The sequence below is a fragment of the Bos javanicus genome, chromosome 11, assembly GCF_032452875.1.
Source record: "Bos javanicus breed banteng chromosome 11, ARS-OSU_banteng_1.0, whole genome shotgun sequence".
NCBI lineage: Eukaryota > Metazoa > Chordata > Mammalia > Artiodactyla > Bovidae > Bos > Bos javanicus.
This window is the reverse complement of record NC_083878.1, coordinates 86,085,728-86,157,816: the sequence shown is the minus strand read 5'-3', so window position 1 is coordinate 86,157,816 and position 72,089 is coordinate 86,085,728. Positions and strand designations below refer to the sequence as shown.

At 43.5% G+C, this 72,089-nt stretch overlaps 1 protein-coding gene across 1 annotated transcript; it reads right to left on the bottom strand.

Annotated features, from left to right (window-relative positions):
• Nucleotides 1-37,887: 37,887 nt before the first annotated feature.
• Nucleotides 37,888-60,218, bottom strand: E2F6 (E2F transcription factor 6). Its single transcript, XM_061433303.1, has 7 exons — nucleotides 59,797-60,218; nucleotides 47,910-47,964; nucleotides 45,235-45,451; nucleotides 43,317-43,472; nucleotides 42,255-42,369; nucleotides 40,396-40,552; nucleotides 37,888-39,886 (listed from the first exon to the last, which is right to left on the bottom strand). Exons 1-7 carry the CDS (start codon nucleotides 59,902-59,904, stop codon nucleotides 39,837-39,839), a joined length of 858 nt encoding a protein of 285 aa, XP_061289287.1. The 5' UTR covers nucleotides 59,905-60,218; the 3' UTR covers nucleotides 37,888-39,836.
• Between the last annotated feature and the right edge of the window lie 11,871 nt (nucleotides 60,219-72,089).

Below are 72,089 nucleotides of genomic sequence, written 5' to 3'. Positions count from 1 at the left end.
TTCAACAAAACTTTATTGGGCACCAACCATGTGAATGGGCAAACTTGAGATCTAAATAGATGGTGCTGCTGCTGCTAAGTCCCTTCAGGCGTGCCCGACTCTGTGCTACCCCATAGACGGCAGCCCACCAGGCTCCCCGTCCCTGGGATTCTCCAGGCAAGAACACTGGGGTGGCTTGCCATTTCCTTCTCCAATGCATGAATTAGATAAGGAAGACACAGTCCCTGGTCTCAAGGAGTTTTCTGGGGGGAACAGAGAGTGGAATAAAATATGTGAAAAGGACGATTAGTGCCTTAACAGGACTACTGACGAATGTATTAGGCACTTAGAGAAGAGGGGGTGCACGTGATGGGCACTGGAACGTCTCCCAGCACCCACTCTTCCTGCTCTTTCGGGAGACACGTGGTTCCAGGCAAGTAAATGCTTGCTCCCAGCTTCAGCGGTCCAACGCAGGACCAGCTTGGCCAATCAGCGCACTCCATTTTCCTGGGCACAGTGATTGGCTCGGGATAATGATGTGCTCTAAGGTGGACCAATCAGAGTGAAGCTCAAGCTTTCGGCTAGAAATGGTGCATCTTTTTTGTTGACTAGGAAGGAAGAAGCTGGGTCCTCTTCCTTCCAAAACAGCTGAAAGCTATTTGTACCTATCAGGTGAGTCAGCCTTCAGATGACGTTGAAGGCAGACGTTGAGTGAAGGGAGAGAAACAAGTCCCCGAATCATCATAATATCCCTTACTTAACACCATTTTTATTTTGGATGTTTTCGTCAGAGGAGACAATAAATTCCTCTTCTTGCTGACATCAATTTGACTTGGGTCTCTTGAACTTCCTATCAAAATCATCCTTACCAATACAGAATGAACTAAGGTGTGCTTCCTGGAGGAGGTGGCTAATAACCTAACACTTGAGGATGTGTAGGATTTGGATCGATGATAGAGGAAAGGACAAGGATACGTTTATGGTAGCTGAACAGTTCAAGGCAGCTGGATGTGGGATGAGCCATATTCCTACTGAACCAACCCTGGAAAGATTATTGGTCTGTGTTGGATCATGCAAGTAGTGAAGGACACGCTAAGAAATTTGCTCCTAATTCCGTAGGCAGTGTTTGTGTGAGTGTCGTGGGAGGTTTCCCTTGTGCTCAGTTGGTAAAGAATCCGCCTGCAATGCAGGAGACGTGGGTTCGATCCCTGGGTTGGGAAAATACCCTGGAGAAGGGAAAGGCTGCTACTGCTGCTGCTAAGTCGCTTCAGTTGTGTCCGACTCTATGCGACCCCATAGACAGCAGCCCACCAGGCTCCGCTGTCCCTGGGATTCTCTCGGCAAGAACACTGGAGTGGGTTGCCATTTCCTTCTCCAATGAATGAAAGTGAAAAGTGAAAGTGAAGCCGCTCAGTCGTGTCCGACTCTTCGCGACCCATAGACTGCAGCCTACCAGGCTCCTCCGTCCATGGAATTTTCCAGGCAAGAGTACTGGAGTGAGTTGCCATTGCCTTATCACCTCCAGTGTTCTGGCCTGGAGAATTCCATAGACTGTGTAGTCCCTGGGGTCGCAGAGTCAGACACAGCTGAGCGACTTTCACATGGGAGGTTGTCCCCTGCTTCCTCAAATCCCTTCTCAGGTACCGGGTGTTCATTTAACGCATTAGCATCTGCTGTTTAGATGATCATGGGTCCAATGTTACAGCAAATGTAAGACAAAGCCAGAATGCTCCAGTGAAGAAGCAGAGACTGACTGTACTTGTTTCCTAGGGCTGTCAAACAAAATACCACAAACTGGGTGGCTTACAACAATAAACATTTTAATTCTCACACAGTCTGGAAGTGCTAAATCCAGGTGTCAACAGGGTCATACTCCCGCCGGAGGTTCTAGGGGAGGAAGCTTTCTCGCCTCTTCCTTCTTCGTGTGGCTCCAGGCTTTCCTCGGTTGTACCAGCACAACGCTGACCTCTGCCTCTGTCTCCACGTGGCTTCCTTCCCTCCACCTCTCTGTGTCCTCTCTTCTCTCTCATAGGACACCAGTCACTGGATTTAGTGTCCTTCCTAAATCTAGGACTTCCCTGGTGGCTCAGACGGTAAAGCATCTGCCTACAATTCGGGAGACCTAGGTTCGATTCCTGGGTCAGGAATATCCCCCTGGAGAAGGGAATGGCACCCCACTCCAGTACTCTTGCCTGGAAAGATCCCATGGACAGAGGAGCCTGGTAGGCTACAGTCCATGGGGTCGCAAAGAGTCAGACGTGACTGAGTGACTTCACTTTCTTTCTTTCTTAAATCTAGGATGATTTCATCATGAGATACCTAACTAATTGTATCTGCAAAGACTCTATTTTCAAATAAGATCACATTCTGAGGGTCCAGACAGTATGAATTTTGAGGGAAAACACTATTCAACCCACTCCACTGACCAAAACCCACAGGCAACTTACACCAGTTAAACCATCTCCTCCTGCTTTCCTGTTGGCAGTGCTGGGGCCTTTGTGGGCATTGCTGGGCCCTCAATCCTGAGAGCTCCTCAGCTGTGCCCACCTTAAAAATTTGAACAGCTCATTTATTGAGAACTTTCAATATAAGAAATATTGCCGTACGGAATTCCCTGGTGGTCCAGCGGTTAGGACTCTGCTTTCACTGTTGAGGCTCTGGTTCAATCCCTGGTTGGGGAACTAAGATCCTATAAGCCGAGTGGCATGAAAAAGAAAGTGAAAGTGTTAGATGCTCAGTAGTGTCCAACTCTTTGTGACTCTGTGGACTGTAGCCCTCCAGGCTCCTCTGTCCATGGCATTCTCCAGATAAGAATACTGGAGTGGGTAGCCATTCCCTTCTCCAGGCATCTGCCAAGTGGTGTGGCCTGGAATGAAAAAGAGAAAAAGAAATACTACACTAAAAGCCTCCTCTTGAAGTGGAGGTTCTCTCCTTAGCATCTGACAGGACAGAGTTCTTCAGGGGTGGAAAATAACAGAAAGAAGGACATGGCAGGGAAGCCTTATAACACATACCTGCCATTCCCCTGCCATATAGATTAGGCTCAAAAAAGCAAAGAGACTTGCTCAGAGAGGAGGGCACTGTGCCAGGATGTAAAGACATGCTGACTGCAAACTTACATGATTAACTATTCTCATACTGCTTTCTTGATTCAGAAGGACAAAAATAAGGGACAGCATGAATTACTCTGACTCTCAGCTATCCTGATGGCCAAGTTAAAGGAGAAAAAAGGAGATTCGCTGTACAGTGTATTTGAAACCCTGAGCTCCACCTCTGAATTGACGATTTTTACTTTCAAGTGCTTTTAATGGCATAGTGTTGGAAAGGAGTAAGTCATCAGGAGACTGATGCTTTGGGGACATTTTGTTTCTGGGCTGAGCAGTGGCCTGACTGTTGCAGGGGCAGTTGAACAGGGAGGCCTTTTGGAGGACATGCATGGATGCATGCTAAGTCGCTTCAGCCATGTCCAACTCTTTGAAATCCCATGGACTGTAGCCTACCGGGCTCCTCTGTCCATGAGATTCTCCAGGGAAGACTACTGCAGTGGGTTGCCATGCCCTCCTCCAGGGGATCTTCCCAACCCAGGGATTGAACCCAGGTATCTTACATCTCCTACATTGGCAAGCGGGTTCTTTACCATTAGTATCACCTGGGAAGCCCTTTGCGGGACATAATCCAATTTATTTATGTTCTCTATTTGAATCTGGTAGGTGGTCTGATCATGTCCTTGTTGCTGATTTCTTCCTACTGAGGGCACTTGTCACAAGTTGTGTCTTTCATACTTTATTTTCTTTTTAATTGTTATATATTTATTTGGGTCTTAGATGTGGCACGGAGAAGGCAATGGCACCCCACTCCAGTACTCCTGCCTGGAAAATGCCATGGACGGAGGACCCTGGTAGGCTGCAGTCCATGGGGTCGCTGAGGGTCGGACACGACTGAGGGACTTCACTTTCACTTTCACTAGATGTGGCGTGCAGGATCTTTAGTTGTGGCATGTGAGCTCTTAGTTGCAGCATGTGGGATCTAGTTCCCTGACCAAGGATTAAACCCAGGCCCCCTGCATTGGGAACATGGAGTCCTAGCCACTGGACCACTAGGGAATTCCCTCTCACGTTTTCTTATTTCATTCGTTCACCTAACATCCTCTGGAGAAACAATACAACGTAGAAAAAAAAAATGCCAAAAGCAGTGCCAGATACTGAGTTTTGGAAACTGAGAGGAAAGAGGGATGAATAAATGAAGAATGAATGTGTCACGGATGAGGGAACTGACAAGCAAGTCAAAGACCACGAGGAGATTCCATCAACCTGATAGCATCTCCCCTGATGAGTGCACATGTAATTTTCCATTGTCATCAGACATCTGCATACAGCATCATAGAGTTTGCCTTTAGCGTGAGTGAAAGATCTCAAAGAATCTCAGAGGTCTTCATTAAGATCCCACCTGTCAAGATGCAGTAATATAAACTTTGGTGCTTCAAACTCTACAGATTCAAAATACTAAAGTGAAAAGGTGAAAGTTGCTCAGTTGTGTCTGACTCTTTGCCATCCCATGGACTATATGCTGCTAAGTCACTTCAGTCGTGTCCGACTCTGTGTGACCCCATAGACCGCAGCCCACTAGGCTCCTCTGTCCCTGGGATTCTCCAGGCAAGAATACTGGAGTGGGTTGCCATTTCCTTCTCCAATGCATGAAAGTGAAAAGTGAAAGTAAAGTCGCTCAGTCGTGCCCTTAGCAACCCCATGGACTGCAGCCTACCAGGCTCCTCCGTCCATGGGATTTTCCAGGCAAGAGTACTGGAGTGGGGTGCCACTGCCTTCTCCCACTGACTGTATAAGTCCATGGAATTCTCCAGGCCAGAATACTGGAGTGAATAGCCTCTCCCTTCTCCAGGGGATCTTCCCAACCCAGGGATTGAACCCAGGTCTCCCACATTATAGGCAGATTCTTTACCAGTGGAGCCACAAGGGGAGCCCCAAATACTAGGTGTATGACATATAGCTCAAACTACCTCTCCTCCCTACATGCCTATTTCATCTGCTGCTGAACATCTGGGAGATGTTAGGACTCTAGCCCCTCACTTGTCTCCCACTTCCACTTACCCCAAAGAGATTCTTCTCTAAGATAATGCCTCTGTCCCTTTACATTTCCCTCCCTCACTTCTGGTCAGAGTTCCTCTGATTCCTTACTTAAGATTTGGGTTGTGCCTTCTAGTGAGTGCAATGCCATGGATGCCTTTAGGGAGGAGGAATTCAAGGAGATGGGACTACAGCATCAAAGCTGCAATGCTGGGGAGAAGAAAGGAAGGGTTGGTTCACTTGAAAGTCAGAGGTCCCTTTTATGGTTGTGATTTACTTTGGTGGTTTTAGTCCGAAGTGTGATTCTAATAAGCATTAAAATGAAATAGCCATGTACACAATGACAGAAACTTGCCATTAGCATGAATGTCACATCTGCAAGGACTGATTCTCCAGTCCAGGACCTTTATTTTGCAGATATGAAAACTGGGTCCAGGAACTTCCCAGGTGGTGCAGTTGTTAAGATGTTGCCTTCCAATTCAGGGGAGGCGGGTTTGATCCCTGGTGGGGGAACTAACATCCCACATGCCTGCAGCTAAAACCCCAAAACAGGAAACAGAAGCAATATTGTAACAAATTCAGTAAAGACTTAAAAAAAAATCAACATAAAAAAATTTCTTTTCATTTTAATTTTTTAATATTTAAAATTTATTTATTTATTTTAATTGGAGGCTAGTTACTTTACAATATTGTAGTGGTTTTGCAGAGAAGGCAATGGCACCCGACTCCAGTACTCTTGCCTGGAAAATCCACGGACAGAGGAGCCTGGTGGGCTGCAGTCCATGGGGTCGCTAAGAGTCAGACACGACTGAGCAACTTCACTTTCACTTTTCACTTTCATGCATTGGAGAAGGAAATGGCAACCCACTCCAGTGTTCTTGCCTGGAGAATCCCAGGGACAGGGGAGCCTGGTGGGCTGCCGTCTATGGGGTCGCACAGAGTCGGACACAACTGAAGTGACTTAGCAGCAGCAGCAGTGCTTTTTGCCATACATTGACATGAATCAGCCATGCGTGTACATGTGTCCCCCATCCTGAACCCTCCTCCCACCTCCCTCCCCATCCCACCCCTCAGGGTCATCCCAGTGCACCAGCCCTGAGTGCCCTGTCTCATGCATCGAACTTGGACTGGCGATCTATTTCACATATGATAATACACATGTTTCAATGCTATTTTCTCAAATCATCCCACCCTCGCCTTCTCCCACAGAATCCAAAAGTCTGTTCTTTACATCTGTGTCTCTTTTGCTGTCTCACATACAGGGTTATTGTTACCATCTTTCTAAATTCCAGGAAATTCTTTCTAAATTCTTAAGAAATTTCTACATTTCTTAAAAAAAAAAGAAACTTGGGCCCAAAGAAGCAAGTGCTTTGCTCGAGTGAATGATAGAGACTTAGACTCCAGGTCTCTGAGTTTCTAGACTCTGAGTCTGATTTTTTTCCACTAAATCAGTGGTTCTCAGCCTGGACTCACACTAGAATCACTTGGAGAGTTGTGGGTTTTTGCTTTTTTTTTAATGTTGATACCTATGTCTGAGGCGATGGCTTTGCAAGTTGTAAAGAATCTGCCTGTCAGTACAGGAAACAAGAGACAGGGGTTTGATCCTGGGTTGGAAGATCACCTGGAGGCAAAAATGGCAACCCATTCCAGTATTTTTGTCTGGAGAATCCCATGGACGGAGGAGCCTGGCTGGCTACAGTCCACAGGGTCACAAAGAGTCGGACTTGACTAAGCAACTTGACACACACACATCTGAGCTGAGCTTTCCCCTGGGATTTGGATGTAACTGTCCTTAGATGGAGCTCAAGCCACTGGAAAAGAGCTGGAAGCATTCTATTCCTAGCTAAGTCTTCTACCGGCTCCCCTATTCAGTCCCTTCATATGAAATTAAGAAAAAAAAATTTTTTTCTTTTAATTCAAATTAAAAGCAGGATATAGTTAGCAAGTCAGAAAACATTCGAATGAAAATGCCATGAGAGACAAACTAGTCTGCTGGTTTCTTAAAAATTTAGCTGTGGATCCCTTTCTCCAAATGAATTCTTAAGGGGCTATGAGCTTAGTCACTCAGACACGTCCAACTCTTTGCGACCCCCAGGCTCCTCTGTGCATAGGATTTTCCAGCCCACAGTGGGCTACCATTTCCTCCAAAGGATCTTCCTAACCCTAGGATTGAACCCGCATCTGCTGTGTCTCCCAGATTGCAGGCAGATTCTTTACCAGGTGAGCCATCAGGGAAACTCTTAAGGGATGGCCTAGTATTTAAACTGTTAAGGTTGGAGCTCGTTGGGTTGCTATGGGCATGGGGGTCTGAGACCAGGCAGTGGCACGACAAGGGGAGACGGGAAGCCCCCAGCTGCAGAGATGAGTGGGGCTTTCGTTGTGGTCTTCAGCACAAGCACCTGTGTTTCGCTGCTCATCTGTCAGGGAAGGTAAAAGAAACTCAAGGAGGAGGAGAACTGATTCAATGGACCAGGGAATGCAATTGGGAGGGGGCTGGTAAGTTTGTTTCTTCCATTCTAAGATGTTGGAGGTTGTAAAATATACTGTTGATTGAATAACAGCTTTCTGGGGATTAAAGAACCACTACTTGCTGATGTCTAAGAAAAATTAATGGATGCATGCATGCCAAGTTGCTTCAATCATGTCAGACTCTTTACAGCCCTATGGACTGTATCCTGCTAGGTTCCTCGTCCATGGGATTCTGCAGGAAGGAGTTCTGGAGTGGGTTGCCATTTCTTCCTCCAGGCGATCTTCCCACCCTGCGTCTCTTATGTCTCCTGCATTGACAGGCGGGCTCTTTACCACTAGTGCCCCACCTGGGAAGAAAAATTAATGGAGGGCATGGCAACCCACTCCAGTATTCTTGCCTGAAGAATCCCCATGGACAGAGGAGCCTGGTGGGCTATAGTCCATGGAGTCGCCAAGAATCGGATGCGACTGAGTGACTAAGCACAGCACAGCATACATTTATCTGTACAGTTGATTTCTCTTTTTTGTTTTTGTTTTTTTGTATGTACAGTTGATTTCATGTAACTTTCCTTTTCAGTGAACAGATAACATTTTTATTTAAGCATATCCCAACTCTGAAAATTCTTGCGAATTATCTTCTGCTGTTGGCGGGCATGGATAGCATCCAGATGACGTGCACTCTTCAGACCTGAACTTGTGACCTTGGTCCTGGGAGCACCTTTGAAATTGACCAGCACATTGGGATTCTAGATTGACATTTCCTATTTGGTTAAACTCATAGTTTCAGTCCTTAATTGAATGACCTATTACTGGAATTAAATCAATTTTCTTGGAAATCAGCCAGGAGCTTTTGATGAATGCTTGTTCTGGAGCCTGAGGAAAAATCACTTTTTAGTTAAGAACTGACTACATTAACCTTGCTTAACTTAGAAGCCTCTAAGATACATGCTGAGAGATTTGGTGATTTCAATTGCATTTTAATGGATTGGGACATGAGAGGCAGTGTTTGGCATATAAATAACTTTTTTGTCTCAAGGCTGCTGTGCAGTGTAAGATTATGAAGACAAATTTAGATGAGAGTTTAGAGATCCAAATTTAAGATTCAGCAATGCGTGATGGCAGCAGTGTGAAGAATTCAGCTGTGGGGAAGATGGGGTAAGCACAAGCATTCTGGACAGAACTCAACCTTCTTCTGGGCCGGTGATGGCCATCAGACCATCAGGGAGGACCAAGGCCTGGAGATGCCCCAAGGGTTGTCTTTTAACGTTTGATGTTAGCTGTTGGCACATCTTTCAGAGCAGTTAGTCGTGTAAGAAAATATTAGATAAATATAGAACTTGAAGAGGGGAGTGAGGGAAGGAGTTTGGATTTTCTGGTTTGGGCAGCTGGGGACACAGAGTTGTTACAATTTACATATGTCCTTAGTTTGTAGCTTGCCAGGATTCAAACACATCAGATATGGTGTCATCAATGGATAGAGAAGGAGGGATAAACAATCCTTTTTAAATTTTATTTATTTAGTTAGTTATGGCTGCACTGGGCCTTCCCTGCTGCATTCGGGCTTTCTCGAGTTGCACTGAAGGGGAGCTACTCTCTAGTTGGGGTGCACAGGCTTCTCACGGAAGTGGCTTCTCTTGTCGCAGAGCACGGCTCTAGGCGAGCGGGCTTCAGTAGTTGTGGCACAGAGCTTAGATGCCCCATTGCATATGGGATCTTCCCAGATCAGAGGTCGAACCCATGTCCCCTGCATTGGCAGGCAGATTCTTTACCACTGACCCATCAGGGAAGTCCTGAGGGATAAACCATCTTTAAAGTTCATTTTTTATGGACTATGTTTTTGGTTTTAAGACTTTGAGCAAGAAGTCCAGGAATTCACAAAATTGCACAGGAAATGAAAGAAAATGAAGTCATACAGTGAAGACTCAAAGATCTGCCTTTGGAAGATGGAATGATCCACGGCTGTCTAGCAAAACCCTCCTCCAGCCCCTGTACATGGAGGAGTGAGGATACCCTTCCCAGACCCAACACAGAGCTCCAGACCAAGATGAACTGGACCCTTTTTCTTTCTGACCATAAGGGTCCTTGTTGGGAGGCAGGGGAGGAGCGGGGATAAGACTTGTTTTCATTTTCAGGGGTTGCCCTGGTGGGTTGTAGTCTGAGAACAAGTGGAGGCTTTAAAATCCACACACAAAAAATAGTGCTGCAATTATCCGTCAATTAAAAATAAAATTTAAAAAAATCCACAAAAAGACTAGCTTAGTGAAAGTGAGGTTGCCATTGTGAAACCAGAAGCATTTGAGACTTAATTCTGACCTAGTGATCTGTCATAAATAAACTATTAATAGAACCATTTCCATTTTGTTTAGTAATTTTAGATCGCTGACATGGAAGGTCACATTGTTTTGTTCTCCTGGTGCATGAAGCAAACTTCTAGGATTCTCTCAGTAAACCCACACGGTTTCTGTTTTATGAGGAGAGCTGGCTTTGTGCTTTTCCCGGCAGAATCTTAATAAGTGTGTTTATTGGGAATTCTTACCCATCATTTGGAGCCATCACCTTAGTCATGTTTATGGACAAAGTGGAAAAGGATGTCTAAGTCTATGCACGAAGAGGAAGTGGTCCCAGAGTCCAGATAAAATCTTCCATTGCATGGGTTTTATGAACCCAATTGGACCACTTGGCATTTTAAGTCTAAAGAATCTTTCAATTTCTCAGACTCTGGCAGGAGTAAGAGAACATCTTGAATATTTATAAAAAATTCTATGGCCTCTTTCATCATCCCACTTGCAGGGATAATTCAGTTTTCTGAACCCCAGTTTTCCAAGGCTTTCCAGAATGGACATATGCCATCAGCTCCCCCTGCAGGTCTAAGTCCTTCCTGCCAGGGAATTCTTGGAGGTTTGCTGTGAAAATGGATTCTGGAGAGATTTACTCATGTTTCACAGATGGAATGCTTCAACTGGCTGGACCTGACCATACTTCTGCTGGGAACTGCACATCCTGGAAAAGCACCTGGGCTTGAGCCTGTAAAGAACATAAATCCGCCACAGGAGAACAAGGTCTCAAACAGGAATTCCGGGGCCCAGGTAGTGAGTTCCTTGCACAAAATGCATTTCTAAATATTCTCTTATCTCTTTTCTTTGTAAGCATCATGACCCTTTGGGAGATTCATCACAGATACAATTGCCTCTCTGAGATCCTTGAGCTAAGAAATCAAACATGTACTCATGGTGTGATAAGTTCACAGGCTATTTTTTCTGAAGAAGCTTTGGAGTGTTTCAAATTGTATATGCTAGTTTGCTGATCCATTCAATAAATACTATGATAGGCATTCTTACATGTGACCGATACATGACAGATCTTGTTTTAGACACCTGGATTAAGTGAGGACCAAGACAGACTAATCTTGCCTGGTGGAACTTAAGCACTGATGTGGAAGACACACAACAAACAAGAACACGAAGAACTGTATAATGTAATTTCATGTGGAGATAGTGCTATTAAAAAAATTAAAGCAGGATACAGGGTAGGAGTAATGGGGTAGGTGGTTACTCTTTCTTAGAGAGTAGTCAAGGTCTGTTCAATCAGAACCGGGATACAGTAAGACAACAATCTCACCCAAGATGTGGGTGGAGAGCCTTTCAGGGGCATAAACAACAGAGGCAAATGCCCTGGGACTGGAATGAGCTCAGTGTGTGCCAGGAACAGCAGGCAGGCTCAGAACAGAGAGAGTTAAGGGGACAGTAATGGGAGATGAGGGACAAGAAGTAGGGATGTAGGCAAAATCCATTCTGTAGGATCTTATAGAATTGACGCCTTCAAACTGTGGTGCTGGAGAAGACTCTTGAGAGTTCCTTGGACTGCAAGGAGATCAAACCAGTCAATCCTAAAGGAAATCAACACTGAATATTCACTGGAAGGACTGATGCTAAAGCTCCAATTCTTTGGCCACCTGATGCGAAGAACTGACTCATTGGAAAAGACCCTGATGCTGGGAAAGATTGAAGGCAAAAGTAGAAGCGGGCAGCAGAGGATGAGGTGGTTAGATAGCATCACTGACTCAATGGACATGAATCCGAGCAAACTCCGGGAGATGGTGGAGGACAGGGGAGCCTGACATGCTGCAGTCCATGGGGTCACAAAAAGTAGGACATGACAGCGACTGAACAACAAGTTAGAATATGGAGTGGAATTTTTATGAAATGAGAAGATTTTGGAGCCCTGAGAGTAGGGGACTGAAGCTATCTGATTTATGGTTTGAAAATTTCACACTCCACTGTGTGGAGGAAATGCTCAAGGAGAACGTGTTTCTTAAGGAGAAACACTCAAAAAGGCAGAGAATCTAGTCAGGAAGCTGAATAATAAGAGGTGATGGAGGCTCTCAGGTAGTCCTCTCAGTAGGAAGAAATGGATATATTCTGGATGTATTTTGAGGATAAAGCCTTAGGACTTGCTAGTGAGCTGGCTGTGGGAACAGAGAGCAAGAAAGCTATTAAGTATGACTCCTGGGATTTTGGTCCGGGCATTTGGACAATCAGTTGAGCTTGATAGACCAGGGGAAGCACCCTCTGGAGAGGGTGGGCAGAATCAGGAGTTTTGCTTGGACAAGTTAAGTTGAAGAAACTTCTTAGTCATCCATCTGGAGACGTCAGGCTGGCAGCTGGAGTTGCGAGTCTGGAACACGCATTCTATGCAGGAACATCCGGAAGAAACTATTTCTGGAACGAGGAGCAGTTCTGCAAGATGTCGTGACACTGGGCTGGGAGCCAGCTCCTCTCCTGGGCCCCGGTTTCCTCATTTGTGAAGTGGTGGAGTTGGTCAGTCTCTAAGGGGCCTTTCTGATAGGCAAGTGTAAACTCGAAACATTAACTTTGAATTCAGGGAACAGCAGCTCGGGCGAGGCTGCTGAGGTTGGGGCATAACACCAGCAAGAGATCTATGCCTCACAGGAGACTGGCAGCTTATCTTAGGAATCAGAATTGGAGACATGTCTTTGCAACCGTAGCCACTGCTTGTTTCTGAAGTGTGGGAAGGAAACATTTCAGCCCCAGAGGGTGAACTCCTCAGAGTCAAGCAGTGGAACATCTGGTGTAAAGAGGACTTGAGGGGAAGGACATCGAGGTGGCCCTGATGTCAGAGCCCCGGGCCCCTTATCATGAGGACCCTTAGCTACTGACACCTGGGTCTGCTAGGGACACTGCAGTTCAAGAAAGAGAATGTCGAGAGGACAGCTGGTTTGGTTTTTTGCTTTCCTTTCCCCGCTACTGTCCTACACTGCCTAGATAAAATTGCAATTTAATTTTTGTCTCCTTTCTCTGAAGGAGTCCTTAGTGGAAAGAAACCTTACTGGTTTGTATTTTGTCTCACAGCTTCACCAGGTGTTATCACGTCTCTTATCCCCTCACTTGAGCAGCAAAACAGTCCTGTGGGCCAGGAAGGTTATTATCTAATCTTGCTTTAGAGATGACGAAACTCAAGGTCAGAGAGGTTAAGTAATGTGTTCAAGACGGCAAAGACAATAGAGGGGTGAACTTATTTTTGAACTCAAGCTCTGTGGATCCCTAATTCTCTCCTCTTAACGTGATTTCATTTGACTTTCCAAACTGAGAGGCTTGATAAACGTTGCTTGACCCAATCCCTGATATTACTATGGCACAATTATTTAGTGCTTTCCTGTTTTAGATTGGAATGTAATTTAAAATGACCTTGTTTTACTTTATCATGTTGCTTTATTAAGTTTTCTTTACACTGATAAAGTAATAAGACTTGTGACACAATTCTGAAATAGTTTTTTTTTTTTTTTTTTTTTTAAGCACTTCAAATAAAACCATTAGTCAATATAGCAAGTTTAGACGTTTTGGGCTTTCTTTTCCATAATGATACTCAGCAGAAGGGAAAGAAGATCACTGCTGCTGCTGCTGCTAAGTCACTTCAGTCGTGTCTGACTCTGTGTGACCCCATAGACGGCAGCCCACCAGGCTCCCCCGTCCCTGGGATTCTCCAGGCAACAACAGTGGAGTGCGTTGCCATTTCCTTCTCCAATGCATGAAAGTGAAAAGTGAAAGTGAAGTCACTCAGTCATATCCGGCCCTCAGGGACCCTGTGGACTGCAGCCTTCCAGGCTCCTCTGTTCATGGGATTTTCCAGGCAAGAGTACTAAAACAGTATTACTATTAGAGGGAAGACTTATATATAAGTTCATGCATTTCAGTGCATGTGAGTTGTAGGATAAGATTGGCAGGGATCCAGAAGAGCTTTACAGTTTGTTGCAGTTACTACTGCTGTGTAACAAATGATCCCCCCACCCCAAAAAAAAAATTTAAAATAACTACTCTTATGCATTCTGGGGTCAGACGTTCCAACAAGGCAGTGGGTTGGCTCTGGAGCCTCATGACGCCTGGGAAAGTGACTCAGCAGCTGTGGGCTGGATGCTGACATGTCTGGTGGTCCATCTGGCTGTTGGGTGGGTGGGATGTCAGCTGGGGCTGTTGATTGGAGAATCCACATGTGGCCTTTCCATGTAACTTGGGCTTCCTCACAGCGTGCAAACTTCTTATGTGCAGACTCGGCTCCAAAAGCGAGTGTCCTGGAGAACAAGAAGTAGCTGCATTGCCTCTTTAAATTAGCCTTGGAAGTCTTACATCAGTTTCATTTTCCATTGGTTACAGGCCAGTCACAAGCCTGCCTAGATTCAAGGGCAGGGAACAAAGAGCCTGCCTCTGGATGGAGGGCTGGCAAGGTTGCCTTGTAGGAAAACGTGTATGATGGAAGTTACTGTTGCAGCCATCTTTGGAAAAAAATCACCTACCATTCTAGTGAGGATTTGCCACCTTTGGGTTTCACCAATACTGAAGGGACATACTTATTACCAAATATCATTACAGTATGGCTGGGGGTATGGCTTACGACCAATTACACCTGGCTGAGTTTGAGTCAATTCTCTCAGCCATTCAACCAACCAACCCAGGAACCAAGCTGTCTAAAGCAACACTTAAAAAGGACAGATACTGAGCTTACAGCCAAGGAAACATCAGTGAATCAAAATATCTCCATCCTCAATGAGCTCCTCAGTCTTAAACTTTAGTGTACATAAGGCTATCTGGGATAGAAGTTTAAAATACAGATTCCTGTCTCCCTTCCTGCATCCTAATTCAGTTTGTCAGTTCCATGTGGAGTCCAGGAATCTGCACTGTAACAAGCCTCTTGGGTGATTCTGGTGTAACAGATGAGGGCTCTTTGAGACTACTCACGGATCTAGCAGAGCTAGCAATTTTGTTCAGAGAGTGAACTTCAAAATCATCCTTTTTGTCTGCTCTGTGAAAACCCATCTGGGCCCTTTAAATATTGTCAGCTGGCACAATATTACTCTTTGTCAGAAGAGGGCACTAGAGAGACATTGCAGGAGGAAAAGGGGTTTATTTTCTGGTTGGGGTATCCCTGGTGGCTCAATGGTAAAGCATCCACCTGCAATACAGGAGACACAGGTTTTATCCCTGGGTCGGGAAGATCCCCTGGAGGAGGGCATGGCAACCCCCTCCAGTATTCTTGCCTGGAGAATCCCATGGACAGAGGAGCCTGGTGGGCTACTGTCCATGGGGTGACAAAGAGTCAGACATAACTGAAACGAGTGAGCACATGGCATACCACAGCAAATACAAGACAGGACACGTGGGCGAATTCATTATTTCTTTTCATATTTATCATGGCACAAAGTGAAAATAAGGTACACTTCACATTTCATCTAAAACATTTTGCAGTTCTATAGAGAGGTATGTACATTTCACTTTATCATTTTCAACTCATCTACTTAAAATATTGATGTAAAGAATGTTATCAATGCTTTCACTTTGCAAGTCATGGTGTTAATAGGGTATACTCCATAATCCTCACAGGAAAGGGAGAATTGGAAATCTTTAAATCCTCTCTTTCAGATCTGTCCACTATGTGTACTGGTCATAGCGATTTCTAGAAGAAAGGTTTTGATACTGCTGCCAAACTATGGCCCATAAACATATGCCAAGTGAGCTGTTTTCCATGGGGATGGCTCATCCAGCTGGCGTCATCCTACACGGTGAGCTGCTAAAGATACCGCGGTCTCAGGGCTGACGTCAAGCAGATCTGAGAATTCTACACAGCTGATGGCTTGCTCTGAGTCCGAAATTGGAAACATGAGCTTGCCCACATAAGAGGTTCCAACTAACTTGACAAATGAATCCTCAAATGCTCCTTGTGATCACTTTTTAAAAAAGGTCCAATGATTTTTCATTATCTCAACTGCTGTGGAAATTTGCCTATTACAAAAAAATAAAAAAGGACAAAAATCGAGTGGAATATTTCCTAAGGCAGGGTAGAAAGGACAAAGTATAAAATAGGACAAGACATTCCACTGCTGAAAAAAAAATAGATGGAGATTCTTGATCAAGGAGCCACATTTTTAGGAAAGTGAGCTGTACTGTTTTATTTTTAAAATGAAATGCCATGAATGACACACACTTTACAGCAGGTATTCTGTGTACTAACCTCTCCCCTGGTTTCATTTCAGTTTTTCTACCCTTATTTATCCTTTGCCCCAGTTTCCTTAACTCATTTTTAAAAAATCCTATATTGCATATTTTTATAAGATGGAAAGTTAATACAATGTGAAGTGTTAATAAGTAAAAAGATCATATTTCAAAATATTAATAGCTTTCTAAATTTTCTATGACAGATTATTTCAGGTGAGTCTGTTTAAAATAGTTCAAATAAAATTCTCTAATTGAAAATAAAAATATATATTCTAGATTTCTGAAATCAAGATCTAAATAGTCACCACAGAATACATATACATGTATATACATATACATCTAGACACTCATTTTATATATATAGAATGATCTAAACAGTTACCTCAGAATATATAAACATATGTATATATATATTATGTATATGTATTCTGTTTAGATCATTTTATATATATAATAAGACATATAAAAATAAATATTCTAGATTTCTGAATCAAGATCTAGTTACCCCAGAATACAGATACATTTAAAAATATATATATATATTACATGTATATACAGACACATATACGCATGTATGTATACATGTGTATACACATACATATACATGTATATATATATTTTTATGTATGTGTATTCTGGGGTAACTATTTAGATCCTGATTTCAGAAATCTAGACTATTTATTTTTATATGTCTTATTATACATGTGGAGGTGATGGAATTCCAGTTGAGCTATTCCAAATACTGAAAGATGATGCTGTGAAAGTGCTGCACTCAATACGCCAGCAAATTTGGAAAACTCAGCAGTGGCCACAGGACTGGAAAAGGTCAGTTTTCATTCCTATCCCAAAGAAAGGCAATGCCAAAGAATGCTCAAACTACCGCACAATTGCACTCATCTCACACGCTAGTAAAGTCATGCTCAAAATTCGCCAAGCCAGGCTTCAGCAATATATGAACCGTGAACTTCCTGATGTTCAAGCTGGTTTTAGAAAAGGCAGAGGAACCAGAGATCAAATTGCCAACATCCGCTGGATTGTGGAGAACGCAAGAGAGTTCCAGAAAAACATCTACTTCTGCTTTATTGACTATGCCAAAGCCTTTGTATGGATCACAATAAACTGTGGAAAATTCTGAAAGAGATGGGAATACCAGACGACCTGACCTGCCTCTTGAGAAACCTGTATGCAGGTCAGGAAGCAACAGTTAGAACTGGACATGGAACAACAGACTGGTTCCAAATAGGAAAAGGAGTTCGTCAAGGCTATATATTGTCACCCTGTTTATTTAAATTATATGCAGAGTACATCATGAGAAACGCTGGACTGGGAGAAACACAAGTTGGAATCAAGATTGCCGGGAGAAATATCAATAACCTCAGATATGCAGATGACACCACCCTTATGGCAGAAAGTGAAGAGGAACTCAAAAGCCTCTTGATGAAAGTGAAAGTGGAGAGTGAAAAAGTTGGCTTAAAGCTCAACATTCAGAAAACGAAGATCATGGCATCCGGTCCCACCACTTCATGGGAAATAGATGGGGAAACAGTGGAAACAGTGTCAGACTTTATTTTTCTGGGCTCCAAAATCACTACAGATGGTGACTGCAGCCATGAAATTAAAAGATGCTTACTCCTTGGAAGGAAAGTTATGACCAACCTAGATAGCATATTCAAAAGCAGAGACATTACTTTGCCAACAAAGGTTCGTCTAGTCAAGGCTATGGTTTTTCCTGTGGTCATGTATGGATGTGAGAGTTGGACTGTGAAGAAGGCTGAGCACCGAAGAATTGATGCTTTTGAACCATGGTGTTGGAGAAGACTCTTGAGAGTCCCTTGGACTGCAAGGAGATCCAACCAGTCCATTCTGAAGGAGATCAGCCCTGGGATTTCTTTGGAAGGAATGATGCTAAAGCTGAAACTCCAGTACTTTGGCCACCTCATGGGAAGAGTTGACTCATTGGAAAAGACTCTGATGCTGGGAGGGATTGGGGGCAGGAGGAGAAGGGGACGACGGAGGATGAGATGGCTGGATGGCATCACTGACTCGATGGACGTGAGTCTGAGTGAACTCCGGGAGTTGGTGATGGACAGGGAGGCCTGGCGTGCTGCGATTCATGGGGTCGCAAGGAGTCGGACACGACTGAGCGACTGATCTAATCTGATCTGATATGTATATATATTTTTAGGTATATGTATTCTGGAGTAACTGTTTAGATCATTGTATGTATATATACAAAATTTTCTATGTATACATACATTTTGTATGTATATATACAATATAAGCATAAGAATATGCAAAAAAGCAAAATGGCTGTCTGGGGAGGCCTTACAAATAGCTGTGAAAAGAAGGGAAGCGAAAAGCAAAGGAGAAAAGGAAAGATATACCCATTTGAATGCAGAGTTCCAAAGAATAGCAAGGAGAGATAAGAAAGCCTTCCTCAGCAATCAATGCAAAGAAATAGAGGAAAACAATAGAATGGGAAAGACTAGAGCTCTCTTCAAGAAAATTAGAGATATCAAGGGAACATTTCATGCAAAGATGGACACAATAAAGGACAGAAATGGTATGGACCTGACAGAAGCAGAAGATATTAAGAAGAGGTGGCAAGAATACACAGAAGAACTGTACAAAAAGATCTTCAAGACCCAGATAATCACCATGGTGTGATCAGTCACCTAGAGCCAGACATCCTGGAACGTGAAATTAAGTGGGCCTTAGGAAGCATCACTACGAACAAAGCTAGTGGAGGCGATGGAATTCCAGTTGAGCTATTTCAAATTCCAAAAGATGATGCTGTGAAAGTGCTTCATTCAATATGCCAGCAAATTTGGAAAACTCAGCAGTGGCCACAGGACTGGAAAAGGTCAGTTTTCATTCCTATCCCAAAGAAAGGCAATGCCAAAGAATGCTCAAACTACCGCACAATTGCACTCATCTCACACGCTAGTAAAGTCATGCTCAAAATTCTTCAAGCCAGGCTTCAGCAATACGTGAACCGTGAACTTCCAGATGTTCAAGCTGGTTTTAGAAAAGGCAGAGGAACCAGAAGTCAAATTGTCAACATCCGCTCAATCATGGAAAAAGCAAGAGAGTTCCAGAAAAAAAACATCTATTTCTGCTTTATTGACTATGCCAAAGCCTTTGACTGTGTGGATCACAATAAATTGTGGAAAATTCTGAGAGATGGGAATACCAGACTACCTGACCTGCCTCTTGAGAAACCTGTATACAGGTCAGGAAGCTACAGTTAGAACTAGATATGGAACAACAGACTGGTTCCAAATAGGAAAAGGAGTACGTCAAGGCTGTATACTGTCACCCTGCTTATTTAACTTCTATGCAGAGTACATCATGAGAAACGCTGGGCTGGAAGAAGCACAGGCTGGAATCAAGATTGCCCGGGAGAAATATCAATAACCTCAGATATGCAGATGACACCCCCCTTATGGCAGAAAGTGAAGAGGAACTCAAAAGCCTCTTGATGAAAGTGAAAATGGAGAGTGAAAAAGTTGGCTTAAAGCTCAACGTTCAGAAAACTAAGATCATAGGATCCAGTCACATCACTTCATGGCAAATACATTTGGAAACGGTGGAAACAGTGGCTGACTTTATTTTTCTGGGCTCCAAAATCACTGCAGATGGTGATTACAGCCATGAAATTAAAAGACACTTACTCCTTGGAAGGAAAGTTATGAGCAACCTAGACAGCATATTGAAAAGCAGAGACATTACTTTGCCAACAAATGTCCATCTAGTCAAGGCTATGGTTTTTCCAGTAGTCATGTATGGATGTGAGAGTTGGACTATAAAGAAAGCTGAGCACCGAAGAATTGATGCTTTTGAACTGTGGTGTTGGAGAAGACTTTTGAGAGTCCCTTGGACTGCAAGGAGATCCAACCAGTCGATCCTAAGGGAGATCAGTCCTGAGTGTTCATTGGAGGGACTGATGTTGAAGCTGAAACTCTAATACTTTGGCCACCTGATGTGGAGAGCTGACTCATTTGAAAAGACCCTGATTCTGGGAAAGATTGAGGGCAGGAGGAGAAGGAAACAACAGAGGATGAGATGGTTGGATGGCATCACTGACACAATGGACAGGGGTTTGAGTGGACTCTGGGAGTTGGTGATGGACAGGGAGGCCTGGTGTACTGTGGTTCATGGGGTCACAAAGAGTCGGACACAACTGAGCGACTGAACTGAATTGAACTGATAGAATGTAACAGAGACTTCCAACTACAGTTCCAAGGATTTACTACCCAGCTAAGACAGCCGTAGTAGTGAATTACAAGACCAATGTTACAACAGCCTACTGTTTTAGTCAGATTACTTCTTTTCACCTGGTATCATTACACTGTACATATTCATACTCATATATACTGGTCAAGAGAAGAGAGCTTTGGTCAGTGGTAGAACAAACAGAACCAAATCCTAGTATGGTTTGATAGTTAACATTTGCTCCAACATTTGCTCTAAAGCATTGTCCAAAACTTGAGACAATTTCTCATGCCTATAGCATGAACCAAAAGAATTCTAGAACCTCAAAACACATAGCCCAGCAAGGAGATCACTCTGTCTCTAAAGGGAGCCTGGGACTGTGAATCACACTGTCTCAGGTCCAATTCCTGGTTCTCATAATATTTAGCTGTGTGGCTCTGGGCAGGCATTCACTTAACCCTCTTGAGCCCCTTCTCTCTCATCTCTAAAATGAGGGTGATGATACCTATCTGACAAGATAATGTGAGGATTCAACTATTTATGTCTCTGCTTCCAGTGACTGGCACATGGCAAGCACTCAATAAACGTAGTTATTATTATACATGGATAATAATTACAACAGTCGCAAAAATGTAAAATGATTCATAAGAGCACAGCAGACTGAGGCATAGCTGAAATTGCTACAATTCACTGCCCAAATGACATACAACATTTACCTGCAGTTCAATTTTCCTTTTTTACCAAATTAAGTCCTGCAGTGTGATGGAGAAGAATGATTCTTTGCCAGGATTGTAGATATACTTCCGAGGTGAAATACAAAATGAGAACCTGTCTCACTGCAACCGAGTAGGCTTGTGGTGACGTTTCTACTGAAGCTGTCAGTAGAGGATCTGAAAGAATTTTGCAAAGTACTGGACATGATGTTCAGCTACTTAAAAAGCTGACAAGTACTAAGCAATATATTGCCTTGTTATAAATAGCAAGTGAGTGTCACGTTCTTTTCTCTCTTCACCAGATTACATGATTGACTAAGTCACCATATGTTAAGTGGAAACAAATGTTTAAAGGCTTCTAACTAAGCAATATTTCTATCTTTCTTCTAAGTCTGATATTTTTTACCACGAATACATTTTAAAATTAATTTTTATTGGAGTGTGGTTAATTTACAGTGTTGTGTTTCTGCTGTACAGCCAAGTGAGTCAGTTAAATATGTACATATATTCACTCTTTTTTAGAGTCTATCGCCTTATAGGTCATTACAGAGTACTGAGTAGAGTTCCCTGTGCTATACGATAGGTCTTTACTAGTTACCTCTTTTATAGATAGTAGTGTGTATAGGTCCATCCCAATTTCCCAATTTATCCCTCCCACCTATTTCCCCCTTGGTAACCCTAAGTTTGTTTTTTACATCTGTGATTCTATTTCTGTTTTATAAATAGGTTTGTTTGCACCATTTAAAAATATTTCACATATAAGTGGTATCACGTGGTCTTTGTCTTTCTCCGTCTTACTTCATTCAGTATAACAATCTCTAGGCCCATCCTAGTTGCTGTAAATGGCACTATTTCATTCTTTTTTATAGCTGAGTACTATTCCATTGTTTATATGTACCACATTTTCTTCATTCATTGAACTGTCAATGGGTATTCAGGTTGCTTTTATGTCCTGATTATTGAAATAGTGCGGCAATGCACATTGGGGTGCATGTATCTTTTCTAATTATGGTTTTCTCCAGATTTATGCCCAAGAGTGGGACTGCTAGGTCACATGGTAGCTCTATTTTTGGTTTTTTAAGGACCCTCCATAGTGTTCTCCATAGTGCTGTACCAATTTACATCTTCACCAAGAGTGTAGGAGGGCGCCCTTGTCTTCACACCCTCTCCTGTATTTGTTTGTCAGTTTTTGATGATGGCCATTCTGACCAGTATGAGTACATTTTTAACTATTCTAACACTAACATTTTAGCTACCCTAACATTTAAGTCAACCAGAGTTGTTTAAGAAATAGACACATGTGGACTTCTTAGTGATCCAGTGGTTAGGAATCACCTCCCAATGCAGGATACGTGGGTTTAGTCCCTGCTCTGGGAAGATTCCACATGCCATGGGGCAATTAAGCCAGTGTGCCGCAATCACTGAGCCCACACTCTAGAGCCCGTGCTTTGCAATAGGAGAAGCCAATGCAATGAGAAGCCCACGCACCACAATGAAGGGCAGCCCCTACATGCTGCAGCTAGAGAAAGCCCGTGCACAGCAGCAAAGGCCCAGTGCAGCCATAAATAAATATTTTTAAAAATAAATAGACAAATGTGAAGATATCTTACAAAATGAAAAATCAGTTTAATGTATGGATTCCAAACTCTGTGAAAGTCACCATGAGCCTATTTCCCAGGGTTGGTTTCTTTCCTGCCGTGTGGTCTGTGGCTGACTCAGCTGCCCGGATTCCCTGCCTGGGCTTGGGTAGAATCCAGGTGCAAAGCCTGCCATTTAGGAAGATCATTTTAAGGTTTATTTATTTAGGTCTTTGATTTTTCGCATCAGCATTTTGTAATTTTCCACACGTAGAACCTGTACACATTTTGTTAAGTGTATAACCCAAGTATTTCATTTTCTTTGGAATAAACCATAAATGGTGGAAAGGTTAAGAATCTTGAAAATTTTGTTTTTGTTAACAGCAACAAATAAACAGATCTTAAAAGTGCAGTTTCAGTGGGTTTTAGCAACTGTATACACTGTCACCACTGAACAATACAGCATAGAGAATATTTCTGTAGATGAAAGAGTGGATGTTCTTCACCCCCCATGACACATTCACTGTTCTTTAAAAAAAAAAATTTGGCCACATCCAGCAGCTTGTGGGCCCTTAGTTTCCCAACTAGGGATAGAACCCTCGCTCTCTGCATTGGAAGGCAGAGTTTTAATCACTGGACCACCCGGGAAGTCCCAACATAGAGAACATTTCTGTCACCAAAGAAAGTTTCCAACATTCCTTGGAATACCTCTTTCCAGTCAATTACTGATCCCATATTCTCACACTTAGGCCCACAATGTCTTCTCATTTTGTTCCTAGGGCTAAAAAGTTATTAAACTCTAAACTGTATTAACATGGAATTTTACATCATCTTAGGTTAGATTGCCCCACATAATGGTGACTGTCTGAAAGAGCTTATGTTGGAAGAATGAGATACTGATGTCAATTAAAATATTGGTGACCTTGTTCAAAAAATGTTTCTTAATGAAATTTTTAAACATTTTCTTATAAGAGTATTTAATTGAAGTGATACTTTTTTTTTCTATTTTGAACTTTTAGAGTTTGAAAGTTCATTATTCTGATTGAAAATTTTATTTCGAATGTTTTGACTTCATGCGCAAAGATAGATGGATAGAAATAAAACTAGGGAGAAATGTGGATCATTTTTTAAGTGTCTCTGCATTTTTCCAAACTTTTCGCTACAACCATATGCTGCTCTTAGAATAAAGCAATAACATTTGTGTAAAATGTATTTTTAAAATAATCATGTTGAATCCCTGTATATGACCTTTGGTCAAAGTGTCAGGTAAGTGTTCTCATTTAAGAAGCCCCACAGTCTACCAGCTGTGGTACTTCTGTTTCTCCTCACCTAAACAATAATTGGCCCCCTTGGTGCTTTTATATGGACTGTGATGCATTCTGGGAAAAGATAAAAGACACCATTATAGATAAGAGAAAGTGTTGACCAGGTTTGTTATACTCACAGGAAGAGGCAAAGTTCCATTTCTCAGAATTTTAATATATATTCTTTCCAGCTCATAATACATATAATTTCTTTTTTCTCTCTTTTTTTTGAGGAAAAACGAGTAGAGATTTAAAAAGCAATGTGAGTTCAGTGAAATGATCATGCCACCTGTGCTGGATTGGATTTACCTGACCTTGGTATTCAAAACCCTGATGCTTCACAGCTGCTAATGAATCATGCTTCAGGCAAGCTAGGTGTTGAGTTTATGTTTCATTTACATGCATTCCACTTTTGTGGATACCCTAAAATTAATGCTGAATATGCCCTATTGATAACTATGCCATGAGATAAATCAGCTTAACTGCTTTAATAGCTTTACCTTTTATTAGAACCACTATAATTAATCTTTGACAATGAAACATTTCTTGATTAAACATTTTAAATATCAAATATAATTGTTTAAGCTTAGTTACAGTCTATTAACTGCCTCCCTTTTTTTGGAGGTTAATAACAGTTTACTTCAGTGTTGTTTACTAGAACTTTCTGTGCAACAGAAATGATCTCTCCCTGTGCTACCAAATGTGTGAGATGCCAGCCACACATGACCAGTAAGCCCTTGAAATGTGGCCAGTGTGACTCAGGAATTGACTCCCCTTTATTTGATTTTAAACAAATTACCATTTAGATTTAAATAACCCCATGTGGCCAGTGGCTACTGTGTTGGCTGGCAAAGTTTCAAAGAGTAAGGTTCAAACAAAGATAAAAGACAGCTCCCACTGTATACAAGGAAATGGCAATCCACTCTGGGACTATTGCCTGGAGAATCCCACGGACAGAGGAGCCTGGTAGGCTACAGTCCATGGAGTCGCAAAGAGTCGGACATGACTGAACGACTTCACTTCACTTCACTTCACTGTATACAAAGATTTTTCGGTCGTGTATGAATTGGATATTCAGCTTCTGTCGCTGAAATTCATAACCGTGTGAGAAACATGAGGTCTGCTGAAACCAAAGAAACAAAATGGTGATTAACTTGCTTTCATATTTTAATGTGATTTATAGACATGTTAGACCAATCAAGACCAGATTGCTTTTCTGATATGAAGGAACAAAACATTCAGTACTTTGGACAACACCTTCCGCTTCCCATTCTGTGTCTTAGAGATGGTTGATTGATTACCTAAGTTCATTGTCATTGAGTAATTAGAAGTATTTTTGGTCTATGGCCATAGCACCCTGAACACTCCTGATTTCATCTCATCTTGGAAGCTAAGCAGGGTCTGGCATGGTTAGTACTTGCATGGGAGAAGCATTTTTGTAAACAACGGTTTCAGTTTTGTAGAATGATTGAAGGGTTATTCCTTAAGGCAGTTCAGTTCAGTTTAGTTCAGTCGCTCAGTCATGTCCAACTCTTTGCCACCCATGAACCACAGCATGCTAGGCCTCCCTGTCCATCACCAACTCCTGGAGCCTACCCAAACTCATGTCCATCGAGTCGGTGATGCCATCCAACCATCTCATCCTCTGTCGTCCCCTTCTCCTCCTGCCCTCAATCTTTCCCAGCATCAGGGTCTTTTCAAATGAGTCAGCTCTTTGCATCAGGTGGCCAAAGTATTGGAGTTTCAGCTTCAACATCAGTCCCTCCAATGAATACCCAGGACTGATCTCCTTTAGGATGGACTGGGTTGGATCTCCTTGCAGTCCAAGGGACTTTTAGGAGTCTTCTCCAACACCACAGTTCAAAAGCATCAATTCTTCAGCACTCAACTTTCTTTATAGTCCAACTCTCATATCCATACATGACTACTGGAAAAGCCATAGCCTTGACTTTGTTGACAAAGTAATGTCTCTGCTTTTTAATATGCTGTCTAAGTTGGTCATAACTTTCCTCCCAAGGAGTAAGCATCTTTTAATTTCATGGCTGCGGTTACCATCTGTGGTGATTTTGGAGCCCAAAAAATAGTTAGCCACTGTTTCCATTACTTCCCTGTCTATTTGCCATGAAGTGATGGGATGAGATGCCATGATCTTCATTTTCTGAATGTTGAGCTTTAAGCCAACTTTTTCACTCTCCTCTTTCACTTTCATCAAGAGGCTCTTTAGTTCTTCTTCACTTTCTGCCATAAGGGTGGTGTCATCTGCATATCTGAGGTTATTGATATTTCTCCTGGCAATTTTGATTCCAGCTTGTGCTTCATCCAGCCCAGCATTTCTCATGATGTACTCTGCATATAATTTAAATAAGCAGGGTGACAATATACAGCCTTGACATACTTCTTTTCCTATTTGGAACCAGTCTGTTGTTCCATGTCCAGTTCTAACTGTTGCTTCCTGACCTGCATACAGGTTTCTCAGGAGGCAGGTCAGGTGGCCTGGTATTCCCATCTCTTTCAGAATTTTCCACAGTTTCTTGTGATCCACACAGTCAAAGGCTTTGGCATAGTCAATAAAGCAGAAATAGATGTTTTTTTTTCTGAAACTCTCTTGCTTTTTTTGATGATTCAGCGGATGTTAACAATTTGACTTCTGGTTCCTCTGCCTTTTCTAAAACCAGTTTGAACATCTGGAAGTTCACAGTTCACATACTGCTGAAGACTGGCTTAAAGAATTTTGAGCATTACTTCACTAGCATGTGAGATGAGTGCAATTGTGCGGTAGTTTGAGCATTCTTTGGCATTGCCTTTTTTGGGATTGGAATGAAAACTGACCTTTTCCAGTCCTGTGGCCACTGCTGAGTTTTCCAAATTTGCTGACATATTGAGTGCAGCACTTTCACAGCATCACCTTTTAGAATTTGAAGTAGCTGAACTGGAATTCCATCACCTCCACTAGCTTTGTTCATAGTGATGCTTCCTAAGGCCCACTTGACTTCACATTCCAGGATGTCTGGCTCTAGGTGAGTGATCAGACCATGGTGATTATCTGGGTCTTGAAGATCTTTTTTGTACAGTTCTTCTGTGTATTCTTGCCACCTCTTCTTAATATCCTCTGCTTCTGTCAGGTCCATACCATTTCTGTCCTTTATCGAGCCCATCTTTGCATGAAATGTTCCCTTGATATCTCTAATTTTCTTAAAGAGATCTCTCGTCTTTCCCATTCTATTGTTTTCCTCTATTTCTTTCCATTGATCGCTGAGGAAGGCTTTCTTATCTCTCCTTGCTATTCTTTGGAACTCCGCATTCAAATGGCTATATCCATCCTTTTCTCCTTTGCTTTTTGCTTCTCTTCTCACAGCTATTTGTAAGGCCTCCTCAGACAGCCATTTTGCTTTTGTGCATTTCTTTTTCTTGGGGATGGTCTTGATCCCTGTCTCCTGTATAATGTTATGAACCCATGTCCGTAGTTCATCAGGCACTGTATCTATCAGATCTAGTCCCTCAAATCTATTTCTCACTTCCATTGTATAATCATAAGGGATTTGACTTTGGTCATACCTGAATGGTCTAGTGGTTTTCCCCACTTTCTTCAATTTAAGTCTGAATTTGGCAATAAGGAGTTCATGATCTGAGCCACAGTCAGCTCCCCATCTTGTTTTTGCTGACTGTATAAACCTTCTCCATCTTTGACTGCAAAGAACATAATCAATCTGATTTCGGTGTTGGCCATCTGGTGATGTCCATGTGTAGAGTCTTCTCTTGTGTTGTTGGAAGAGGGTGTTTGCTATGACCAGTGGGTTCTCTTGGCAAAACTCTATTAGCCTTTGTCCTGCTTCATTTTGTACTCCAAGGGCATATTTGCCTGTTACTCCAGGTGTTTCTTTGGAGAAGGCAATGGCACCCCACTCCAGTACTCTTACCTGGAAAATCCCATGGATGGAGGAGCCTGGAAGGCTGCAGTCCATGGGGTCGCTAAGAGTCGGACACGACTGAGCGACTTCGCTTTCACTTTTCACTTTCATCCATTGGAGAAGGAAATGGCAACCCACTCCAGTGTTCTTGCCTAGAGAATCCCAGGGACGGGAGAGCTTGGTGGGCTGCCGTCTATGGGGTCGCACAGAGTCAGACACGACTGAAGTGACTTAGCAGCACCTTAGCAGCCATGTGTTTCTTGACTTCCTACTTTTGCATTCCAGTCCCCTATAATAAAAAGGACATCTTTTTTTGGGTGTTATGTCTAGAAGGTCTTGTAGGTCTTCATAGAACCATTCAACTTCAGCTTCTTCAGTGTTACTGGTCGGGGCATAGACTTGGGTTGAATGGTGATATTGAATGATTTGCCTTGGAAACGAACAGAGGATCATTCTGTTGTTTTTGAGATTGCATCCAAGTACTGCATTTCGGACTCTTTTGTTGACTATGATGGCTACTCCATTTCTTCTAAGGGATTCCTGCCCACAGTAGTAGATATAATGGTCATCTGAGTTAAATTCACCCATTCCAATCCGTTTTAGTTCACTGATTCCTAAAATGTCGATGTTTACTCTTTGCCATCTCCTGTTTGACCACTTTCAATTTGCCTTGATTCATGGACCTAACATTCTAAGTTCCTATGCAATATTGCTCTTTACAGCTTCGGACCTTGGTTCTAACACCAGTCACATCCACAACTGGGTGTTGTTTTTCCTTTGGATCCATCCCTTCATTTTTTCTGAAGTTATTTCTTCACTGATCTCCAGTAGCATATTGGGCACCTACCGACATGGGGAGTTCCTCTTTCAGTGTCCTATCTTTAGGCAAGGGGGCATAAAATGACTGATGGGGACTGATGGGAAAAGTTTGGTACAGTTCACTCTATTTAGGATTTTATTCTCATGAGCTTTATGTATATTTCTGACAGACAAATATGTGAAAAAAATCATTACATCTTAAAAAAAAATAAAAGGAAGAAATTGAATCAGTGTAATCCATAGTGCTTTCACGCCTGTGTATTCACAAGTAATTATTAGCCTAATAATAACAGCCTGAACATGGCCACTAGGATAAGTATTCACGTGTTTTGGTGTCAGGTGTTCATTTCCTTGTAATTATTTTTAAAACTTGAAGCATGACTTCTCCTTACATTATTGGGAAAGGGATGTTTTCCTCTTGAAAATTACTCAGAGCCCAGAGTTGTACCATCTTTTCTTAATGAGAAGTTTCCTTTCATCATTTTCTTCATGAAATTTCACTGCTCCTGCCCACATTTTCCATCTTATTCTCCATTCCAGGGCATGGAAACAGCTTTATGGAAAGGCTGGCTTTGTGCCATTACCAAGAGGACAGAGCAACCTTGAGGCCCTTGGACATGAAACCCCACCCCTGTTGCTCTGTGCCCGGGCTTGCACATCGGACCTCCCTGGGACACGGTGGCCCTCCAGGTCTGCAACTCCACCATCTTTCACGAGTCAGCTACAGTGAGATGAAGAATGGCCCTCTCAGGTCCTCACTTGTCCTGCCTCTCATGGGCTTCCCATTTGGACCCAAGAACATTGCAATCAGCTCACCTTGACAGAGGTCTGTTCTGAATGGTTCTCCTTCCTCCACAAAATTCCTTGCAGATTTCTGAAGACAGTCCACTGAAGACTTCAAAGTCTGGGAGCCCAGGCCTTGTGGACCAAGACAACTGAACCAGTGCAACCTCCTCCATGGCTGTCCCTGCTCCGGAGGATGGCTGGCCAGGAGGGCCATATGGGTAAATTGTAAATGGGACTGAGAAAGCCCTGGGCATAATCAGAAGCCTCCACACTGTTACTGCTGCCTCTAGGACTGGCTTAGCACACAGAGGAAAGACATGCCCTCGGGGACAACATAGTCACAGCTGGCTGTGTGAATTACCCATACCCGGCTCCAACCTCTCCACTTCTTAACAGAATTGATACACAGGCAAGGACAGCTAGGATCATTGGACACTAAATCCTGAAGACAACAGCACTGTGACCATCTTAGGAAATGAATAGCGAAAGTGTTGTAACTTCTCACTTTCTTGTGCTCAGTCGCTAAGTTGTGTCCAACTCTTTGCCACCCCATGGACTGCAGCCCGCCAGGCTCCTCTGTCCATGGGATTTTCCAGGCAAGAATACTGGAGTGGGTTGCCATTTCCTTCTCCAGGGCCTCCCTTTCTTAATGGAAGATAAAATCTGTGCATCCCCATCTATCTCTCTGGGAGTTAGAACTCATTTGGCTGTGGCTGCAGTGTTCTCGGAAGGCTGGAATGCTCTGGATTCCTCCATCCACCACTATGCCAGCACATGGATCAGACAAGGGTCCTCTGAAAACAGCAATGTGCCCCCTACCATGCAAGGAGCCCCTCTGGTGGACTGATACAGATTCAAGCCTAAATACCTGATCAGTTACCGTCTCAAAGCAGAATTCAGATCCACCTCATTTCTATTAGATTTTTCAATTTATCAAATACTTATAGAGTATTTACTATGTGCCAGTTCTGTACATTACAAATGCTTCAAAAGTAAGTATGTAGAAGCACTAACTCATTTAATCCTCATACAAAAACCCTACACATTTTTTATTGTCGTTTTTGGATACATCTTTTCATCTTTCCAGTCCAGTTCCCACTGACTACTAGGACCAAACTGTGAACCCAGACTAAACAAACATGTGTGTTCCAATGCAATTCCAAGCCACTTTTGAGAAAGGAATGGCTACCCACTCCAGTATTCTTGCCTGGAGAATTCCACGGACAGAGGACCCTGGCAGGCTACTACAGTCCATGGGGTCACAAAGAGTCGGACACAACTGAGCGACTTTTACTTTCTCTGGAAATTTAATCAAAGTCATTAAAAGCAAAACACCCTAGTCCGTAACTTCAATATAACCTATACATTTTCTAGAATGGCTGAAGAAGAAAATGAAAGTAATCTTGTTTCAATCTAAATGTCCATTGACAGATGAATGGACAAAGAAGATATAGTACATATATACAATGGAATACTACTCAGTCATTGAAAACCAATACAATATTGTAAAGTAAAAAAAAAATGTGAACAGTAAAAAGCAGAGACATTACTTTGCAAACAAAGAAAAAAAAAGAATTAAACAATACCATTTGCAGCCACATGGATGGACTGTCTTATTAGGTGAAGTAAGTCAGACAGGGAAAGACAAATACCATGTGAGATCAACTTCCATGTGGAATCTAAACTACGGTACAAATGAACTTATCTATGAAACAAACAGATTTGCAGACACAAAGCACAGACTTGTTGCCAAGGGGGAGGGGGGGTTGGGGGGTTTGGAATAAGCAGATGCAAGCTCTTATATATAGAATGGATAAACACCAAGGTCCTATTGTAGAGTGAAGGAAACTATATTCAATATCCTGGGATAAACCATAATGGAAAAGAATATGAAAAGAAAATATATGTATAGCTGAGTCACTTTGCTGTACAGCAGAATTTAACACAACATTGTAAATCAACTGTACTTCAGTAAAATACAAAAAAAATACTTCAGTTTCCTTGCCAGTCGTCACTTCTCTCCTCAAGCCCCCTTCACACCAGCAGGGAGAAACCTGATATTTCACTTCAGTTCAGTTCAGTTTAGTCACTCAGTCATGTCCGACTCTTTACGACCCCATGGACTGCAGCACGCCAGGCCTCCCTGTCCATCACCAACTCCCGGAGTCCACCCAAACTCATGTCCATTGAGTCGGTGATGCCATCCAACCATCTCATCCTCTGTCATCCCCTTCTCCTCCTGCCTTCAATCTTTCCCAGCATCAGGGTCTTTTCAAATGAGTCAGCTCTTCGCATTTTCGCATTAGACCATTATATCTACTACTGTGGGCAAGAATCCCTTAGAAGAAATGGAATAGCCATCACAGTCAACGAAAGAGTCCAAAATGTCGTACTTGGATGCAGTCTCAAAAACAACAGAATGCTCTCTGTTGGTTTCTGAGGCAAACTGGTAATCCAAGTCTATGCCCTGACCAGTAATGCTGAAGAAGCTGAAGTTGAATGTTTCTCTGAAGACCTACAAGACCTTTTAGAACTAACAACCTGATATTTACTGAATGCTTGTTCTAAGCCAGGTGCCATGTTTCCCACCTCAGGCCGACCATTTTAATGAGTCATCACCCTGAACTCAGAGAGGTTAAGTAAAGGACGTATAGGCCTCTGCCATTAAGTGGAAGATCCTGGATTCAAGCCCCCTCTGTCCCCCTTTTAGAAGGCGGAGACCTTGCCTGTTTGTCTGCGTGCATCTAGCACTTGCACGATGTGCAATTCGTGTCTGCAGAATGGAAACAGATTCCAGTCTTCCTGACTCTAAGGCGCTCACTAGGATTATGTGCTATTGTCTTTCTAAAATCCTAGCCTGACCTCACCGCTAACTGGTAAGGAACAGCAGCCCTTTATTCTCCAGGGACTAGAGCGTCATGGAGGCTCTATCACAATGCTTTTCAAACTGTAGCTTGAGAATGATGAAGTCTTCAAAAAAAATGAAACCTGTGGAAGAATGTATTGCAGGGGAGTGAGGTAAGTGTTGCCCGGGAAGCATGTGTGTGTGCACTGAAGGTTGAACGTCATCCTTGCTGTCCTTTGACCTCTCTCTCTGCCTTTGCACATATTGTTGCCCCATCTGGAATGTTCCTCCTCTTGCTCGGTCTGGGGACCTCCAGCTGTCCTTCAAGTCAGCCACTCCATTCTCACCTGTTTAATTCTCATCCCTTCCTCTGTTTCCTGGGTGGTGGTCACTTGTTTGCAGCTCTCTCCCAGTGCTGTGGGTAAAGGCGGGGACCAAGTCCTGTTGCTTTTTATCTTTCAAATGCCTGTAACAGAGCTGGTCTCAGGAGGACTCTGAAATGTTCAGTCTTTCATAGATCCCTGCCTGCAGTTCACCTTTATTGAACATCCATTTATTTCTTAATATGTCATAATTTCCCATTATTGTCATATTCCGCTTTTAACAACAACATAATTCCTCTGTGACCAAAGCTTAAAAATAATGAAAAGGTTGAAGACAACTCATATTCATTAGGATTCTTAGATTTGTCTTGAACGAGCTGAGGACCACATAACACATCGGTGATGGCATCTGCTTTTTGTTTCCCCCTGCTCCCAGTACTGATGGAAGTGTGTTAGTCGCTCAGTTGTGTCTGACTCTCTGTGACCCCATGGCCTGCAGCCCACTAGATTTCTCTGTCCAGGATTTCCCAGGCAAGAATACTGGAGTGGGGTGCCATTCCCTTCTTCAGGGGGATATTCCTGACATGGATTGAACCCAGGTCTCCCACATTACAGGCAGATCCTTAACTTTCTGAGCCACCAAGGAAGCTCCAATATTGATGGAACCCCATTTAAATTAAGAATGCCATTGATGCATATTTCAGAAGATCCATTCACTTTTTAGTGTAAGGAAGTGGTGATCAGGGAGCTCAAACTGGTGCTCTGTGACAACGTAGAGGGTGAGATGGGGTGGGAGGTGGGAGAGAGGTTCAAGAGGGAGGGGACATGTGTATACCTATAGCTGATTCACGTTGATGTATGGCAGAAACCAACACAATATTGTAAAGCAGTTATCCTTCAATTAAAAATAAATTTAAAAAATTATTAAAAAGGAGAAGTCAAAAGTATGAGGCAATTAGATGAGTAGATAAGAGTGTATTTTTAAGAGAGCTTTTGTGGCATGTGTATCTCCTTCCTAATGTTTGAGCAATTTAAATAAAAATTTAAGTTGTTAAAAAAGAAACATGATCAAAAAGAGGCTGATTGACACTGTAGAAATAAAGCAGGACAAAAAGATGAGTGAAACTTACACTCTGGGATTTGAAATTCTCTCTTCATAAATAGATTGATTACAGGCAACAAAAGACACTTAAAGGTAAGAAGCCTCATGGAACTCTGGCTAAACCTGAAAATAATTCCCCCCACCCCATCAATTTCATGCTTGTTCTTTATTTTTCCATTACAACAGCTGCCTTTGGGAACACCTAGAGTAAATTCGAGAAAAATAAGTAAAGAAGATCAGTTACCAGTCTAATGTGGGGTGGATGGTTTGCTTTTCTTTCCGCCTACGCAGCACCTATGCTTCAGGACTGAAATGCTGCAAGAATGCTGGGCCGCGCTTTCCAGCCCAACCGCAAGGCCACTCCATTCATGAGCGGAGTGGCTCTGTGCTGGAACACGCTCAGCGCACAGACTTGTGGGCTACATTCTTGGCCCCACACTTCAGGGCAGTGTAAACAGCTGAAGTGGCCACCTTTGTAGATACCAATCCCGGGTTTTTTACAAATGACTGTAAGGTTTTACCTCCTCTCAGCAGAGTTTCAGGCTATAAATAGAAGAGAACTAGGTATTTACCTGCCTTCCCCACAGCTCCTGCACAGACTACAGAGAATGTAAGGTAACCTTGGAGACAGCCATGAATCACTGCGGCCAATCCTTGTCCTCATCTCAGTAAAGGAGAGTGGAGATGAAGGAGGGAGATGACAGCTCCCAATGGGACTGGCTTGTACTTATACAAGTTCAAACCTTCTTACCATCACACACCATCAGAATGCAGATCTCCCAGAAACTACCCCTATCACAGCCATTTGCTTGGACTGAGGGTCACTGAGGTCATCTTAGATTCGGCAATCAATTTAGAATCATAGGCAATGAGAACTAGAGCAACCCCTTGAACAATGTGGGGCTTTAGGGGAGCCCACCCTGTGCAGTTGAAAATAACTTTTTCTTTTTGGCTGTGCTGGGTCTTCACTGCAGTGCGGGCTTTTCTCTAGTTGCAGAGAGTGGAGGCAACTCTCTAGTTGTGGTGCTCGGGCTTCTCATTGCAGTGACTTCTCCTGTTGCGGAGAAGGGCTCTAGGACTCACAGGCTTCAGGAGTTGCAGCACATGGGCTCAGTAGTTGTGGCTCCCGGGCTCTAGAGCACAGGCTTAGAGTTGTGGCATATGGGCTTAGTGGAAAAGACTCTTGAGAGTCCCTTGGACAGCAAAGAAATCAAACCAATCAGCCCTAAAGGAAATCAACCCTGAATATTCATTGGAAGGACTGCTGCTGAAGCTGAAGCTCCAATCCTTTGGCCACCTGATGCAAAGAGCTGACTCACTGGAAAAGACCCTGATGCTGGGAAAGATTAAAGGCAGGAGGAAAAGGGGACAACAGAGGACGAGATGGTTGGATGGCATCACCAATTCAATGGACATGAATTTGAGCAAGCTCTGGGAGATGATAAAGGACGGGGAAGCCTGGCGTGCTGCAGTCCATGGGGATGCAGAGTCAGACACAACTTAGCAACTGAGTAACAATGGGCTTAGTTTCTCAGAGGCATGTGGGACCTTCCTGGATCAGGGATCGAACTGAGTGGCAGGTCTCCTGCATTGGCAGGCAGTTTCTTTACCACTGAGCCACCACATACAACTTTATAGTCTGTTTTCCTGTTTGTGGTTCCCCTGTGAGTTCCGCATCTGTGGGTTCGACCAACCTGGGATCATGTAATCCTGCAGTATTTGTTGAAAAAAAATCCACATGTAACTGGACTTGTGTTACTCAAGGGTCAACGGTTTGATGGAATTTTACAGTTAGCCTCCAGGTGAGATTAACAGGGTGGTTTCTCTTATGCCATAGCTGGCCAAGGGCAGGGCTGGGGCTGCCACACCTTGGGGCCATTACAGTAGAAAGTTTCCTCTCCTAGATCCAAGCCCACCCTTCTACACTGTTCTGTCCCCCTGGGGCTGGGCCCTGCAGACCCCATGGCCCTTCCTTCCCTGAGGGCTGGCTGGGTGCTGAGAAGGAAGCAGTGGTGGGAGAATGGATGGCAAGAGAAGAGACTTCCCTTTTTCTAGCTCCTGTCAGCATCCCTGCAGTGACAGGGCGCTGCGTGGCTCATTTGCAGATGCCTTTGGTCACTCCAGCACCAGCCATGGTGTTCTCGGAAGGGCCAGCACTAGTGGCTGTAGCCCCATTAAGTGTGTGTACCAGTGTCCCTCCCCGATCAGACTTGAGCACCAACCACTAGCTGGGTGTCTCCTTCACCAGAGCACTGGTGTGGCATCTCCTCCAGAGATGTGAAGACCTCTCCTGTGGGCTCCCGCGTTATGTGAACGCTACTTCATCCTGGTGGGTGGCACCTGCTCCCTGAACTATTTGCTACCTCGAGGTCCCTTTTTGCTACTTCAGCCTCCTTGTATTAACTCCCTCTGAAGCAATACCTACTGTGGTTTTTCTACTGGACCCTGCTTGGTACTTGGTATTAAGAGCGTGTTGTACCATCTTCAGAACAAATATATCTTACTGAAAACATCTAAGGCATTTGTTACTTTCTGTTCAATAGATCCAATGCATGGACAAATGTGATGCTCTGAGAGGTGTAAAGACAGGATGTCTGCAGACTAGATTATGGCAAGGACAGAGAAAAGGACACTCTAGAATATAGTGCTGATTCCTTAACAGTTGTAACTTCTTTCTCCCCAAGTTATTTCATTTAAATCTTAATATGCAAAAGTTAGTATGAATTCACTGTATCAACAAGAATGGGCTCTGAAAATTTAAAGTCAATGTCATTCATTCTCAAGCAGCATCTGCTTAATTGGAAACGAGATCCGGCAACTGTTAATCCTCCACTAGGGGGCAATCATTACACAAATTCGTGTTCGACTCCCATGACTCTAATAGCCAACAAACAGATTTGACAGTTAAATTTTACTGCTCTGAAGCAACCCACAGCAATTGGGGGTGTGCCAAAGGTACAACACTGGTTTGGTGTGAGGCTGTTTTGAGTCTTTCACTCACTGACTTGTAGCAGAGACTGCTGTGTGTGCTTAGCCTGCTAGGCTCCTCAGTCCATGGGATTTTCCAGGTAAGAATACTGGAGTGGGTGGTCATTTCCTCATCCAGGGGAATCTTCCCAACCCAGGGATCAAACCCTCATCTCCTGCATTACAGGCAGATTCTTTACCCACTGAGCCACCAGTGGAACCCCACAGCAGAGACTGCTAGTTGTCCCAAAGCATACTAGTTAGGATAGGCTCAATTATGTCACAGTAATAAATTATTAATAGCTCCAAACAAATTAAAATGATTTGACACATTTCATGCTGCATGCAGACTGCCAGGGCAATTCCATGCAGTCAGTCTCAGGGATCCAGGCTGACGGGGACCCCTGGATCTTAGAGCTGCATCACCTACAACATATGGCTTTTCTGCATCACCTACAACATATGGCTTTCTGGGGCAGGAAGAGCTACTGCAGAATGATGTGTGGTCTTTTCACCACATCACTGCCTCCTAGTAGCTAACTGGCTAGAACTTCTCACGTGGTCTTACTAGGAGGCTGTCTTCCTGCCTGGATGGGAGAATCAGATCGTCATGTCCAACCACATCGTGTATCTATTCTTCTTTCTTCAACAGCAATAGAACTCTGTTAGCTGGACATGAGGCTGCAACTCCGTCAATGAAGATTCCACTTCTAAATCTAAGGGGCTATGTTGGGTGTAACCTGATGTGGGGTGTAGGAAGTGTCCTCAAGGAGAGGTGTACCCTTCTCTGTAGCAGGCAACAATGTTTGCTAACGTTTTACCCAACTGCCGAGCTTCTCAAACCCTGCTGCTGCTTTATCAACTAAGTTTATACAATATTCTCAACCCGGTGTTGTCACTTCAATTTTCACAGCATCTTCACCCAGATTAGATCCCAACTCAAGAAATCATGTTGTTTCATCAATAAGAAGTAACTCATCTATCAAACTTATTTTTTATAACAAATGTAACAATATGAAAAAAAACTGACATACTGCAAGAATTACCACAATGTGACACAGACATGAAATGAGCAAATGATTTTAGGAAAAGTGCTCATGGACTTGCTGGACACAGGGAGGCCAAACCTTCAGTTTTTAAAAATCACAGTATCGCAAAGCATAGTAAAATGAGGTATGCCCGCACACAGAGATGGGCAGTGCTGTTCAGGACAGAGTGGGGAGGAAGAGCCTGGAAGCCAGGTTTAACGATGTTTACTTTAACAGTTGTAAAAAGAAGAGACGAAACACCAGAAGTTGGAGTGAGGAAAAAGATTCATTTATGTAACGTCTATAATTTACAGAGGGCTTTCGTTTACATGATCTCACTTTACTCTCAGAATGATTTGCAAAGTAAAATACTGTCACATTTCACAAGTAAGGAGCTGCTACTTAGAAAAATGCTACCACCTGTGGCCATGCTGCCTTTGTGGGTTTTGGGGGCATCACCTTCTTTAGCTATTTTTTCCCTCCTCCTCTTTTTTTCTCTCTTGGGAAAGGCTTTTTCTTTGGTGAAAGTGTTAAGTTGCTCAGTTGAGTCCAACTCAGCAACCCCATGGAAATCTCCAGGCAAGAAACTGGGTGGGTACCTCCCCTTAAAATAAATGCTAACGGGCCTTTCCTCTTCTCCTGCCGGTACCCTCTCATTAGGTGGCCTCATCCACTCTCATGTTTAGCCATCACACGTAACTGACAGCTGCCAAATCTACAATGTAGAGCCTGGAATCCTCCGCAGAGCACTTGACCTGTACACACAACTTTCTGCCGCATGGCAAGGCCTGCAGAGGCAACGAGTAGGAACTGTGAGGAGGGAAGAGGCTGGTGTTCAGCTGAGGGACAGGACTGCAAAAGCCACTGGAGCTCGGAGGTGTGAGAATCCTAAATACTCGGCATGATTTTCCAGCATGTTGATTTTTTATTCCTAAGCTCTTTTTTTCTACATGGTCCTAATCACACGTTGCTTCAATTCTTTGAAAGTGAGAAAAGTTTAAAATATCAATCTGAATGATATAAGAATCTTGTATGGTATGAGCCAAGTATTATCAGTCTAATTAAACCATTCACTCACTCACTCACTCGTTCAAACATTTATCGAGTGCTTTTCAATTGCCAGGAGTGGCGCAAGGCGCTGGGCTTAACAATGATTAAGACAAAGTCCCTCAAGGAGCTCACAGTCTAATGGTAAACTACTGAGTAAACTGAGGCACAGAGTGGTAATGACTTACCCGATGAGGTAGAAAGAGCGAGGTGCTCGGGAACGTCAGACTAGAGCTGGAGAGAGGGCAGGGGACCACTGACTCACTGTAAATAAACCCCGCTGGTTGAGAAGCAAGGCTGCGTACAGAAACATATTACAAAATCTTGCAAGAAAGGTTAAAATAGTTTTCAACTGTCACCATGACTGAATTAATTCATGTCTTGCACGGAATTCAGTCATGAGCTGATGGCATGTCTACACCTGTCCCCAAAGCTTGGGGCATGTCACCAGTCTGCTTGGACACAATGACTCTATAGAGAGCCTGAAGTCCAATTTTAGCACTGGGAAACCATACTGAAATACTTGCATTAAATCCACAAACTTTAACTGTACACACACATTTATGGTACTTCTACATGTAGAAGTTAGGGAAAAAACTCTCCTCTAATGCTCATTCAGAGGATTCTAATAAGTTATAGACAGACCACAGAAATTAGAGAATATGTCTGTTACTTTCACTATTTACATTATTTTGGCTGTACAAGGGTGAACACTCTCACTTAGATGTATTTCACAAGTGATCTAGACATTATACAAATATGTACAAAGACGTCACATCAGGTGCGTGCGCACACCCATTCATGCAGACATGAACCCGTGTAAGGCAACTTCTTTTGTGACGATACGTGATCCGCGCGGCAAAGGGCAGAGTCCACGAGGAGCTGTCCACCCTGCCTGCCTGTCTGTTTCAGTGACAGCTGTGTAATTCAGTAATTTCTGTAGGCAAGATGACGGGTTCACTGGCAGAAAAGCAGTGAATAATTATAAAAAGAGCTGTTTTCAAATGCAGAAACCGCCATTATCCAGGAATCTAAGAAGCAAAGTGCCTGGAGGCACTCCTGGCCTTGCAGCTACCAAGAATGAGGAACGGCAGGGATGATTTATTGCTCTGAGGATTTTCGTCCACATAGGAGTCCAAGACACTCAATGCATGGACCCTCAAACACCATCAGTTGCTCACTTCAAGCACTTCCTCACTTTGCTGTGGAGGATTTTCTTCTGAAAGATAACAAACACGGGAGAAATCTTCCTAAATGAAGGTCTCAAAGGCAGGCAGCTAAGAGAACATTCAAGATAAAATAGGAAGACCTCAGTCAAGAACCATATTCTTACGTGAGTGGCATAAGGCTAATGTTTCCAGTCTCACAAGGAGTAAACCAGGACTCAAGCATGAGCCTGAGGGCCTGGGTCAGAGGATCAGACAGCCTTCTCTACAGAGACCACACTTCGAAACCAACAACAATTCTAACTTTTCAAAGATATCAAAATTACGTGGGATTTAACAACAGGGTTGTTAGAAACAGTAAGCAACTATAGTAAGAATTACCCTGTAATTTTTAACTCATGTTTTTGTAGCTAGGAAGAGTAAAAATATCTGTAAGGTCATAATATTCTTATGAATATTATTAATAAATATTCATATTCATAATATTCATTTGTAAAACTATAAACATTTAAAAAATCATTAGAATCTTAAATTTTCCTAATAACAAAATCAGCCTGTTTACCTTTCTCAGGTTGAGGGTGCTCCAAAGGCTTGCTTTTGGATGAAGAGGTCCCTACATTGTCTGAAGTTTTATTACTTGAGTGGGAACCCTGCTCCACTTCACATAAATAAACGTCAATGGGTCCTTTGGTGCTCCTGATATGTACTGTGATAGAATCCTAGCAAAAGACACAGAAAGCATTAAGAGGAATGAGAGGATTCATGAATTACATTTTTTCACTTATTACAACTGTGAAAGTTTCAAGGGACACTTTTGGAAATTCTCATCCAGGTAGTTTCTTTGCTGTCATATACTTGAGAATATTGTGTACTTGCTTAGCCTGAAGCACAGGAAGCACTCACTAGGAGCATCACCTGAAGTCACAACTTGAGTGTGGCTGGAATAAACAAAAGGTGTTCCTTAACTGTCCGTCATACACTGTCCAGTTAACAGCTGGGGTCTCACGTGGACTGTGGTCTTCCGGGGATAAAAGGCACGGTGGGTGAGAGCTGCTTCACTGAGGGGGGTTAAGTCCCCTACTGCAGTGAAGAGGACACGACTTCAGCACCGACGGGTCTATTGGGCCATCAGCACTCCATCTGTCCTAAGAATGGTCTCACTCCTTGGTTCTGATTCCACCCTGATCACGCATCTTCGACAAGTATCTTTCAACACAAACTTTCCTGCAAGCTGTGGACAGTATTTCCATACATATTAATTTTACTTTTCATTTTAAGTGTTTAATTTAGTGTCCTCCTCTATCTGTGAGTCTTTTATGAGTTTGGCTAGTGAGTTAATTCCCCAGAGCCCTGTTTGACACTGGATCTTAACACTGAGGCCAATTTTTAGCGATTCCTCTAAGAGGCCATGATCGTACGATGGCTAAGAACAGACTCTGAAGCCAGACTGTCTGGGTTTGAATTCTGCTTCTCTCACTTACTGTACGACGGTAAGAAAGTTTCTCTTTCTGTGCTTTAGACTTCTCATCTGTAAGAGGATAATAATCAAGACTACTGAGTTTGTTGTGTTACTCAAAACACATTAAGCACGTTAAAATGGGTGGAGTGCCTTGAGCTGAGCATCAGGGACGCAGCTCACATGCACACACTAGTCACTAAGCTCCCGGGGCTGCAACGACGCACAGCCCAAGCAGCTGGCTTGCCTCCCTCTGTTGTTCAGTCACACAGTGTGTCCAGTTCTTTGTGACCCATGGACTGCAGTCCACCAGGCTCCTCCGTCCATGGGGCTTTCCAGGCAAGAACACTGGAGTGGGGTGCCATTTTCTTCTCCAGAGGATCTTCCCAACACGGAGTGAACCCACATCTCCTGCATTGTAGGTGGATTCTTTACTGCTGAGCCACCAGGGAAGCCCGTTTCCCTTTAAACCTTCTTAAGAATGGGGGTGAGAAGGCAATGGCACCCCACTCCAGTACTCTTGCCTGGAAAATCCCATAGACGGAAGAGCCCGGTGGGCTACAGTCCATGGGGTTGCTAAGAGTCGGACACGACTGAACGACTTCACTTTCACTTTTCACTTTCACGCACTGGAGAAGGAAATGGCAACCCACTCCAGTGTTCTTGCCTGGAGAATCCCAGGGATGGGGGAGCCTGGTGGGCTGCCGTCTATGGGGTCGCACAGAGTCAGACACGACTGAGGCGACTTAGCAGCAGCAAGAACAGGGGTGGGGGTGGGGTGGAGAATTCTTGCTTGGAGAATCCCCACGTACAGATGAGCTTGGCAGGCTAAAGTCCATTAGGTGGCAAAGAGTCGGACATGACTTGAGCAACTAAGCACGTGCACACACACACGCAAACATGCACACACACACGCAAACATGCACGCTCATCATGCACACACACACACAAGCAGGGCTACCTACCTCTCTGGGAGCTGGAACGTCCAATCTGGTTTCTGCCGGTGCTTTAACTGCAATTACAATCTGTTCATGGAAGGCTTGGATGCTGTGAATGTCTTGATACGTCACATACGCTAGTGTAAAAATCAGTTAAGGGTCTCTAAACAGAGGATGGAGATTAAAAATTATTTCATATGTAATTCTTACTATTTCATCAACGATCCTTAGGATTTTATGAAGTGTTTTACAATATAACTCAAAAAAATTCCTTTACACTACTGTGATAGTGATGACACTTTCTGGAGAAAAAATAGTAATAAAGTCTGGGTGTTTAAAACAAAGACACCACACGAAGGTATTCAAACCTCCCTGTACTTTTCCCTATCATTGCTACATCTTATGAGAACCTCTAGGGAAAAAGTGTTTTGATGAGACTCTCCTAAAATGGAAGGGAGAAAGAATCTGTTGGTAGCAGAAACAACTTAGAACCAGTTTTTCAGGACTATCATGTACTTGTGGGAGTGCTCACATCCCAAACTCTTTTCCATCTCACTCCCTGAATTTTTCTCATCTTTTATTGTATTGCTTGAAATTTTACCACTTACCTTATTTAAAGGGTTTCCCCAGCATTTTTTTTTCAACTCCACAGACCTTTTTGACTGAGTCCAGTGACAGCATTTACTTTCCTTCTAACAACTGTATTGTGCAAACAGGAGTTTTTGGCTGGTGTAGAACTTAAGTAAATTTGAAACGTGGACTAGCTCAGGATTGGTGACACCTCAGAAAGGTGCTACATGGGGAACATGACAGCAAAACTGTCTAGGAGACTTGGGAGGAGATCAGAGTCAAAGACAATCTCCCCCTCTGGTCCCAGAGACACTGACCTCAAGAGCATGGCCATCCAACTGTGTCAGGCTTGGTGGACTGGAAAGGCAGTTTCAGTATCATTTCTATGGCAGTTCATTCACTTCTAAAGGTCTGGTTTTGTATCTTAAATATATTAATTAAATTTCCAAGCTGAGCCTACTACTTAAAGTAATTGCTTTGGGAGATTTTTTTTTTTTTAAGGTACAGATTAAAGGATATCTTTCATTTTCTTTGTCATCTGTTAACTCAAACAACTGCTGAGCACAATCCTTGATTAACTCATCCAGGGCATCTTCCATTGCTGATAAGTCAGATAGCTCCTCCTGCAGCTTCTTCTGTTGGGGCACTGCTCCAAAATTGCTAAGATCAGATCCTCTTTAAAAGAAAAAGATCACTATCAACAACATCTGGGAGATTACAAATTAATACAAGTTAGGTTACTGGAATGTCTCTATAAGTTTACACTGGTGTCTCCCACAACAACAGACAACAGGCAACAAACTCCACTCCTGCTCTCCTGTTGTTCTACACAACTATTACTTCTCGTTGGTTTTTGTCCCCATTTCTTTTCCGACACAGAGACTTTAAAAACAAAACCAACATTATAACCCTCTGGAAATCAGAAGTTCTACGGAAAGCTTACTGAAGTTCAATGAGCAGTGAACTGAGTTAGTAGCACCCAGTTTCAGCCCAGCTCTACTTTCCACAGTATAACTTTTGACAAGTTCTTGTCCATTGGTATTTGTGCTCAGTTGTGTCTGACTCTTTTGCGACACTTTGGACTGAAGCCTGCCAGGCTCCTCTGTCTGTGGGATTTTCCAGGCAAAGATAGTGGAGTGCTATTTCCTCTTTTAGGGGATCTTCCTGACTCACAGATCGAATCAGCGCCTCCTGTGTCTTCTGCACTGCAGGTGGATTCTTTACCTATTGAGTCATGGGAGAAGCCTTTTGGCAAGTTATAGTCTTTAAACCCTTTAGTTTTTACACATGAAAAACAGCACATACTGGCCAAATGACAGTTCATCTGCTAAAATTCTGAGTCTTAATTTTTCCCTACAGTGCATATTTAATCTGGTTCTACCTGAATATAATATTTTTTCAAAGATTTATTTTATTACGGTCTGCCCCAATATGATGTGACGAGCAACTGCTGATACTCATTCTTTTCTTTGATCTTTATAGAAAATTAAGGGGGGAGAGGCTGTTACAATTTTACCTTTTGCTTGCTAGTTCTCAAATCTGATTCTAATTAATGATTTAGAACACAATCCAACATTAGCCCCTAGAATGTTAGTTATTATTCAGCAAACATGTTCAAATTAGAATTTGCATTTCTGTACTACTAAAAAAAGAACTTCCTTTTTGAACCCCTTTCCTCTAATAGCGAAGTTAACTACTGAGAATCATTTAATGATGTTTGGTGGCAGATTTTTCTTTTGCCTGCAAGGTATCTAGGTACTTATATGCTGGAAGTGTTTCTTACTGATTCAAAATACTTGTGTGTTGTTAAGTATAACAGCTCCCTTCCTTTGCGCGTGTGTGTGTGTCCCCCACACTTATCTATACATAATATCTACATTTATACCATAAGGTCTTCTTTTCCTGAAATCCTTCCTAATCATATGCTAAGTCCTTACCAACTGACTCTGAGATAGGCAGCCTCCTGAATTTTTTTTAACATTCAGGGAATTGTGTTTCCAAGCCTGACCTGCACCATAACCACTGGGGGTCGCTGTTAAGAAGGCGGGCATCTGCCTTCTCCCAGAACTGAACTACAGCTCCTTGGGAGGAGGCCTCTCTGTGTTCACACTCTGGTGCAAGAACCAGTTTTACCACCTTAACTGATCTTCCCCCTGCTATCAGTGATCAATTGGAACTGAAGAAACTTTTATTTTTTTTTTTAATTCCTACACAATCAGATGCCCACTTACCTTGAAAAGTGAAATTCCTAAAACTAAGCATGACTCCACTCAGCTTTTCCATAATATTGGGATGGTATTATATGGCTTTTAATTGGTACCAAGTAGGAAAAAAAAAACAAAAAACACTGATAGTATCTACTTTGTTTTAAGCACAGTATTGTCACTTATTGAGGAGGAAAAAAAAAAAAAACATGAAAAGTTTGAAAACAACTCACATCCACCGAATATGGTTCTTAGACTTCTTTTCAACCAGGTCGATTCCATCTAAGACGTTGGTGATGTCATACACTCTTCGTTTTCGTACTCCCAGTTTCGTTGCAACCTTGTTTAAGTCAAGAATGCCCCCAGGAGCAGATCTGACAAGATCCATAAATTTTCGAGTTAAATAAACCAGTGAAACATCAAAACGAGGTCTCTTCACTTTTAGTGCTTCTGGGAAACAAAACAAACACAATTCGTAAAATTTTAAATAGCATTTCTTTCTCAATTCATTAAAAAGACCATTTATTTCTTCTTGATCAATAACCAGAGACACCTACAGATATTCTACCCACTGACCAAATCATAGCTAATTTTTACAAAATCAACTTCTCAAAGTGGATGAAATATTAGCCTATTCCAGGTAAACAAAGGCTTTAGACTTAAAGGAGTATTTGAAATATGCAACCAGTTTCCACTGAGTATGTCAATCTGATCGGCATCATACCAGACATAAATGGTGAGCCTGCATCTGTATCCATACCACTCTCGGGAACAGGATTAGAAATGATTTAGAATCAAATTTCTCATTTGGTCCTCAAGTCAAGAAATTCTTTATGAAGCAAAGTTAGAGATTTAGCTTTAAAAAAAATGTTTAAAATGTCCCTATACATGTCATAGTCTAAACCAACCTGATGAAATCTGGAAAGGGCTTAATCAGTCTTCTAATTAGCATAGTTAGGCTATACCTTGAGGGAAAGTGGTGTGACTATTTTTTAAAATATTCAGTATCCTATATTAACAGATAAACAAATGAATAGGGGAAAATCTCTTTAATTCCCTCATTTATTCATTACTATGGTTTTCCAGATACCCCCTGACACTATGCACACACTTTCACATGCTCACGTATATATGTAAATATATATAGTCTTAAAAAACGAGAATAGAAACATACCACTTTTTAACATATTGTTTTTTAATTCAGTATTATGAACATTCTGATGTGTCAACAAATTTATTTCAACTTTATTCTTTACGGCTGCACGTTTAACTGCACAGAATATTTGCTCAACTCGGCCCAATGCTGGAAATTCAAATTATTTCTAATTTTACTATTTTGCACAATACTTCAAGAAATCTCCTAGAAGCTAATTTTGCATGTGTCTTTGTTTCCTTTAGGTAGGTTTCAAGATGTGGACTTGTTGAGTAAAAGCTTATTTTTAAATGCTGCCAAACCTGTTATTCAGGATGTGTGTTCTATCAGTTTTACAAAGTTTATAAGGGCCTCCTCTCTTGCCCTTGCCAGAACTGAATATTATCATTCTTTCCATCTTTCCCAGTTTGATACTAAAATAATAGTTCTTATGGTTTAGTGTGCAGAGGAAATAAATTCTACAAATAATTTAGTTGTCCTCCTGGTGTGGAATATGTGATTAAACTTTTTTTCCTACTTCACAGCACACCACAGAATGCTTCAAAGGACAGTCATCCTATCTTCAATCAGAAATGCTCTTCTTCAGAACCTCTATATTATATTCAACTTAAAGACCACTGGTGGTTACTCCAAGAAACAAAAGGACATATTTTATAATGTAAATGTCTTCTATGTGGAGACTACTCTTATACTTAAAGATTAAACAGATTAATAGGAATTAAATTTTTTTTTAAAAAGTAGAAGATAGTCACCATTCTATAAAACCTTCCAAGATTACAAATGAGAAATTCTGACTTTTAAAAACATTTAAATCTGACTCTTGACCAAGGCAAGAGTTAACCTGTGTATAATTTATATAATTTAAATCCTATCTGCAGATTCAATCAACCCATCTGTTTGGCTAAGTGAAATCACCATCGTTGTTTCTTTGGTAGAGAGACCCCATGGGCAGCAGGGAAGGCCTGGCAGAGACAACCAGCGTGGGCAGCTGTGCCAGGGCGGCTTGTGCAGGAAGCAGAACCTGACCCAGGGATAAGACTGCATGCTCAAATCTGAGCAGGAGGATGAATCCTGACTGGACAAGTTACTTAATCCCTCTGGGCCTCTGTTTACTCGTCTATTGAATAGGAATAATAATCCATAGCTTTACTTTGAAAGGTTGCTGTGATAATCCATGCAAAGAGCTGAATACAGGCCAGGCACTGCATGAGCTCGAGACATGAGTCTAAGTCATGGCATGGGGCAGACAAAGGAAACGCTTCCAGAGGAAAACTGGGGGCCACATATGGGTGGGACTGTGGGGGGTGCCAAGAAGAAATGAAGGCTGACGTTAAGATTCATACTGGGTGTCTAGGCACCGTCTATCCCGAGATTAGGACAGGAGTAGATGGAAGCGCACAAGGAACCACAGGAAACCAGGAGGGCAAAGACTGTCCTCACGTTTGTTGCCAAACCGCCTTCAGTTCCACTGATGACAATAACTGCTCTCATAGATCTCTGGGAAATATCCCTAACCACGGACCATTTAGAAAAAAAAGACATTTCCAAAGCAGTGAAGAATAAACTGGTATTTGTGCAGTTTTGTGTGCACGACACCCTACAACCTCAGGAGTTTTTGCTGAAATTCTAAGCTTAACATTTCAGTCTACAAATAGCACATTTTATTTAAGTTACTCATCAACTCAAGTACCTTTAACATAAATCACTGAAATCATAGAACAGCAAAACCTAAAACCTATTCAGGAATCAACTTACTTCTCATGGACACATACTGTACATTATCTTCTAAATTAATCCTTATTTTTGATGGCTGGAAAAGAGAAGATATAGAAATTTAACTTAGTAATTTAAATACAAGCAAACGAATAGCAAAAAAAAAAAAAAAGCAAATGAACATTTTACTGGATAACACAAAGGTTTGTCCTTTTTTTCACCCTGGGAAATAATTACGGTGTAAGGAAACCAGTCCTCCTCCTAAACTACATTTATGCTAACTGTCATCACATCTGACAGGGTTTACACACTTGCGTCTCTGAAACTGCACAGGCCTCCACAGGTATGCAAAGTGGAAGTCAAAGTCGCTCAGCTGTGTCCGACTCTGTGCGACCCCATGGACTATACAGTCCATGGAATTCTCCAGGCCAGAATGCTGGAGTGGGTAGCCTTTCCCTTCTCCAGGGTTTCTTCCCAACCCAGGGATGGAACCCAGGTCCCCCTCAGTGCAGGCAGATTCTTTACCAGCTGAGCCACAAGGGAAGCCCATAGCTACGGAAGCAGTAGTTAGAGTGATGGGGTAGGGAGAGAAAGGAAGGTTGGTGGCAGTAGAGGAGTACGAATACTGGAATTTATTACTACATGGACATTAATTTATTGACTGTATCAGGTACTGGGGATAAAGGGGAATTCAGAGGTGATTAGGACTCTGTCTCTGACTCTGGAAGGTGCGGGAGAGATCTACACCCAAACTAACAAACGCTCACCCTTTGCTAACTCACTGTTAAGTGGCTCCAGAGAAATGAGCTCACAAACTTTCATTTTCACAAGCAGCCATGCAGTCCCACGATAATTAATGTAAAAACAGCGTTATCTAATCATGGAAAATAATGCATGTAATGTAACTGGAAACTTCAGTATTAGATTAATAAAACACTTCTTATAAATCCCTGAGGCAACCACGAAATTAATATAACAGGAGCTCCACTGCCAATGCTCATCATTTTACTAGCTACCTGAAGGCTATGAAAGCTTACATAAACTTGTTGTAACATTTGCAGTACATTTAAAAATTGTTTCTTGCAAAACATATATAAATCCTAACCATGAGACTAATAAAGAGAAACCCATATTAGCCTTTTGCTTAGAACAAAGTGTAATGATGTTCTGTGTCTCCAGACAGGCTGTGGGAGGGTTTAGTTTCTGTTTAAGTGAAAAAACTGCCCTCAATGGGGCCACAACAAAATTGGGGGAAGAGGATTTCATGAGCAGCTCTAAGACAATAGTCACCAGAACTCTGGGGTGTAGCCAGCAATTCTCAGGAGGGACCCCCAGCCAAGCCTTGGAAAACAAGCCAGATTTTGCGGAACCTGTGGGAGGTTGGGGAGAGAGGATAAATAATTCTTGGTGCAGGAAGTGACATGAATAAAGGTATGGAAATACAAACCACCTGGTACCTTTTGCAAGGCGGCCTGGCTGGCCAGTGTGAAATCGACTTCTCACTGAGGCTGGAAGGGTCTGCCAGCACCACGCTTGACACAGAGGATTATGAAAGTCGTGCCCTGGAGTTTGGCCTTTAGGGTGTAACCAGTGCAGAAGTGCCACAGATTTCTGAGCAAGACACGACATCCTTGGGCTCTTGGTTCAGAGATCCAAGTATGGTGGCAATACAGCAAAAAAGACTGAGGAATGGGGAAGCCTGAAGGCGAGGTGAGCAGCTAAGTAGCTCTCTCCTTGCTGGTGTTACTATACAAGCCTTGGCACAATGGTTCCCTTATCATTCATGACAAGATGATGGCATCTGTCAGCAAGCTAACTTGATACGGAATAACTCCCCTGAAGCAGAATTCCACTGTAAAATTAACTTAGTTGCTGGAATTTAAACACCTGCAGGTACCCCTGCTGGGTGCAAAACCAGAATGGGGAGCCCATCCTGGGGCAGGGACTCTGCCTGGCTGGCTCTCAGCACAGTGCTGACAACAGTGACACACTGAAAGAAAGAAAGTGAAGTTGCTCAGTCATGTCCCACTCTTTGCAACCCTATGGACTAGCCCACCAGGCTCCTCTGTCCATGGTGATTCTCCAGGCAAGAATACTGAAGTGGGTTGCCATTTCCTTCTCCAAGGGATCTTCCCAACCTAGGGATCAAACCCAGGTCTCCCACATTGCAGGCAGACTATTTACCCTCTGAGCCACCAGGGACACGTTGAAGGGCAGTCCTATTGAAGCCAAACTTCAGACCAGGGTGACCAAGTGTCACTGCTTTTTTTACATTCAACCCTTCTACTAAAAGACTATGAAACAGAGTTGAACTATTGATGCAAGATTCTTAAAAGAAAAAAAAATCCATCCTCATCACAGGGACCTGAAACACCCATCAACAGACACCCTAAGTTGCTGCTGCTGAGTCACTTCAGTCGTGTCCGACTCTGTGCAACCCCACAGACAGCAGCCCACCAGGCTCCCCCGCCTCTGGGATTCTCCAGGCAAGAACACTGGAGCGGGCTACCATTTCCTTCTCCAGTGCATGAAAGTGAAAAGTGAAAGTGAAGTCACTCAGTGTCCGACCCCTAAGTTGCTACACTACTTCAATCACTATAGTGTCACAATCAACCCTGAGAATGAACATGGACGGGATTAACAGAGCAGCAGCCCTAGGGGTTGTGCTGCAGATGAGACTTCTGTTCTTGGTTCAGAGCGGCAGGGCCCAGGCCCCCACTTGGACTGCCTCCCTATCTGCTCTCCACATGTGCCCCACGGGCGCCTTTCCTGCTCCAGACCCCTCCCTCTGGTCTCCTTATCTAGAAGGCTGCTATTCATGGCTTGGCACGGGGATGGTGGTACCTCAATTAGTAACATGAGAACGTATGACTTTCTTTCCCCCACATTCTTTGCTATAAACCACATATTGGGTATACTTAGATCTGTGGGGAAAACAACATCCATTCGTTTTGGTACCCCCCCCCCCGAACCCCCGCAACCAAACAAAAAAACCCTCTCTATTTTGGAGGACTCACGATAGTATCATGGCCTCTCAAGGGCAGACCTCCCAAGTAAAGATCGTGTAAATCCTACAGACCTACAATTCAGGAGATTTCCAATGTGTCAACAGCAATGACACATTCATCTCATTTATACTCAAGTTCGTGGCTTAAGATGGGGTTCAGGACCACCAGGACTTCTCAGGTGCAGGGAGACTCTTCCCTCATCTGTAACAGTGTAGGGACAGACCTCTATTACAGCCCACTTTCCAAGCTACTGTGAAGCTCAAACGACCAATTCTGTAAACTGTAAAAATCCCAAGAAAGCATACACACACACACACAGAAGTCGCTCAGTCGTGTCCGACTCTTTGCGACCCCATGGATTGTAGCCCACCAGGTTCCTCGGTCCATGGGATTTTCCAGGTATGAATACTGGAGTGGGTTGCCGTTTCCTTCTCCAAGAAAGCATAAGGGACGATTATTATTGTTGTCCTGTTTGAACCAGAACAGTTCTTGGTACATTCAGGCACTTGGTAAACATCTGTTAAACTAATGAATGGAAGAGTGAAACAGGACCTTGTCACGCATATTGTCAACTGATAAACAACAATGTGTATTTACAGACACAGGGACCCCGGGAAAAGACGCCCTCTTGGATACCCCATCCGTAAGGATCACTGAGACTAGAAGGCCTCATGTTCTGCTTTCAGTACAAATTTATCACCTGGAGAGACTCAGTCTGACAATCCTGGTGAGCCTTTCCAGCTATGCTAACTCTGGTGAACCACATTCGACAGACAGGTGAGGAGCTTTCCCTTGTCTCACAGGCCTAAAGATCTGGAGGAACTATATTTGAGGTTATACTTAACGAGCTACACCGAAGGAGCCTGAATTCCTATCTTATTCTGAGCATAAAATCTGGTATTTTGAGGGTCAAATTATCCCAGATTCGGCCAATGGGAACCTTTTCAAAGCGGCTCCTGCACAGGACACATCTTTTACCTTCTCGGCATCTCGAGGATGGCAGTCCTCAGAGGAACACCCTCAAACTGCTATGGCACTAGATGCTGCTGCTTCTAGTGCTGACAACCCACCCCCGGGGGCACTGCCAACATTTCTGTTCCTTCAAGGAGTCTCCCTGAGAGGCTATGCTAAGGCATTTCCTTGAGGACCTGCCCACGGACAGCCTGCTCTGCTCAGTAGCATATGACTCTGTGACCCCCCCAAGACTGTAGCCTGCGCGTCTCTGTCTATGGGACTTCCCAGGCAAGCATACTGGAGTGGGTTGCCATTTCCTCCTCCAGGAGATCTTCCCGACCCAGGGATCCAACCCGCGTCTCCTGCATTGGCAGGATTCCTTACTGCTGAGCCAGCAGAGGAACCCAAAGGAGAGCCTGGTAGCAGCCAAACCTCAAGACTGGGCTTCCTAAAAAAGCTTGCGGTTGAAACACTCAAACTGCTCTCCTCCCTTGCTCGGGTCTATTGGTCTGCTTCCATCTTGGCAGAGCCTTCACCTGAAACCACAGAGGCTGTCAAATATTCAAACTGCCCCTCCCACTTGTTCGGGGCTATTAGTCTGTCTCCATCCTGAAACCACGGAGGCTGCACTCAGCGCACACAGCTCTCTAGGAACCAGCAGCTCCTGGTGGGCAGGTCAGCACGTCCCAAGTCATTTCACTGATGCTCCAAGTTCCCACATCTCAAAACCTACACTTTGCAATTTGAGATCTCAAAGGAGAAAGAAATAAAAGATGAGTTTTAGGGGCTAAAATCTTAAACACTGCTTACAAATTGGTTAAAAATGTCTCTATACAGAGATGCTCGCTTATCCTGAACCAGCCTGCTTGGGGGAGTAATATCCCTTTAAGAGCTCTGCAGACACATACCTTTTTCCAGCGATCTGCTTTCTAGTCATACATGCAAGTTTTCCTAATTTTTCAATGTGTAGACTAAATTCTATCTCTAATCATATTGTGCCTTCATAAAATTCCAGTTTTCAAGCCATTTACCCCTGGGGGGAACATCAAATACTCAGCTGTACACATAACTATTTTTTTGCATAGCATTTAATAATACATAGTCTACTAAATACTTCTAGTCATCATCCAGTTTTTCTAAAAAATGCTGAGAGAGGTGTTGAAATCACCATTTCACAGCCAGGAAAATAAACATTCACGCATTCAAACATTTAGAGAGTACCTACTTCATTCACTTAACGGCTATTTACCAAAATAGCTTTTTTGTTTTCGCAAGAAGCCCCAGATATGCTGGGGATGTACCAATGAAAGGCCAGAGCTGCTGCCCAGGGCTAGAAGTGCCCCCATGCTGAGGAAGGGTATGCAGGAGGCTCACAGGAGTGCCCAGCCCAGAGGCTGGGTCAGCAAGGCTGCCCACAAATGACCTGTAATGGGAACCACGGGTGGTAATAAGGGAAAGTGTGCTCTGATGAAAAAATTTCTTACAGGTGAAAGTGCAGAGATACAGACGTCCTGAAGAATATAGACATATGGAAAATTCAGCAACCATAAGCAGTTCAGCAAAGATAAACTCAGGAGTCTGATGACATTAAGAAGTTTCTCCTCTATGATGAGAGCTGCTGGGAACCATGATAGATTCTTTAAGCCAAATGACGTGATTGGAAATACACTTTAAAAAGACCATTATGGTTAGTTACTATGTGGAGAATATATAGAAAAATCAGGGACAAGATGAGAAGCAGGAAAACTAGTTGAGAAGATAGCAATTCGAAAGGCAGACGACAGCTAGAAGTGGCAAGTACTGGTGATTAATTTCTATTAGACAGGATGGAGGGGATCCATTTGGAAAAGGTAAAGATGACGTGTAGGATACCCGCTAGGTATTTGTTGCAATATGAGATCGAGAGTTGTTGCTTAAGTATGACAATGAATTCCACTTCAGGTATATGAGTCTGAAATCTACGTAGAGGTGTGTAGGAGACAATTGGAAAGCTCTGAGCCCAATTTACAGATTTGGGAGTCACGACATGGTAACCAAAACTACCAGAGTGGATTGTTGTTTAGTCGCTAAGTTGTGTCCCACTTTTGTGACCCCATGGATTGTAGCCCGTCAGGCTCCTCTGCCCATGGGATTTCCCAGGCAAGAATACTGGAGTAGGTTGCCATTTCCTTCTCCAGGGGATCTTCCCTACCCAGGGGACTGAATCTGTGTCTCCTGCACTAGCAGGCAGATTCTTCACCACTGAGCCATCAGAGAAGCCCTACCAGAGTGGATAAGATTATCTGAAACTTCAAGGGATACGTGTATCTTCTGATATTAAATGCAAAATAAAGTGCTTTTTTCCAAAGTAAGAGTTCAGAGCTTTTAACAAATTCTAAAATAAGAAGAAGAAAGCCTATGACAAACCTAGACAGCATATTAAAAAGCAGAGACATTACTTTCCCGACAAAGGCCCGTCTAGTCAAAGGTACGGTTTTTCCAGTAGTCATGTATGCATGTGAGAGTTGGACCATAAAGAAAGCTGAGTGCCGAAGAACTGATGCATTGGAACTGTAGTGTTGGAGAAGACTCTTGAGAGTCCCTTGGACTGCAAGGAGATCCAACCAGTCAATCCTAAAGAAAATCAGGCCTGAATATTCATTGGAAGGGCTGAAGATGAAGCTGAAGTGCTAATACTTTGGCCACCTGATGCAAAGAACGGACTCAGTGGAAAAGATTCTGATGCAGATTGAAGGCAGGAGGACAAGGGGATGACAGAGAATGAGATGGTTGGGTGGCATCACTGACTTGATGGACATGAGTTTGAGCAAGCTCCAGGAGTTGGTGATGGACAGAGCAGCCTGGTGTGCTGCAGTTCACGGTGGCAGAGAGTCAGACACAACTAAGCTGAACTAAAAAGAATAAGACCACCAGTACAAATAGTAACAGAAGTCACAAGAGTGCTGAATGACATCCCATATTAAGAAACTGTGGAGAAGGCTGAAGAGCCAAGTAAGACCAACATGGAAGGGATGGGAAAAGGAAGAGTTTACAAAAGAGAACACGAGAGGCCAGAGAGGCAGACAGAGTGCTGAGAGTATGTGCCCAAGGGGACGTCAATGGTGAGTTTCCAACAGAGTGAGTGGTCCATCGTGTTAAAACCACATCCGCTGGACCTGACAAGGTTGCTGGGGACCTTGGTTAGGACAGTCCTGGAGTTGTGCATAGGGCTGAGGTCCCCCAGCAGCAGGTCAAGGTGGTAATGAGATGTGAGCAAGAAAACCCAGAGTGCAAACAACTTTTTCAAAGAGTTTGGCTGTGAAGGGGAAGTGATATAGTAGGCGGAAAGGCATAAAGGATTAAAGGAGGGATCTCTCAAAATGGAAATGGGATTTAGGACATGGTTGGGTCAGGAAGATCCAATGGAGAAGGGATAGGCTACCCACTCCAGTATTCTTGGGCTTCCCTTGTGGCTCAGCTGGTAAAGAATCCGCCTGCAATGCAGGAGACCTGGGTTTGATCCCTGGTTTGGGAAGATCCCCTGGAGAAGGGAACGGCTACCCACTCCAGTACTCTGACCTGGAGAATTTCGTGGTCTGTATAGTCCATGGGGGTTGCACCAGCGACTTTTCACTTCACTTAAGTAGTTGAGAATTTACCACCTGGAACTGGACACTGGGAGGTTCAACCCAGGCTTTTCTACTTACTAACCACAGAAAAACCACTTAACAACTCCAAGTATATCTTGGCAACTGTCAAACAAGAATAATCCCTTAGGACTGCTGTGCAGAATTAAATGAGATGGCACTCATCAACTATTTTGGAGCACTGAGTCCTCCTTGTGTCTGGATAATCTGACTTCGGGAAATGTTTATTTACTAGTAATGGGAAGAAACCAGCAGAGAGGTCGAGAATGCGGGAAGAAATGGGAACTGACGGGTTCCTTCCATGGAAAAGTCCTGATAATCCAGGAGAATACACGGCATGCAGTCCAGAGCAACAGAAGAATTCAATGTTTCACAGGGAGTCTTACTCTCCCTTGCGTTTTCGGTGTCAAACAGGATGCAAGACCACAACCTGTTGAATGAGGGGGGCAGAGATACCCCACGCCCAAGGTAAGAGAAACCCAAGTAAGATGGTAGGTGTTGCAAGAGGGCATCAGAGGGCAAACACACTGAAACCATACTCACAGAAAACTAGTCAGTCTAATCACACTAGGACTACAGCCTTGTCTAACTCAATGAAACTAAGCCATGCCCGTGGGGCAACCCAAGACGGGCGGGTCATGGTGGAGAGATCTGATAGAATGTGGTCCACTGGAGAAGGGAATGGCAAACTACTTCAGTATTCTTGCCTTGAGAACCCCATGAACAGTATGAAAAGGCAAAATGATAGGATACTGAAAGAGAAACTCCCCAGGTCAGTAGGTGCCCAATATGCTACTGGAGATCAGTGGAGAAATAACTCCAGAAAGAATGAAGGGATGGAGCCAAAGCAAAAAGAATACCCAGCTGTGGATGTGACTGGTGATAGAAGCAAGGTCTGATGCTGTAAAGAGCAATATTGCATAGGAACCTGGAATGTCAGGTCCATGAACCAAGGCAAATTGGAAGTGATCAAACAAGAGAGGGCAAGAGTGAATGTCGACATTCTAGGAATCAGCGAACTGAAATGGACTGGAATGGGTGAATTTAACTCAGATGACCATTATATCTACTACTGCAGGCAGGAATCCCTCAGAAGAAATGGAGTGGCCATCATGGTCAACAAAAGAGTCCAAAATGCAGTACTTGGATGCAATCTCAAAAATGACAGAATGATCTCTGTTTGTTTCCAAGGCAAACCATTCAATATCACAGTAATCCAAGTCTATGCCCCAACCAGTAACGCTGAAGAAGCTGAAGTTGAACGGTTCTATGAGACCTACAAGACCTTTTAGAACTAACACCCAAAAAAGATGTCCTTTTCATTATAGGGGACCGGAATGCAAAAGTAGGAAGTCAAGAAACACCTGGAGTAACAGGCAAATTTGGCCTTGGAATACGGAATGAAGCAGGGCAAAGACTAATAGAGTTTTGCCAAGAAAATGCACTGGTCATAACAAACACCCTCTTCCAACAACACAAGAGAAGACTCTATACATGGACATCACCAGATGGTCAACACCGAAATCAGATTGATTATATTCTTTGCAGCCAAAGATGGAGAAGCTCTATACAGTCAGCAAAAACAAGACCAGGAGCTGACTGCGGCTCAGACCATGAACTCCTTATTGACAAATTTAGACTTAAATTGAAGAAAGTAGGGAAAACCACTAGACCATTCAGGTATGACCTAAATCAAATCCCTTATGATTATACAGTGGAGTGAGAAATAGATTTAAGGGCCTAGATCTGATAGAGTCCCTGATGAACTATGGAATGAGGTTCGTGACACTGTACAGGAGACAGGGATCAAGACCATTCCCATGGAAAAGAAATGCAAAAAAGCAAAATGGCTGTCTGGGGAGGCTTACAAATAGCTGTGAAAAGAAGAGAAGCGAAAAGCAAAGGAGAAAAGGAAAGATATAAGCATCTGAATGCAGAGTTCCAAAGAATAGCAAGAAGAGATAAGAAAGCCTTCTTCAGCGATCAATGCAAAGAAATAGAGGAAAACAACAGAATGGGAAAGACTAGGGATCTCTTCAAGAAAATCAGAGATACCAAAGGAACATTTCATGCAAAGATGAGCTCGATAAAGGACAGAAATGGTATGGACCTAACAGAAGCAGAAAATATTAAGAAGAGATGGCAAGAATACACAGAAGAACTGTACAAAAAAGATCTTCATGACCCAGACAATCACGATGGTGTGATCACTGACCTAGAGCCAAACATCCTGGAATGTGAAGTCAAGTGGGCCTTGGAAAGCATCACTACGAACAAAGCTAGTGGAGGTGATGGAATTCCAGTTGAGCTATTCCAAATACTGAAAGATGATGCTGTGAAAGTGCTGCACTCAATATGCCAGCAAATTTGGAAAACTCAGCAGTGGCCACAGGACTGGAAAAGGTCAGTTTTCATTCCAATCCCAAAGAAAGGCAATGCCAAAGAATGCTCAGACTACCGCACAACTGCACTCATCTCACATGCTAGTAAAGTCATGCTCAAAATTCTCCAAGCCAGGCTTCAGCAATATGTGAACCGTGAACTTCCTGATGTTCAAGCTGGTTTTAGAAAAGGCAGAGGAACCAGAAGTCAAATTGCCAACATCCGCTGGATCATGGAAAAAGCAAGAGAGTTCCAGAAAAACATCTACTTCTACTTTATTGACTATGCCAAAGCCTTTGACTGTGTGGATCATAATAAACTGTGGAAAATTCTGAAAGAGATGGGAATACCAGACCACCTGATGTGCCTCTTGAGAAATCTGTATGCAGGTCAGGAAGCAACAGTTAGAGCTGGACGTGGAACAACAGACTGGTTCCAAACAGGAAAAGGAGTTCGTCAAGGCTGTATATTGTCACCCTGTTTATTTAACTTATATGCAGAGTATATCATGAGAAACGCTGGACTGGAAGAAACACAAGCTGGAATCAAGATTGCCGGGAGAAATATCAATAACCTCAGATATGCAGATGACACCACCCTTATGGCAGAAGTGAAGAGGAACTCAAAAGCCTCTTGATGAAAGTGAAAGTGGAGAGTGAGAAAGTTGGCTTAAACCTCAATATTCAGAAAACGAAGATCATGGCATCCGGTCCCACCACTTCATGGGAAATAGATGGAGAAACAGTGTCAGACTTTATTTTTCTGGGCTCCAAAATCACTACAGATGGTGACTGCAGCCATGAAATTAAAAGACGTTTACTCCTTGGAAGGAAAGTTATGACCAACCTAGATAGCATATTCGAAAGCAGAGACATTACTTTGCCAACAAAGGTCCGTCTAGTCAAGGCTATGGTTTTTCCTGTGGTCAGTATGGATGTGAGAGTTGGACTGTGAAGAAGGCTGAGTGCCAAAGAATTGATGCTTTTGAACCATGGTGTTGGAGAAGACTCTTGAGAGTCCCTTGGACTGCAAGGAGATCCAACCAGTCCATTCTGAAGGAGATCAGCCCTAGGATTTCTTTGGAAGGAATGATGCTAAAGCTGAAACTCCAATACTTTGGCCACCTCATGTGAAGAGTTGATTCACTGGAAAAGACTCTGATGCTGGGAGGGATTGGGGGCAGGAGGAGAAGGGGACTACAGAGGATGAGATGGCTGGATGGCATCACTGACTCGATGGACGTGAGTCTGAGTGAACTCCGGGAGTTGGTGATGGACAGGGAGGCCTGGCGTGCTGTGATTCATGGGGTCGCAAAGAATCGGACACAACTGAGCGACTGATCTGATCTGATCTGATCTGTGGGGTGGGATGTGTGGACACGGTTTTAAGCGGCTGCAGCTAAGTAGGAGCATGGGAGAGGAGGCTGCAGAGAACACGAAAAGAAAGCTTGCAGAGACCCACTGAGATAAACAAGGGTGAGCATGCCAGTGTCGGGCAAAGCTGTGCAATTTTCTCCAACACTGTTCTGTGGCCCGAAGCAAAGATGGAGAGCTGTGGGGTGGGACCTATGAGGTGTGGACATGGTTTTAAGCGGCTACAACTCAGTAGGAGACGGTTAGAGGAGGCCGCAGAGAAACCTAAAAAGAGCTTGCAGAGATCCACCGAGATAAAGATGGAAGAGCATGCCAGTGTCAGGCAAAGCTGTACAATTTTCTCCAACACTGCTCTGTGGCCCGAAGGAAAGATCGAGGAGGCTGACAACGTTATTTTGGAACACATGTAAAGGATAATGCAAAGGGTTTCAGTGGACGACGATGGCTCTGGTTTAGAGGATGTGACAGGCTGTGCGAGAAGCCGGGAGCCCGAGGGAGCAGCCCCGGGGCCACCCTGGGGCCCGGGGACCGCCCCCCCCGCCCCCCACGCACGCCGTTCCCCGCCGCCCACCCCGGGAGGGCTTACCAGCAGGCCCTCCACGTTGATGGGGTCGCGGCAGCGGCGGCGCACCGTCTCCTCTGCCGGGTCCACGAGCAGGCTGGGCAGCTTCCGCGCCGGCCGCTGCTGACTCATGCCGGCCAGTCGCTCCTCGCCTCGCACCCCCGAGAGCTCTCCCGCCTTCTCCCGCTCGGCTCGGGCGACGCCCCCCCACAACACAACACGCCGGGTCCCGGGGGGTAGGCGGGCGGGAGGGGAAAAGGGGGCGCCGTCAAGCACGAACCGGGCCCCTGGCCGGCTCAGAGGCGCCGCCTAACTAGACCCGCTGGCGGACCAGACGCGACCCCGGGACGTAGGACGCGGGCGGGCTAAAGAGCACCGTGACCCGCGCAACTCAGGACGCCAATCCCGCCATCTTCCCGCATGCGCAGTGCGTCACCGCCCCCCAGTGCGCATGCGCGCCGCTGCCGCCGCCGCCACCTGATCATTCCCCACGAGCCGCGCGCGGCCCCCAGCCGGGCGGAATGAGGGGGAGCCCGGGAAATCCCGGAGGGCGGAGTCCGCGGAGAGGACGACACCGCGAGAGGAAGATACGGCGCTGGAGGTCCAGACGGAGGGGTCGGGGCGGGAGGGACCCAGACCGCTGGGACAACTGGCTTGTGCCCCTCGGAGTTCTTGACACTAACCACACTAATAACTGAACGTTCTCAGCGCGCAGGGAGTTAATTTACATCTCAGGCACTTGCCCACTGCTGATGCTTTTTCGTCAGTGTTGGTCACCGAACCGTCGTGGAATTATTTACTGATGTGCGTCTTTTTTTTTTTTCCTTCTCCTTCTTTCTTCCTTCCAAATGAAAATTTGAGAAATAAATGATTCCCTATGGTGTCAGAGATCGTGGTGGACACAGGAGTTGCTCCTTTGAATTTGGCACTATCTCCGATTCCAGTGGAGGAGACAGATAAAGGAAATGTTTAAAGCTAGAAGAATTGATGCTTTTGAACTGTGGTGTTAGAGAAGACTCTTGAGTCCCTTGGACTGCCTTAGCCAACAAAGGCCCGTCTAGTCAAAGCTATGGTTTTTCCAGTAGTCATGCATGGATGTGAGAGTTGGACTATAAAGAAAGCTGAGCGCCGAAGAACTGATGCTTTTAAACTGTTGTGTTGGAGAAGACTCTTGAGAGTCCCTTGGACTGCAAAAAGAGATCCAACCAGTCCATCCTAAAGGAAATCAGTCCTGAATATTCATTGGAAGGACTGATGCTGAAGCTGAAATTCCAATACTTTATTGGAATTTGATTCGAAGAACCGACTCATTGGAAAAGACCCAGATGCTGGGAAAGATTGAAGGCAGGAGGAGAAGGGGATGACAGAGGATGAGATGGTTGGATGGCATCACCGACTCAATGGACATGAGTATGAGTAAACTCTGGGAGTTGGTGATGGACAGGGAGGCCTGGCGTGCTGCAGTCGATGGGGTCGCAAAGAGTGGACAGGACTGAGCGGCTGAACTGAACTGAAAGCTGGAGCCACTTTGCTCTATAGCGGTAATTAATACAATGTTATTTCCCAGGTAGCACTAGTGGTAAAGAATCCGCCTGAGGAGTCAGGAGACTCAGGTTTAATCCCTGGGTCGGGGAGATCCCCTGGAGGAGGGCATGCAACCCACTCCAGTATTCTTGCTTGGAGAATCCCATAGTCAAAGGAGCCTGGTGAGCTACAGTCCATAGGGTCATAAAGAGTTAGAGATGACTGAAGTGACTTTGCACACATGCATGTAAATTAACTCAACTTCCATTACAAAAAGAAAAAGTGTTTCAATAAGAAAACTTAGTGAGTGAGTGAGTGAAGTCGCTCAGTCATGTCCGACTCTTTGCGACCCCATGGACTGTAGCCACAAGAAAACGTACATGTGCCACAAATCCAGGAAGCAGGTAATAAAAAGTGGAGTTAAAATGCCTATATAAATAATAAAACCGGAGCCAGACGATGTGTTTTCTGATCCTGGCTCCCCATGCTTAGAAGTTTACAAGACCTGAAACAAGCTGTTTAATCAGTCCCTGCCTCAGCTTCCTTATTTGTTGAATGGGATTAATGACTACTTACCTCCTAAAATTGTTGTAAGGATTAAATGAATTAATGAATGTAGCCTACTTAGAACTGGGAATAGCTAGGATTTGATACAAAAAGGCATTTGTTGTTGTGTTGTGGTCGAGTTGTGTCTGACTCTTCGGCAATGCCTTGGGCTGTAGCCCACCAGGCTCGTCTGTCCATGGGATTCTTTAGGCAAGAATACTGGAGTGGGTTGCCATTTCCTTCTGCAGGGGATCTTCCTGACCCAGGGATCAAACCTAAGTCTCCTGCATTGGCAGGCAGATTCTTTACCATCTGAGCCAAAGGCAGCCTAAGGTGGGGCAGGAAGGCTTCCAGAGGAAGGTGGTTTCCCAATAGACTTAAAAAATTTCTTGAGAGCGAAGATATTCTTTAATCTTTTTATCTCCGGCATCTAGCACAGTTCCTGGCAAATAGTAAGTGCCCCGTAAGTGTTTGCTAGATGAATTACTTTAAATGAAGGATAAGCTAGAGAAAGTCTCTAGAAGAGTGGGTTTTATTGCAGGATGGAGAATTTCCCAGAGTAATTAAGAGACACCTTTATCAACCGCAGTCTCTGAGAAGGCAAGCTCTGGAGACCAGAAATGGCTGTTTTTAATGAAAAAGAGACACAATCCAGCATTTGCTCTCTGTTTTGCATTCTGCTAAATGTTCTGTACACATTTCCTTATATAAATCTTTCATCAAAACTGAAAGATACGTATTTTTCTGCCCAATTTACAGATTAGGAAAATAAAGATTAGCAAGATTTGTAAAAATTACCTGAAGTCCTGGCTAGACAGTGGCAGGATTTGACTTCATAACTGATTGATTTAGTATGGATCCTTGGGAAGATTCTTGAAGGGTGACTAGATTTTCTACAGCCACAGGTGGGGCCAGGGAGTGAGGATGGGTGAGTCAGGGTTGGGGTGGTCAGCACTGCACTTCAGGCTGAAGGCAGAACAAGAGCACAGCTGTGGAGGGTCGGGGCTGTGACACTGCCCTCCAGACACAATACTGTGACTTGGCTTTACTCAGTATATATATGTATAAAAGGACGGATAGGTGATGACCAGTAGAATAGAATGGCTTGAGAAACATAAGATTTGGGGTTCCACCAGAGATTATATTACCTCTGCAGTCCATGGCTACTCCACAGTGTCTGTGATGGACATATCTGCATATGAGAATTGTAAGAAGAGGAGGGTATATAAAACACGGCCAAGGAGAAATGGTGGGACCAAGGACCATTCCACATTAGTTTTCTGTGTCATAGAAACTTAAGCACAGAAAAAGTTCTTGGGGATGATTTAGTGAAAATTTCTCATCTCACAGGGGAGGGAACCAAGACCAGAGAGGCTAAGTGACTTGCCTAAGATAAAAATAATGGTGTCTATGATTAAAAAATGGGCAGAAGAACCGAACAGACGTTTTTCCAAAGAGGAAATGCAGGTGACCAATAGGCACATGAAAAGAGGTTTAACATACTAATCATCATTGACAAAAATCAAAACCACAATAAGATATAACCTCACATCTGTCAGAATGGTTATCATCAAAAGAGAACACAAGTTAGAAATGTTGGTGAGAATGTGGAGAAATGAGAACCCTTGTACAGTGTTGGTGGGAATATAAATTGGTGTGACCACTGTGGGAAGCAATGTGGAAGTTTTTCAAAAAACTAAAAATAGAACCACCATGTGACCCAGCAATTCCACTCCCAGATATAACCAAAAAGAATGAAAACATTGACTCTCAAAGGTACGAGCCTCCCAGTGTTCATAGCAGCACTGTTTACAATTGCCAAGATGTGGAGGCCACCTAAGGGTCCATCAATAGATGAATGGATAAAGAAGATGTAGTGTACACACACACACACACACATACACACACAGAATGGAATATTACTCAGCCATAAAAAGGACGAAGTCTTGCCATTTGCAGTAACATGGATGGCTTTACAGGGTATTAAGCTAAGTTAAATAAATTAGACAAAGGCAAATACTGTATGATGTCAGTCATATGTAGAATCTAAAAAATATGACAAACTAGTGACTAAAAAGAAGCAGCAGATTCACAGATATAGAGAGCAAACTTGTGATTACCGGTGGTGAGAGGGAAGGGAGAAAGGGAAATAAAAGGGTTGCAGTGGGGGGGAAGCGTTATTATGGGATGACATGAAATCATGTGCATGGAATTCTGAAAACTCTAAAGCACTCTAGAATTTTAAGAATCTTTTATTCAATAATAACCATAAAAAAGATGATTTCTGGTCTTCTACTTTCCAGATCAGTACCTTTTTTAGGGAGGTGATGCGGTGTCAGGACAAACATGTAGCAGAAGAGGGTTGTTCTAGAGATGGAAGGATGCTGAAAGGGGAGAGGTGGGATGGAAGGAAGCACAGACAGTCCTGGGCTGGAGTGAGTCCTGCAGCCCTCATCAGACTTGCTGGCAAGCATCTTAACCTGTAGGATACTCAGTTTCTGTATTTGTAAACTGAGGGTAAACCTACCTGCAGTTCTGCTGTATTAGAGATAAAGGACGTCCAGTTCCTGCTGCGTTGACTCCATCTTCAATGGTAGTGCAAACTTCCTAATTTCACAGGGGCTGTCTCTAACCAAGTCTCAAAGCTCCCTACTCCAGAGACTAAAAATGGTTCTCAAGTGACATCAAATGGAACAAAGAGCCGGGCGCTGACTCTTTGTTCTGAGGTTTTGTTCAGGACTTGACAAGCCTTCCTGAGAGCTCCCGAGAAGTTGCTGGCCCACGAAAGCTTTCATTGGTCCAGACGCAGGGATTCAGTCTCTCCACTTAGCAACAGTATTTGCCTCCTGCTTCAGAAAAGGAAACAAAAAAGTAAGCCTGCAGTTAAATACACCCACAAGGGCAAATCCCCATGAAAGCCTGTCAAAAAAGAGCTGTGGGAAAGATGAGCTATAGCTCTACACCTGGATGAACTCCAATGAGGATGCCACAAAGGGGAGGGAGGGTGGGCACGCAGGCTTGTCAGTTCCAGCCCCCCAAGAGTTTCAGCTCTTCCCTCCTCCTAACTCCCGCTGCCCCACCACTGCCCTCTGTTCCAACACTGTCATTGTTCCAGAACTATTTTAACTGCTTCCTAATTCATCCCCCTGTCCTTCCATCTACAAGGCACTCTATACTATCACTGTCAAATTAAACAGCTGCCTTTTAGGGGGTAGCTGTTGACCTCACATGGCAGGAGAAATCTTTCTAAAGTGTGGATCTGATATCATCACTCCTCTGCTTAAAATCAGTGTATGTACTTTGTCTGTATTATGCTCTAGGTTAATATTTTCCTCTGCTGCTGCTGCTGCTAAGTCGCTTCAGTCGTGTCTGACTCTGTGCGACCCCATAGACGGCAGCCCACCAGGCTCCACCATCCCTGGGATTCTCCAGGCAAGAACACTGGAGTGGGTTGCCATTTCCTTCTCCAATGAATGAAAGTGAAAAGTGAAAGGGAAGTCGCTCGGTCCTGTCCGACTCTGTGCGACCCCATGGACTATAGCCTACCAGGCTCTTCCTTCCATGGGATTTTCCAGGCAAGAGTAGTAGGATGGGGTGCCATTGCCTTCTCCGCTTTTCCTCTGGGCACTGGTCATTTGCCTGCCTGGCTGTCTCCAGCATCACACTTTTGGAGGGAGGCCAGGGCTGGGTTGTGGGGACTCAGGGGTCCCCGCCATCTTATCAGAGCCATTCTATGCATCGTTTTCTCTGGTGCAGTCACATTGATCTTCCTTCAATTCCTCGAAAGCCTCCCCTCGCTGCTGAATCTTCTCACATATTGTTTTCTTTGCAAAATCGTTAACCCTTTGATGCTTTCCCTAGCAAGTGTTTCTTCCTTATTTTACACCTTCTTCCCCCCAGAAAGCGTTCCCTGAACCCCTAAATGCTGCTAGCACCCCAGCCTCATCCCCATGTGTTGTCTGACGGGCCCACAATGTGGACTGATGCCCTTAGTAATATTTTACCACCAGCAGGTATATTACATAAATAGCATTTGGAAAAAATGTCATCTTTGCCATGTTGACTTTGAAATGTAAGTACTAAAGCAAAACATGACAACCAAAATATAGAGGTAGTATTTTGTCTTAAATCTTCGAAGCATACCTTACAATGGATTTTCTTTTAATTTGGCGTTATCAGATTATTGATGAGTTTAGCAAATTTTTCCTTCTACCAAATTTTATGACGAATGATACTAGTGTTCTTTGGTAGGTCTTGAGTATTGTAGATGTACATTAGTTTCATTTGGGGGAAAGAATATTCATTTTATTAATTGTGTTATGAATTGTGCTATTGTAAAAGCCATTTGTATTAATTGTGTTGGAAGGAGAAATACAATCAGTAAACTTGAAACTTTTTGTTTTATTAGGTAGTTACACATCATTTTTATAATGAAAAAGATAAATTACAATACCTTCCCCTAAAAGAAAAGAAAGCTGCCAAATATTAGAGAATAACCACATTGGTTTCAGACTTACGATACCAACAGTTCAAGAACATCATTAGACCTTTGAGAAATTTTACTTGATGAAAATTAAGCAGAAAAAACTTAATTTTTTGAAGAGTTTCATTTGTATGACTCAAAATTCAAAAGGCACCAAAGAGTAAACAAGAATGTCCCATCCATGCCTGTCTCTCAGTAGTAAAGTCCTCTCTTTGAGGTTATTGCACTGGTTTTGTATGGATTCTTGCAGAGATATTTTATGCATAAATAGACATCTATATTTCTTCCCTGACTCTTGTTTGAACACTGGTAAATCATACTATTTCTCAATTTTTTTGAACCTACCAAAATATCTTGCAGACTGTTCCCTAACAGCCCAATGAAAGTTTTCCTTACTCTTTTTTTTTTTTTTAATGTCTACAGAGTATTATATGTGTGTATGTGCTATAAACCACCCAAGCCTTTCTCTGAGTCCAAACAGTTGGGTTATTTCCAATACTTTCCAACCATAAACAACACCGAATACAGAACAATGTCCTTCAGCCTTCCTTTCACATAGGTGCGAGTAATCTGAAAGATAAATAGCTAGCAGTGAATGATGAGGCCAGAGGTGATTTTGATAGATAGTTAAATTACCCTGCAAAGAAGCTGAATCAGTTTACCTCCCCTTTAGCAAGAGCTAAGGTGGGAAAATATGACAAATCAATTTTCACTTGGCCTTTAAGAAGCAGCATTGCTTCCTCTGTCTTAATACATTACTTCAACAAAAGCATCATTATTCTTCAGGATAGTAAGAAACTACATCAAGAGACTATCAACTGCTAGAACACTAATGTTTCTTTGCAGATGCTGTCAAAGTTTTTTCCAGTCATTTTGACTAAAAGGCTGACATGTTGGTGAGATATACATATGAATTTGGGAACACATCCCAATAATTCAGGTCTGTTATACATTGGTCTGCTATAGGGGCTTCCCTGGTGGCTCAGATGATAAAGAATCTGCCTTTACAAATCTGCTGTGCAGGAGACCCGGGCTCTATCCCTGGGTCGGGAAGATCCCCTGGAAGAGGGAATGGCTACCCACTCCAGCATTCTTGCCTGGAGAATTCCTTGGTTACACTATTACATTCCTGGAGGATTGAACTCCCAAGAGGAGTTTTTTGGGGGAAAAGAGAATGTGTGTGCTTAGTTGCTCAGTTGTGTCCAACTCCTTGCAACCCCATGGACTATAGCCTGCCAGACTCCTCTGTCAGTGGGGATTCTCCAGGCAAGAATACTGGAGTGGGTAGCCCTGCCCTCCTCCAGGGGATCTTCCCAACCCAGGGACTGAACCCAGGTCTTTTGCATTGCAGGTGGATTCTTTACCATCTGAGCCACCAGGGAAGCCCAGGTTAAATGTGATGGCTATGGTGTTGTTGACATTCTTTGCATTTATTCAGTCTTACATAATTTTGTTCTGTAAATGCCATTTGGGATTATGAAGGGGGTCCTTAAATCTTGTTGCACAATTGGCAGATGGTTTATTTCTATACATTTTCTCAGACAAAGGATCTTCTCCATCAAACTTTTATATAATTTAATCCTTTCTGGTTATGAGGGGCCAGTGTTACATTGCTAGTGTGGCTAGTTGCAGCCAGATTATTAGGGTCCCATGAAAGTTGAACTACTACATTTTATTCCACCTGAATTTTTCTATACAAATTCAATTTAGTTTGTTTGCTGATGTGTTACTGTTAAATGTGTTCAACTCAAAAGTTCACCTCCCATGCACTATTGCTATGATATGAAATATACCGGTTACACCAAATTTGTTCTGCCTTCCCTGTTTCTTTTCCCTTGTTTATCTGATATTTGATACCAGATGATGAGGTGCTGCTGCTGCTAAGTCACTTCAGTCGTGTCCGACTCTGTGTGACCCCACAGACGGCAGCCCACCAGGCTCCCCCATCCCTGGGATTCTCCAGGCAAGAACACTGGAGTGGGTTGCCATTTCCTTCTCCAATGAATGAAAGTGAAAAGTGAAAGTGAAGTCGCTTAGTCGTGTCCGACTCTTCGTGACCCCATGGACTGCAGCCTACCAGGCTCCTCCATCCACGGGATTTTCCAGGCAAGAGTACTGGAGTGGGGTGCCATTGCCTTCTCCCGATGAGGTGCTAGCTGCCCTATTACAAGCAGGGCTACCCTTTGCTGACATGTAGTGCCTTGACATTCCACCAGGTGGAGCACTTTCACCTTAGGGAGCGCAGTGAGTGAGGTCTCTGAATTTGGGGTGGTCTATGTCCGCCTCACATGCGAGCAAAGTAGTGTTCAAAATTCTCCAAGCTAGGCTTCAACAGTATGCGAACCGTGAACTTCAATGTTCAATTTGGATTTAGAAAAGGCTGAAGAACCAGAGATCAAATTGCCAACATCCGTTGGATCATTGAAAAAGCAAGAGAGTTCCAGAAAAACATCTACTTCTGCTTTATTGACTACGTCAAAGCCTCTGACTGTGTGGATCACAACAAACTGTGGAAAATTCTGAAAGAGATGGCAATACCAGACTACCTGACCTGCCTCCTGAGATACCTGTATGCAGGTCAAGAAGCAACAGTTAGAACCACTCATGGAACAACAGACTGGTTCCAAATTGGGAAATGAGTATGTCAAGGCTGTATGTTGTCCCCCTGCTTATTTAACTTATATGCAGAGTATATCATATGAAATGCTGGGCTGGATGAAGCACAAGCTGGAATCAAGATTGCTGGGAGAAGTATCAATAACCTCAGATATGCAGATGACACCACCCTTATGGCAGAAAGCGAAGAAGAACTAAAGAGCCTCCTGATGAAGGTGAAAGAGGAGAGTGAAGAAGCTGGCTTAAAGCTCAACATTCAGAAAACTAAGATCACGGCATAGGGTCCCATCACTTCATGGCAAATAGATGGGGAAACAATGGAAACAGTGACAGACTATTTTCTTGGGGCTCCAAAATCATTGCAGATGGTGACTGTAGCCATGAAATTAAGACACTTGCTCCTTGGAAGAAAAACTATGATCAGTCTAGACAGCATATTAAAAAGCAGAGACATTACTTTGCCAACAAAGGTCAGTCTAGTCAAAGCTATCGTTTTTCCAGTAGTCATGTATGGATGTGAGAGTTGGACTATAAAGAAAGCTGAGCACTGAAGAATTGATGCTTTTGAACTGTGGTGTTAGAGAAGACTCTTGAGAGTCCCTTGGACTGCAAGAAGATTCAACCAGTCAATCCTAAAGGAAATCAGTCCTGAATATTCATTGAAAGGACTAATGCTGAAGCTGAAACTCTGATACTTTGTCCATCTGATGGGAAGAACTGACTCGCTGGAAAAGACCCTGATGCTGGGAAAATTGAAGGCAGGAGGATAAGGGGACGACAGAGGATGAGATGGTTGGATGGCATCACTGACTCGATGGACATGAGTTTGAGCAAGCTGTGGGAGTTGGTGATGGACAGGGAAGCCTGGCGTGCTGCAGTCCATGGGGTGCCAAAGAACTAGACACGACTGGGAGACTGAACAACAACAATAATGTTCCTGGTAAAACAGAGGTGGAGAGTGTGGAATGCAGTTGGAGTCTGAAGTTTCAAATGAGCAAGTGCCACATCTAGGTCTCAGATGCATCATTGGTCCAGGTAAGTTCAGCATCTCTGGTGTGAACCCCCTGTAGAACCAAGTCAAATCCTACTGTTAGGGGCTGAATTGCATCCCCCATTCCTGCCTTCTTCCAAATTCATACACTGAGGTCCTAAACCCCAGTACTTTAGAATGTGTCCTTGTTTTTAGAATGTGACCAGAGAAGGTTTTTACTGAGACGATCAAACTAAAATAAGGTCGCTAAGGTGGGCCCTAAGCCAATATGATTGGTGTCCTTATAAGAAGGACATCTTGGCCACTGACATACCTAGGGGGAAGACAGCCATGGGAGTCAAAGAGAAAGGCCTGGAACAGATCCTTCTCGCACCACCCTCAGAAAGAATCCCACTGACACCTGGATTTTGGGCTTCTAGCCTCCAGAGCTGTAGACCATATATTTCTGTCATTTAAGCCTCTCAGCTTGTAGTATTTTTGTTATGGCAGCTCAAGAAAACCAATATACCCACCCCCCTCACATTTTGGGAGAATTTAAGTGAGCAGAGTTTAAGCATTTAATAGGCTAGAGAAGTATTTGCTCCACAGAAAGTGAGAGCTAACAATGTAAACTGAATTATACTTTACAGATATTTATCAAAAGTGAAGAAAGCCATGCCGAAATCCTCTTCATATGGAAACAAGCGGTAAGCTAACTCTATATTGTTTGACACACACAAATGGGAGCTGCTAAAGGCTCCAGCCAGCTCTTACTCTGTGGCATTTTAACTGCACTGCTGTGATGGAGGTGAAAAGAGGAACCTGTGGTTGGGCAAGAAATTAAGGAGATGGTGTATATATTTCTATGTGTGATGAGATAGTTGAATGGCATCACTGACTTAATGGACATGAGTTTGAGTAAGCTCCAGGAGTTGGTGATGGACAGGGAGGCCTGGCATGCTGCTGTCCATGGGATCGCAGAGTCAGACACGACTGAGCGACTGAACTGAACTGAACTAAGATAAGCAAATATACATATCTATAAAAACCCACGAGAGAATGCATTTGGGTCTGGGTGTAGTTGTGTGAAAATATGTGTATGTTAGAAAGAAAAAGTAGAGAAGAGTTGAATTTGCAAGAAACAGATATGGGAGTAAGGAGAATGTATGTGCTAAGGGGAGAGATGTTTGTGGGGCAAGTGTGTGTCTAAGAGAGAGAAGAGAGAGAGGAAGAAAGAGAAATCTTTAGTGTTGGTGGAAAGAAACATATGCGAGAGACGTATGTATGTGGAGAAGAGCCACGTGCATATTTGAAGCGTGTGCGCTACGTGCGTTTAAGGAAGCAGATACGTTTGTAAGGAAGACATGTGTGCAGCACGCACAGACATATAAAGGGGACATACGTGTGAGTATGTGCATGTGAGAGGGAGAGAAGACTGTGTGTGTGATTCTTTAGGATAATGCTGGTGAAACAAAAAATATGCCCAGAAGCCATGTCTAATTGCCTTCCTGACCCCACGGCCTCCACGAACCCTGCTTACCGAATGGGCTCAGAGATTGACAGTGCCTTTGTAAGTCTGAGGTTCGCCACCACAGTTTTTTTAGTTTGGTCCTGTTTTTGTCAACATTTTAAACTAGGTTGAGTCCCCTCATGTAAGAAAATTTCTTGAAATTACTGTTTTCAAGTTTTAGTTCAAGTTCAGTAAAGACAAAATAAGTAGGTCAGGTTCATTTCAGGAAGAAAAAGCTAATTATTTGTATTTGTGTGCTTGTATTTAAATCAACGAACTAGGAGCAGAGGGATGATTCATCAGGCAGGAAAAAAATACACAACAAAAAATAAAACACATTCATTGAGTGTCGTTTCTTATCTAATTCTTAATTGATAGGAGTCTTTCCATTTCTAGAATTTATTATAGAGTTAGAAAATAGGATTCAGTGGCTTCCTCAAAGTCATTGTATCAATCAGCTGAGGCATGGGACATCTTCCTAAGAATTTTTCCCTAGCAGGAATCTCATATTCGATTCTTCTGGTGAATCCAATATTTTTGTCTTTATTAAAAATGACTTCCTGGGGACTTCCCTGGCAGTCCAGTGGCTGGAAATTTGCCTTCCAGTGCAGGGGGCGTGGGTTTGATCTCTGGTTATGGAGCTGGCCTCCCGCATGTCTCATGGCCAC

Bases quoted from the DNA above. Each gene is read 5' to 3' on its own strand.
- E2F6 (XM_061433303.1), bottom strand. From the start codon at position 59,904: ATGAGTCAGCAGCGGCCGGCGCGGAAGCTGCCCAGCCTGCTCGTGGAC. The intron at 47,965-59,796 runs GTAAGCCCTCCC...TCTCTTTTCCAG, and splicing joins TCAACGTGGAGGGCCTGCTG to CCATCAAAAATAAGGATTAA. The intron at 45,452-47,909 runs GTAAGTTGATTC...TTTGTTTCCCAG, and splicing joins ACAGTATGTGTCCATGAGAA to AAGCACTAAAAGTGAAGAGA.